Consider the following 72,089-nt stretch of genomic DNA (forward strand, 5'->3'; position numbering starts at 1 on the left):
TATTTTTGCTTAAATCATGAAGGCATTAAAGCATCTGCCCTGTGCCTAAATAGAATAGCATATCGTCGGTGTCCAGGACGAACCAGCTAACTCCATTTTCAGTAAATCAACGCTATTGAACACCCTTTACGTCTGTGTAAAAAAAAACTTTTGAACCAATGAAAATTATTAAAAAGCGTCTCTGACAAAACCTAACAACTCCATTGGATCCTCAAACTGTCCGTCAACACCACGCAACTCCCCCGCTCTCCTCTCCTACAGGCAGAGCGCGCTGGCGCAGTGAGAGAGGAGGAGCAAGCAGCACATAAACAAACTAAACGGCAGGGTTTTTCTCCCCGTAGTCTGCTAAAACTATGTGACCCCTACTTCAGTCAGTGAAGTGCAGGGCTGAATGTGACATATTGAGACCTATATAACTAAATATTGGTCATTCGACAACACATTCTTTTGTGAAATAAATGGGTTATATTTCAGAGATAGTTATACTATTCTTATACTATATTAAAATAAAATCATCCTTAACCTTCAAGTTAAAGTCATTATTTCCGTGGACTTAAAAATCATTTTTGGACTTAAAACATATTTTTTGATGTTTTTTGATTGAATTGATTGATTGAAAATTTTATTAGGCAAAATAATGTAAAACAACACAGTTACATTTATAATGCTTTTGTCTAAAAGGTCCGGCCAAAAAAGTCCTTGCGGACTTGTTTCCGTTGGGGTCCTTGAATTAATTTCTTAGACATATATATAGTAGCAACCAAACAGTTCCAAAATCAACATGAAAATACAGATAATACAGAAAAAATACAACTATGTACAAAAAAAAGAAGCATGAAAAAATAAAATAGAAAATAAATGTACAAAAAAAAAGGGGGGGGGGGAAGCATGGAAAAATAAAAATTATATACAAAAAATGCATGAGGAAATACAAAATATGTACAAAAAAGAGGAGGGGGGGGGGTCGTCTGTCTACAGGGAGCCCATATATGGGCTTAACATGGGGAACCCATGCTAACCACTGTCTAGATCTCCATATATGGGCATAAAATGCCATGAATATGTTTGACGTCACAATATTGAGCCCATATATGGGCTTAACATGGGGAACCCATGCTAAACACTGTCTAGATCTCCATATATGGGCATAAAAGGGGCAAGCCATGAGCCCACTGACAGTCAGGGATCTCCATAATAGCGACCTAACGGTCGCAGATAGATAGCATGCGAATAATCCCATAAATGGGAATGACCCTATGGTGTCAATAACTAGAACTAGAAGCGACCGTAAGGTCGCTTCTCGCCCTTAGGGCGTCTTACTGGTGATCCAGTTTAGACAAATTTTAAAAATGTTTGTGTTTATTTGGGTTTTTATGCACTACACATGATGGAATTATGGCAAACCCTCATATCAATCAATTCTTCATGAAAAGACACAAATAAAATGGGGTGAATGGTTTCTGTCGGATGTATAGTTTAGGAGCTATGTTTATTTAAACATAGCTCCAGGACGGACACAACATATGATTTAAAAAAAACATATATCGGACAAAGATTGGCTCTGGGAACATCAAAATTCATTAACTAGACACCTTAAGGATTATAAAAGGTAGGTTAGAAAAAATATATCTTATATTTAACAATAACAAAAAGTTTAATATTTGTATTAAAGATAGTTACATAGCCTACTGTTGTACATTGTTATGCTAAATATAATAGTAAAATATGCCATATAAGGTTGGAGGGAGTGAAAAATATCCATGTAATATATAGGGGTGCCTCGGATGAAAAAAGTATTTATAGGGGTGTCTTGACCCAAAAAAGTTTGGGAACCCCTGGTCTAGATATGATGGCTTTTAGAAACACGTCATACCAACTGGTTGCTGGTCCTAAGAAGAACCATCCTGGTCCTAATTAGAACCATGGGGGAGGGTAACACATCAGTCCACACACACTCAACAGGTTGACTCTGCATCCAGCCCATACTACCCCGCCCACTCTGTTGAGTTGATTGCTTGGTGCTTTCAGCTGGTGGATTAGAGCCAGTCAGACTATCACGGCATCGACAACATGAAAGCTGCTTCATTATACAACAAAAACATTTTGATGGAGAGCTCTGAGGTAAGATGAATTCAAATTTGAAAGTGCAATCAATTTTATGCCTAATGTTCGTTTCCACAACGTGGTTAAAGTGTTTGATAAAATGCTGTGGGGCTTGGTCCACTTGTGTTACACAGGGAACAACAATTCTTATCCGAAACAGGTCGCGGGACTGTGAAGAGTCTAGAAAGATCGATCCATTTGATTCCATTTGTACACTCTCAGAGTTAGCCTACAGACCTGTTAGGGTCCATTTAGAGCCCCCTAAATCAGTGGTTCTCAACACGTGGGGCATATAGAGCATCGCAGTTCCCGCCCACTTCCTGGTTTTTCGTGGTGCCGGAAGGAACAACTCAATGCATTTTTCCCATTGACATTTCCAAAAATATTTGTATCTATTAATTTAAGCCTCGAATCAAGCCATCATGACATGACATGAATCATGACCATAAAACGTTTGATTCTGTGATTTTTTTTTTTTGAAAACGGCAAAACAAAGGGTATTTATTAAATATAGTATATCATATAATTAAATATAAAATAAAAGAAATCACAGAAAAAAACGTTTTATGGTCATGATTCATGTCATGTCATGATGGCTTGATTCGAGGCTTAAATTAATAGATAATGCATTTTTCCCATTGACATTTCCAAAAATATGTATGAGTTGTTCCTTCCGGCACCACGAAAAACCAGGAAGTTGGCGGGAACGGCAATGCTCTATTGTGAAAATAGTCGATCGGTAAGGACTCTTGGATCCCTAGGGGGTCTAAATTCTGACGTGTACAGGGTCCATTTGGTTCCATTTGTATGCCGTCAGAGTCAAAGGAAAACCTTGACCTCAAGTTTTAGAACCACTGCCCTAAATCACGGTTCTCAAACTTAACATTTCAAGGTCTCCCCTTAACTCTGACAGTGTACAAATGGAACCAAATGCACCCATTAGGGTCCATTTGATTCCATTTGTACACTGTCAGAGTTACAGACTTGTAAGGGTCAATTTAGACCCCCAAAAAGGAACCTAGAGAGCAGGGGTTTGGTGGAGGGGGAGCTGGGCTCAGTTCTACTAGTAGATTGTTTTTAGTGATGCTAAAAATCTCTTTATTTTTTTTAAATGAGAACCCTGAATTTTATGCTATATTTCAATTGGAATCCTGAAAAGTAACATTTTAATTTAATTTAAAATGTATTTAGCTACACTTATATTGACAATACAATTTTAATGCTGGTCTTTAAGCTATAGGCGGGTGCAAATATGGTTTGACCCAAAATAAATTGGAACAAAATGTTTCTCAATGGTTTATTGCAGTATCAGGTGTACTTAATAACATATCAAAAGTCTACCGAAATCTGATCATTAGAAATGTCAAATTTCCAAGATGGCCGCCACCAGTTCCTTAAATGACCATTACTCCTTCATTATTTGCCCTACACAAGTAATTATGGTGCCTAACCCAATGTTTTGGTGATCTAGGAATCCAATTAGCATATATACATTATAGTCAAGTGATTATAAGTACAATTAAATATTGAAGCAATTGGTTATAAGCATATTTAACAATGTAATTGGACATTTCTCCCTTTTCTACACGCCATAATGCCCAGGATTGGTGAATTCAGCAACTATACATGTAATTCACATTCTGTTGAAGCTTTCAAAATTTCTTTGGATACCAATAAGGAATAAATTCATTATTACTGGGTGGTACTGTGACATTTGTAAAAACATGGCTGCCAAGTGATAGACGGGGAATATTACACAAATCTTGGAAATGTCTTCACCAATTTGTTTGTAAAGGTGTCTGGTTCCCAAACTGGGAGTCCCCCAAATGATTTTGGGGGGTCCCCAGATGGTTAGCTTAATGTGCAACATTGTTTTCTCACTCAACAGTAAACAAACAGGGTGTATACAGGGTATCTGCACATTTATAAAGTTACAATTTAATTACTCTTAAGACTATATTATCTATATATATATATGATCTCAAATATTAGGTAAGAAAGAGGCAAACATTGTGAAAATAGCCGATGTACAAGCTCACAACGCTACACTCAATAGCGTTGTGAGGAAAAAAATGGCCACTTGTGGGCCTAGAGAGGGTGTGCAAGTCATCACAGGGCTATCACAACATGTATCTAGTGTCTTCTACTGGGTGTCTAGGCAGGGGTGGTGGAGGAGTGTGGCGTGGATAAGGTTCAGATTTGCTTGTCACAGACATCTCCTTATTCCTGTGAGTAGTTGTGTGAGGTTTTAGTGCAAAATTAATTTCACATGTCTTTGTTTTGTGATTGGTACTGCTGGCAATAAGCTTGAACCTTGATCTTTTTTTCTGGATAATTGTAACAGCAAGAAGGTACGTATAGGGGACAGCCCATGATGCCCTGGGCTCCAGTCTCCCCATAGAATCCCAATCTAACCGACCTCCACGCCCATAAGGGGCTGTGTCCCTGCTGCTATCCAACAAACAAGCATTGCTTTCGGCATACACCAATTTTTTGTTCTGGAGCTGTTCTGGAAAGGGGAGAGGATGCTCTGAGTCATAATGATAAGTCACTGGGGCCCCCTGGGAATATTAATGGTCAGCCACCACCAACTCTCCTGTGAGCCAGTCCGAAATACACCCTTGTCTGCCTGACACACAGTCATGCACCACCAAGTACCAAGTACCAAGTACAGCTCACCAGTGATGAGCTGTGGATTTTTGAACTAGGGGGGCTATATTTTCTGACGTCACGTGCACGCGCACGTGCACGCATGTGCACATAGCCAATCAGTAGTTGAAATACTGTATTCAACATGTGATTTTTAATGTAATTATATCTTATTATTTAGTTGCATTGTTAATTTGTTGTTTTTATTTTTGTTTCAATTAATTAATTATTTTATTTTCCTTTTAGTTTTATATAAAAGCCCTTTACATAGACTCACCCACACATAATCAGACAACTTGTCTTTGTCTTGTCTCAGAGAACTGGGTCCTCTTCTAAGCGATCCCCTTCACACTCTGCAGTGCAGAGACTGTTGTCTCTCATTGTGAGAGGAATGTACACATTCAATTCAAGTTCATGGCTTTTTTCGAGTAGCCTAATGTTATGCAAAGCAGCCAGGTAGACGCTATTGAGAACGGCTCGCCGCTGACGGCGCGAACCTTGAGAGGCTATTGTTTAAACTTTAAGGTGTTAAGACCGCAGCTGACGGTGCGTGCTCGCGCGTGCATGTGGAGCTCCCAGCCCCCTAGCCAGCGCCAGAACTATATAGCACCCCCATACAGCTCATCCCTGCAGCTGACTACCTATGCCCACTCACGAGCGCCTATCTCGGGCATAGGAGCCATACCCGCCATTTGGGACCAGTGGGACTATCCAGTGAGCCAGGCGACATAGGGACACTCCTCTCAGCCTCACGCATTAGCTAAATTCCAATACCTTAATTTCCGCCTCCCCCTCACTCCGTCCTCCAGCGTGCCGTGGCTTAGAAATCGTTTGCATCCCAAATGCTAATTTGCTTTTGGAGGAGCTGAGAACGAGGAGAGCGCAGGCTCCCTAAGCCACTTGGAGTGAGATCTGGCAAAGAAGTTTATCTTTCATGTATCGTTTGCAGAACTGTCTTCGTTGAAATGGCGTATCATTTCTGTTGGAGGTTTTGCACATCGGACATGGGGGAGATCAGAAGCTCAGGGTCTCCTTGGCTCCTAACTTTGCTCTTTTGTGCTCCAAGTGCCCAGGGAGCAATCCAGTAACCCCCATACTCCCTAGACCAGACCGACCCAGCATACTCCCCTCTGTCTAGGCACCCAGTTCTGACAGCTCTACACTAACCTCCATAACCACCCCTCTTTGCACACTCACACTGATTGCCTTCCTAATGTGTTAAAAAGTTCATCTATTCAATGTTTTTCAAAATCGTGTGTCTACAAGATGACACTGCACTTGTCCACGAGAAAAAATAATATTCTCGTGTATGTAGGGAAGGAGTTATGAAGTTCCTGTGGGGTGGTTAAGGGGAGGGGTGCGGAGAGATTGGTTCAAAATGCAAGAAATTGTTTTTGGGTGGGGTGTATAGTCAAAGATGAATTTAGTTTGGGCAATATTGAAAACAATACTATATTGCAACTGACAATATTCTCTGCCACCACCTTCTGCAAATTGTGACTATTAGTTGTGTTGTGTTTTGAGGATATCTTAAAGCCTTGATCCAGTAAAAAATAAATATAAGTTGTTGAACATTTATTATATAATTAGTTAAGTTAACTTGAAACGGGTGACCATTTCAGAGGGTGTTAATGGAGTCTCAAACAAAATATAGGATTTCACAATTATCTAATTGTATCTCTGCAATTTGGACAAGTCCAATGGATTCCCATGCCCCCAAAACATGGGGTTAGACACACAAAGTACTTGTCTAGGATAAATAATGAAGGAATTAAGCTATTTTAACGTTTTTTTGGCCATCTTGGGACGCCATCTTGAAACAACACAGTCTCACTCCGAAAACGTAGCCGGTTGACTTTTTGTCAGAACCCCACGACGACACCGAATGCCGTCGCGGGACGCCAGCGACGTAATTATGCGCCTTCCACGGTCACTCATTGACATTCATTGAGGTCCAAAGACGACACATTGCGCCGTCACAGGCGGCCCATTGATAATGCATTGGCATTCCAAAACGTGCGTTAAGAAGCTTGATTCAAATGCACCAGACCACACGCCACCACCCACAAAAACCTGTAAATATTCTGAGGATTTCCATACTAGTTTGGTAATTTTTCGATGAGTATTTGTTGAGAACGACACTTTTATTTAACTTTTCTAAACCCGTGACGTCACGTCACATTACTTCCGTATGACTTGATTGACAGTAGTAAAGATCCGATCAAAACTATTTCGTTTAATCTAATAGATCTATATAATAGATGTGCTTGTCCATAAATCAATTATTCTGGTACTTAAATGCCTAATGTATGAACAATTCTAGCAATAAATCATTATTTGTAATTTCTTGATTCCTGGCACTAATTAAATCCCGCCTACTGCATCCGGATTTTCATCACGTCCACATACATGAAAACAAACGTAACGTTTCCGTATCCGTTCTAGACCGGAAATGTGGTTATAGGCACATTTCACATTCTTTAAATGTTCTGGCTTGCTTTTAAAGCTTTTTGAAACAAATAGCAGCAGTCTTTTGCACTCGCTTAGGAACAAATAGCAGCATTTATTTTTTTCTCAAAACAATTTCATGTTTTTTGTTACATTTAGGACGTAAACAATCATTACCAGTGTTGCCAGAATCTGTGAGAGAAACAAGCAACCAGGTCTAGGAAAACAAGCCCAAAAGAAGCAACTATGGGCCACATGACTCATGAGCACTTCAAACATATACGTCAGCTGCTTGAAAATAGCAGATCTACAAGCTCACAACGCGTCGCGATGCGACGCGTTGTGAGCTTGTAGATCTGCTATTTTCAAATTCAATTTTGGGGGAAATTATAATAAGCAGACCTGGCAACACTGGTCACAACGTATAAAGAGTGAACGTCTGGTCTTCCCATGATGCATTGCATTGTTTTTCAACTACAGCGCGGTAAGTGAACTATTGTTACTTTTGCATTTATTTAATAGAAATGCATGTTAAATCTGCACCCCCACCACCACTAAATCATAGAACCACAACACGGAGTTGTTGTTAACATGTTAGGGTGTGTACAGCAGCAAGTTGGTCGGTCTGTATAAGTTTAAAACTGTTTTACTGTGGACATATCCCAAAAGCTAATAAGCCAAGCTGAACACAACAACATGAGCTCGGCTATTTATTTGTGTGTGTCCCTCTTCAATTGTGTGTAGTTATATATTCTATGTGCTATGTTTGTTTGCACAACACTAAAGGCAAAACGAAATGTAATCATTGTTTGTGTTTCCCATTCTGAGTGTACAAATGGAATCAAATGGATGTTTTATTATGAATAGGGTACAAAGTGATCTCAATGAGCCATAGTGCTTTCTTGTGGTTTAAGGGTTTGGCCATTTTTCATATACCCTGTGCTAAGTTTGTTTATAAAGGCAAAGAGATCCTGAATATCAGTGCTTATATTGTTTAGTTACAGAACTGTAAGGGTCCATTTGGTGGCCACTGGAATATTTTATCTTAAGTATTTTGCATTCATATCTTCATTCCCCCCCCTTTTGGTTTCTTTGTCATTCATTACCTTCCTTCCAGTGAGTACCAACAACTTAAAACACAATAACACAAGCACACATTTTTAACTCCCAACTAATACATGACAGAAATTGGAATAATGTGTGTGTAGTGTTGGACAAACTAAACAAATGTAGCACTCTATTCTACTAAGTTATTCTTTATTAAAGCTCTCTTACAAAATAAGTAGCTACACTTCTATTTGACTCTGAGTGATTGAATGAAACACAGAACTGTAAATGCTACAACTGGATGCACGTGGATAATTTTCTATGAATACCAACTGTACTCAACTCATTTGGTGTGCTGTTGAAGATGTATTGATGTAGCTTTTGTCAAGCTGGTGAAGAAAATAGATGGAAACTTGAAAGCTACATCATTCTGAAAATAGTTGTAAAGCTTTTGAATGCCAGACTTTCACTTACATATTTTTTTAATTAAAACATTTGAGTACTTTTTTTCCACCACTGGTTCTACACACCCTGCTTTCAAGTTTAGTCCCATTGTCATACAAAGTGTTTTGTTTTGTGCAGCCATAGTTCTGCAACCTGTTAAGTACTGGGAGCTGATAGTACTGTAGGTGTTGCACGCTATACGAGCAAATCAAATAACATAATTTATTTTATTTTATTTATTATTTTCTAATCAAACTGATCCCAATCCTATGTTTTTTGATCCAGATTACAATTTGAGTAGGTTTTCCTGATCTGATCAGATATCAGAGTGCTCCCAATCCTGTTTTTTGGTTTTGAACTACCCAAAATCCAATCTAGATAGGGATTAAAAGTTTTGAACTTAATGAGAATTAACACTTTACCCAATTTTATTGTAGGGTTTTATTTTAATAGCTGATCTAAAAGCTCACAACACATTGCTATGCAACATGTTGTGAGCTTGAAGATCTGCTATTTCTGAATAGCAAATGAATATAATTTGGGGTCCTTGACATTAAACATTTACAGTGCCACAGCCATAAGAGTGTATTTGGTTCCTTCTGTACATTCTTAAAATTATTATGAATAACACATTGTGTAAAATTCTGGTTATTTTCTTTGTCTCAACAGTTCCAAAAATGACACTACCAAAGACAAAGACGTGTCCCAAATGCCAAGCCGATATGGAGGCCAGGAGGATGTCCTGTGGGACATGTTTTTCACTACTATCAAAACCAAAAAAAGCAGTGGCTGCAAAAGTACTGAAGTATGGCCCAGAGTGGGACAAGTTAAAGGCAACAATGTCTGTCGCCAAGTGGACAATGCAATATGTGCAGTAAGTAAAACTATATGTAGATCCTTCTAAAAATCATGTAAAAGTTGAAAGAAAATATATATTTTTATCTTGATTATTATATCAATACAGCTCATGAATAAATCTCAAAATATTAGAATATTACATAAGACCAATCATATAAAGAATTTATAATATAGAAATGTCAACCATCTTCAAGGTATGTTAATGTATGGACTCAATACTTGATCTTGGTTACTTTAGAACAAATTTCTATCAATGTGTTATGGCATGGAGGTGATCAGCCTGTGGTACTGCTGAGTGTTATGGGAGCCCAGGTTTTCTTTGATAGCAGTCTTTAGCTTGTCTGGTGTCTCTCATCTTCCTGTTGACAATACAACATAGATTCACTATGGACTGGAGGTCAGGCCAGTTGGCCGGTCAGTCAAGCTCAGTAAAACCATGGTTAGTTTCCTATTATACTTTAGCTATTAAAAAATAGCTGATCTACAAACTCAGTGTTGTATTGTGACGCATTGTGACCTTTGTGCATCGTCAAAGTATAAATATAGTTTTATTATATACAGTTTCTTTCTTAGTGATCTGTTATCCATCTTGGACCCATCTGTCTGATGTGGCTGTTTTAACCCATTCAGACTGGGATAACCTATGTTATACGTTTCAATCTGAGTCTACATCATATCAAACTCTTGAGCTCCATTTATACTTCGCCATATGACGGAGTTGGATGCCAAAAATAGCACATCTGCTATTTTCCAGCATAGGACGTGTCACACAGTGAAGTATAAACATGGCTTTGTTTTTAGAATCAGCCTAAGGTCTAAATGGGTTAACATAATTATATGACTATCATAATCTGACAATCAGGTCAAAAAGGGTAAGGGTTGCAGGAGGTTAATCTACCACTGGTGTAAACATGTTCTCCATAACGTATACATTTTACACTTATGTGTGCCAAATGCTTTTCTTAATTTCAGATGGCGAAACTTGGGGCTTTGGGCTTAAAGCCCATCCTATTTTTTGCCTACCCAACCCGTCGAGGACAGAAGTTGGTGGCCGACCTCATTCAACACATTCCTTTTGGTGAGGAGTACAATGGCGTGCTTCAGACAATGAAAACTGCATACGAGTATCTCCTGACTGTGTGTAAGAATACGTTAATTTTTCCTTATTTTTTTTGTAAGTGTAAGAACACACACACACACTTTTTAAATTATTTATTTTCTTCAGAATTTTTAATTAAAATTTTCGTATGTTTGTTAATAATAAATAAAAATAAAAGATTACTTTTAATAAAATTAATATAATCGTGTTAATTGACTAATCACAGCAACCACACCAGACCAGTCCTCACTGGTTGAGGATGAGGCGGATGCTGAGGAGGAAGTGGTTGCTGAGGAGGAAGTGGTTGCTGGTGCTGATGAGGAGGATCAGGATACAAATGAGAGGTAACTCCATCAGTCTTAAGGACATAGCACACAGGATGCATGCGGACGCATGCATTTATTTTAGGTTGGCTCAGACAGGGTGCGTTTTTTCCGTGCGAATAATCGCATCCTGTGTGCAATGGCCTTCATAGTGTCCCCCCCCCCAGCTGTCTGCTTATTACATGGTCTTAGCTAGGTAGGTAGGTACTTTATTCTTCCCCGAGGGGAAAGGCAGCTCTCATAGAGACATTAATAAAAACACATTTGATGGAAAAAAATGAATAATAAATAAATAGGCATCTAAGCATCGTTAACCTACAATATTAAGAAGACAGACCAAACACTACTCAAGAGTCCGATGGCTTGCATCCCACATCCCCCATCCTAATCAGCCTGATCAAGCCAACCAGATGAGGACTTGTACAGTCTTATTGCTGCAGGCAGAAAATATCTCCTATAGCGCTCCTTCTTGCAACTTGGGACTGACTGTAACAGTCTGTTGCTGAAGGAGCTTTTCTGCCCTGCCACAGTAGTAGGGAATGAGAGGGATTGTCCATGATGGCCACAGTATCCAAAGTGGTACCGAGGACAGAACCAGCTTGATTCAGCCTCCTGCTGTCGCCTTCCTTGATACTACCCCTCCAACATACCACCGCATACAGTACTGCGCTGGCCACTACTGATTGATAGAACATGTTCAGCAGAGTCCTACACACACCAAAGGAGCTGAGCCTCCTCAGGAAGTAAAGCTGGCTCTCTCCCTTCTTGTATAGGACATCTGTGTTCCCAGTCCAGTCCAGTTTATTGTCCAATTGCATGCCCAGATGCTCTGGACTACCTCCACATCCTCTCCCTCGATGTAAATGGGAGACAATGGGGTAGCCACCATCTTCCTAAAATCCACCACCATCTCCTTTATTTGGCAATTTTTAGTAACAGGTGGTTCTGTTTGCACCACTTGACAAAGCTGTCCTCTGTACTCCATCTCTTAACCTCCACTGACACATGCCACAATAGCTGAATCATATTCTGCATATTTCTGCAAAGGACAAGTTGCTGGACTTATATACTTGGCGGTCCTGTATATTGCTATTCTGTGTTAAATGTTTGTTTTTATGTGAATATAAATGAATGTGTTAGTGTAATCCACATTGGCTTTTAAATGTTTTTATTTTATTTGTTTTTAATTGCCCATACATGTTTTGTGTTCTATTCTAGTCCCACCAATGAACCGATCACCGTCATACTTCAACTTGTTGAAGTATTCCCCTCTACAAGTGACCCGTCTCCTCTCTGTACTCCCTCTACGACTGACCCGTCTCCTCCTCTCTCTACTCCCTCTACGACTGACCCGTCTCCTCCTCTCTCTACTCCCTCTATGACTGACCGTCTCCTACTCCCTCTATGACTGACCCGTCTCCTCCTCTCTGTACTCCCTCTACGACTGACCCGTCTCCTCCTCTCTCTACACCCTGTACCACTGATCCTTCGAAGTCCTCATCCATCTACCACTGACCCTTCTCCTCATCCATCTACCCCCTCTGTCTGTCCTCCCACCCGGTCCGTCCGGAAGAGAGGGAGAGGGAAGATGCCAGAGGATGGGAATGGGAAAAAGCCAGAGGATGGGAAAAGGAAGAAGAAAGAGGAGAAGAAGAAAGATGGTTATTGTAACCCTAGCATTCTGGGACTAATATTGAGGGAAAAATAGCAGATCTACAAGCTCTCATTTCTGTGCATGTCTTAACCCATTTAGATCAAAGGGTGATTCAAAAAATGCCTTCTAAAGCCTTGTTTAATGTTTATACTTAACCGTGCAACATGTCCTATGTGGGGGAAATGACAGATAAGACACACTGTGAGCTTGCAGATCTGGTATTTTCTGCATCCAAGTCTGTCATATGTTGAAGTATAAATGAGGCTTTAAGAGTTTCAGAAATGAATGACTTAGACTTGTTCACAGATAACAACATATAGGTTATCCCGGTCTGAATGGGTGGTGTACATTCAGTGAAGTTAGCCGAACTACAAGCTTATTGTCAGCGAAGATTTGTAGTGTAGAGTGGCAACAGGAGGGGGCTTAGTATAGAGCACTTTGGAATCAACTAAGTATAGGGTTAAAGTGGTTAGCCACTTAAACCCTATATGCTTTGTTGACTGGAGTCCCACAGGGATTTGTACTTGTTCCCTCTACACCCAATCACTACAGCATCACTACAGACACACAGAGATTTGGCTAATTTGCCCAATTTTTGTCCACAGCTAGGCGCTTATCTTGTGCTTGTTGTGACTCAGGCATAGTTCTACAACTTACAGCATTACCCCACATTGTCATTGTTTTATAGTAAGACATTATGATTTCACGTGAAGCTTGACCAATCATGGAGACACCACCCTTTTCCCCTCTCTGATGGGCTATGGGCATAAACGGCCCCTCTCTGATTGGCTACGGGCATAAACACGGATACATAGAGATTTGGCTGGATGTAAAATACTGCAGATATTTACAAAGCATCATGGCTTAATGAACTTGTCTTTTCATCCTTTAAGGTTGCAAGAAATGTTCCCAGATAAAAAGGTCCCAGGTCTTCCCATATAAGGAGATAACAGGGAGAAGGACAAATGAGGTAAAAAATATATATATATATAGAACCCTCTCTGTCTGTGTGTCGCTCTCTCTCTGTACACACACACACACACACACACACACACACACACACACACACACACATACATATAGGCTACATACACACACACATAGGGGACATTTCTGTTTGGTCGATTAGTGCTCTATTGTAACAAAGGTTCTCGGCAATAACTGTTATACCATTGGGACGCATGTTTATTTACCATTTAAATGGTTCCCCATTTGTAGTGAAGATGCAATTATGGGATGAGCATATATGGGTTGTGGCCACTAAAATGTGACAAATCAGTCAGGGGGTCAGGGTTCCTACAAGGGTTTATTAAAACAACCCACTGTTGGTTACAGTAAGTTAACATCGCGTCACCAGGCTTTCTGCTTTTCAATAGTGTGAGGAACTGTGAGGTCATTTTACTGCTCAGCGCTCAGATCCTGTTCAGACTACTTTAACCAGTAATTTGCACAAACCAGTTCTACACAAAGAGAGGCCGTTTCCGTATCCGCTCTAGACTCCAAAAAGTCCTGATTCCATGGCACATCACAATGGTTTGATGTGCAGATGGCGATTTAATAGACATCGTCCAAGCCTAATAGTCTCACAGTGTATAGATACAGGAAGCAGGGAGAGTATGGGAGCAAAGGTCTGACCTGCCCAGGAATCAACCTGGGGACTCAGTGTCAGGCGGTAGTATTTCCCATAACCACTTGGCCATCGGCCCCACAGAACCATGTTAATTTGTATATTTGTCTTAAGGCTGATCATGGCTGAGACAAGTAAAGGTACTAAAAATAATGGTATACCTTACCCAGTGATTTCTTATACTGTCTGTGTGTGTGTGTGTGTGTGTGTGTGTGTTTGTTTTTAGGGCCAAAAAGAAGTGTTGGTGCGTTGGGCGCCTTGCCCTGCATGGTAAGACATTTTTGATATTATTCAATTTACACTATTTGCCCTACCAGAGGCAGTAGTTTCTGGTTGATCCCACAATTCTTTCTTCCCTCTGAAATTTGCCTTACTATTTAGGAAGGTTTCACCTCATCTTTGTGGTGTTGCAGACCTGCCGATGGCCCACATTTTCACATCAAAGTACGCTGGTACAACGTGTCCAGTTAAAGTAGGCAAAATAAAAAGCTGACGAAAGCTGACGACCTAACTTCCAGGTGCTTTTATCTCTCTCCCTCACTCTCTGCTGTGTGCAGCTGTGTGCTGTTCAGCGTAGAGCTTAAGATTTCAGCCCGAGGCCAATGTGACCCGACAGGTCTGCGCGGCGAGGGCTGGGCCGGGCCCAATTGGTCACTTATTTGTCGGGCATTGGGTTGGGTCGTTTTTTTTATCAGGCAGGCAAACGCAGCGCGGCATCATGATGTCTCTGTGACTGTGTAAGCTGCGCTCATAACTTTATGGCTGTGAGTTATGAGCTACTTGACACAGCATGTGTGACTGTGTGCGCTGTGGCGCAACTTGACACAGTTGAGCGTGTGTGTGTGGTGGTGGCCGCTGTGGCATGTGCGTGCATGCATGCAGTGCCCAAGCGGAGCGGAGGACATTGTTGAAACCGTCCACGGTCACTTTTGTATATCCTAATAATATTATAGACGTGTGAACTTAGTAGCTATAATAGCCTGTACGCCTGTTTCCTGATTTAGCGGCAGCCGTCAGCCGTGTTCTCCAGCGAGGCTCCGATGTTTATTTGTTCCTTAATTAGGACGGTGCTTGCTACAAGCTGTTTTTTTAATATATATAAATACAGTTGGAAAAAAGGGTATAATGACTCTGTTCTTCGAATCACCAATATGTAATGATAAAAATAAAAGGCTGCATGCAACAATTATACTTCTTTAGAATGTCTTTAGGCCCGATTAAAGCTCTAGCTCAGCGTATGGGTTTGATTGGCAGCTGCAGTCCACCGGCCTCAGCAGTTGGATTGGAAGCTTCTGTGTAACTTGCTTGTACAGCCTGAATGTACAGGAAGGTTACAAACTTCAGATTGTTGGATTCTAGTAATTAATGACTGTTAGTTGACTAATGTTGTTAATGACTTCTCTTTCAGACTTCAGATATGGACTGTTTGTCACCAGTACAAGAGTAAATTGTTTTATGAGGAACTAATCTAAATTCACATCAGTCAAAATAATGACATTACCAGAAATTTAGGCTGGATTTGTCAAAGTGGAATGTTAGCCGCTATGCTGCTTGTCTTATCTTTTTTACATGTAGGCATTAGGAAATCGACATACATGTGCATTAGGGCTGCATGATACTGATGCAAACACTTTTCCCCCATGACACCAAATCTCTTCACCAAAAATTGATGATCTACAAACTCACGTCACGTCTCAGTGCGAGGCATTGTGAGGTTGTAGATCTTCTCTTTTCTTAGAATGTTTCAGGTGGTTAATATAAAAAATAAAAGGTGTCCCGGTGCCCCTTTTGAAGACCCATGCGCTAAATGAATTCCTCTAAATAATGTATTTATACTTTACAGTGACAGAATCTGGGACGACACATGGGAACCAGCCAAGAAATTTCCAGAGGACATCCAGTAACCTCACGCCTAAAGGGTACGGTCAGATTAAAGTATGGCTGCCAGCTGATAACCCTCCCCGTATCCGCCTTCGTCTCACCTGATTGGACAGAGTTGGAAAACCAGCATCTACTTTGAATCCACTACATCTCAGAGGCCAATATTGTACTTTTACTTTGTGTTAAGTTATTTTGGAGATTTTGTTTATTAGAAAACATACATTAACCACTTCAGCCTTATTTCGGCCATTTGAAAATAGTCGATCTACAAGCTCACAATGGGTTGCGATGCGACGCATTGTGAGCTTGTAGATCTGCTATTTTCAAATTACATTTGGAAACTTGAAATGGGACATTCTGCAAGATGAGCACTTTAGTTTTGGAATACATGCCAATGCTTTTGCACTATTACTCAAGTTACTCAAGTCACTTTCACATGTAACCGAGTATATTTCTACATTGCTGTATTGATACTTTTACTTAAAGGGCAAGACCACTTTGGTAGAGGTTTGGGTTGTGTAGTTACCTTGCCATGATGTAACTCCAAAGGTGGGCAAGAAATAAAAAATAATTGCTCTATTGATTAGAAATTGATAATTCTAAATATGCTCCCCATTGACTTACATTGTATGGTAAAACAGCTCTCAAAGTCACTATTTTAGCACGTAAACAAACGCAAACAAAGTTGATTCAGACAATATAGAACATCACCAAACCAGTACTGTTTTTTTTTTTTAAATAAAAATGTCAACTTCCTGTTGATTTTGCCATTTTTAATAAGTAGAAAACCTGGACTGGATCCGCGGATCCATATCTTCAAATAGTAAAATCAACAGGAAGTTGACATTTTTATTAAAAAAACAAACGGTACAGGGTTTGGTGATGCTCTATATTGTCTGAATCAGCTTTGTTTGTGTTCATTTATGTGCTAAAAGAGTGACTTTGAGAGCTGTTTTACCATACAATGTAAGTGAATGAGGAGCATATTTTTGAATTATCAATTTCTAATCAATGGAGCAATTATATTTGATTTCTTGCCCACCTTTGGCGTTACATCATGGCAAGGTAACTACACAACCCAAACCTCTACCAAAGTGGTCTTACCCTTTAAGTGAAACATGTGAGTTCTTCCACTGCCCGGGAGGAAGTGGACTAAGAAGGAAGGGCTATATTTTGTTCTGTGCAATATTTTTTATTTGTTTCTTTCTTTGGTGTCATTAAAAGCCATTTGCACTTTGAATGTTGTGTTTCTTCCAAGATGTCAATCTATACCAATCAACAGTGATATTAACTGTCTTTTGTCAATGAATGAATGTATCCTAGATATACTGGATATGATATGAGCCAGATACTGTATGTAGCCAATACAGTGTCAGCTGCAGATAGACTATACAACTGTATGGACAGTTAAATGAATAATTATGTAAGGTACGGTAAATAGCAACTATGAGCAATATATAGGCTACCATCTGTCTGCAGTGAAATAGTTGACAGGTGACTATCCTGGTGCTGTAGTGTACCACCTGTTAGCACGTGTAAATGCCAGTCATTATTCAGGCTCATTATCCAAGAGAACAACATATGTTTTATAAAATGAAAAGAAGGTGATGCAAGTAAATACACACTTTTAATAATACATCATTTGCCAACCATGGAAACAATGAGAATTTAAAGCCATACACCCAATAACTTAATGATTCAGACAATGATGATAGTTATCTATTAGAGGGTATGCATCATATGCCACTCATCTAGACTGTGGCAAAACAAAGCATCATGAAGCTGGAGTTTGGAAGCGCTTGTTTGGAAACTCCTCCTGACTCGTCATACCCTCTATTGTGTGTAGACTGCTAGCCATGCATGAACATCAATGTTATTTCTATATTCCTGAGGGGTTACGTGTAGACAATAAACAGAATGGGATCCAGGATGTGAAGCCTGAGAAGAGGAAGATGCCTCAACAAGTGTTGCAGAGAATGACCTGTTTGACAGATTTGTTTTGCATCATAGCCCACAAACAAACAAAGAACAGACTAAGAGGTGTTCAGACCTTTTTGATAAAAGGTAAAATGATTGTCATTTTAAAGCCCAAACCACACCAATGATTCGCGATGCAACTCCTTGCAACCAAACAGTTTTATGGACATGTCACACCATTGCAACTCCTTGCAACTGCCATTGGGGATAATGGTTGCGAGTAGTTGCAAGTAGTTGCATGCAATCGTTTGGTTGCAAGGAGTTGCATCCTGCTAGCCTGGGGAATGAGGCTCTAATGGCCATATTAAGTAAAGGGAAGGGTTAGGGTTAGGTAACCCTTATGTAACCCTAAACTACGTATCAGGTCCATTATGCAGTTTTCCTAATTGTAATGGATGACTATGTAAGTAAGGCACACATCAATATCTCAAACACATTTGGTTACTAAATAATTCCTGAAACATCTGTTTGACTGATTTTATCTAGGATGGCTCTGAAATGGTCTGAGAATGTATGACTGTTAGACTCATAGCTTGGAAGGAGATGGACATTAAACTTTGTCATAGGTCAACAGCAAAGCCATCATTTGAAAGGCCTTGCCCTACATAGAAACATATTTCATTGTAAATATTATGGGTTGTTCCTGCTCATCACAGGTGCCCTTTGAACATTGACACTGACCCACCTTTGAAGCTAAGGTGGGCCTAAAATAGACGGTCTACAAGATCGGGTTGCCGATGCAACTCATTTGAGCTTGTGTGAATCGGTTCTTTTAGGCACAGTCCTATGTGTTATTATGGATCCCAACAACGTTATAGGATAGACCCGCCTCACCTGTGTCTTGATTGGCTCCTTGGCAGGCCTAGTTTTACTGAGGTTAGGGTTATGGTAAGGTTTAGGCATAGTCTTACTGAGGTTAAGGGTTAGGGTGCAGGTCAAGGGTATGCGTGTGACATCATTGTACCTGGAAGTTATGCATGAACGTCTATTGAGTGGCAAAATACAGTGTCAGTAGGAGTTTCCAAATGAGCGCTTCCAAACTCCAATGCTTCATGATGCTTTATGTTTTGCCACTCAGTGTAGATGAGTGGCATATGATGCCTACCCTTTATTACTTTTTTTTTAAAATATTGGTTTTTGGCTTTTATGCCTTTATTGATAGGACAGTATAGGCTGACATGATGGGGATGGGGAGAGAGATGGGGGGCGACACGCAGCAAAGGCCGCCAGGATCGGGACTCGAACCCGCGACACGCTGCCAGGCATCAGAGCCTATGTGGTATGCGCCTGGACCGCGCCCCATACCCTCTATTACTTTATTAGTCTATTACACTATTACACTATTACACTAACCTTGGTGTCATGTTTGACGCAGAGCTGTATTTGGACATTCCCAGGCCCCATGTGGCCAGCTTTCTGATACTCATTATTATACACCCACCTTGGTAACACTTGCTATGCATAATGTCTTATAACAGGGGTCTTCAACGTTTTCAGCCCAAGGACCCCCTAGCTGAGAGAGAGATGAAGCAGGGACCCCCATACATTGCATACAATTGTGTTGCAGATTAAACGTTTTCATAGATTTCATAGATAGCTTCATTGACTATCATCAGTGCTGTGTAAATTAATATTTTTGGTTAATTTCAGACATTTAACCACTTAAACATTGAAAACTTGGTACTTGATTTGCTTCTTTTGCCCTTGACACCAAACCTCTTTGCCGAAAATAGCAGATCTACAAGCTCACAACGCCTTGCAGCGTGAGGCGTTGTGAGCTTGTAGATCTGCTATTTTCAGCTAATGTTCATAAGATATAGAGATGTTATTAATGTAAAAAAAAAAGATCCCATCACAAAGATTTGGCGGACCCCCTGGAGTAACTCTGAGGACACCCTAGGGGTCCCGTACCCCCTGTTGAAGACCCCTGTCTTATAAGCATAGTTATAATGCATTATAATCTGCTTATGAGTGCTACTATACTATTACACTGTACTATTACAGATTCCTGGAATGTATTGTTGTAGTATATTCCCACTGCCAGCTTAAGCCAGTAATCACCTTTTAATGTAATATTTTGGCATCATGTGGTAATAGGCTGGTCTACAATGATTAACATAAAATATGTGTATTGTGCTCCAGAAATGTCCCAACTCTCCACCTTGAATGTCCACACATTTGTCCTCCAGCTAGTGGGAATGAAAGCATGATTTGCGGTTTTGTATGAACAAAAATGTTCTGTGAACAAAATGCTTCATAAGAACATTCAGACATTTACTGAAAAATGTATTACTTGCATAGTATACGAACAATACACGTAGGCATTTCCTGGTGTTCTACAAGTAGCTTTAACTAATTTTTAATCAGAATCAGTGTTATTGGCACATTACAGGTTATATAGATGCCTGTATTAATCCTAAGAGGAAACGTCAGTTGCCCAGTGGCAGCACAGTCAGCCAGCAGTTACAAGATGACAGATACACAACAAGGACTGTCAGATACAGCAATAGAGATGAATACATTCCAGAAGCACCAATATAAGGAGGAGGCAATGGAACAACAAGGAAGGTTTAACTGTATTTGATTAAGGTGCAGATAACTGTATAAATCAAACAGCATTTCCATGTGAATCACACCTTCATATGGTCCAGAAGTACCATCAATAATAAACATATACAAATATGTACCCTGCAAAACACAGATCACAGTCGCACAATGGAAAAGAAGCCCCTGGGCCTTATTTGATTTGTGTCATTACATTAGCGTAAACTTACTGTACTGCCTGTACTGTTAAAAGTCTTAACAGGAAAAGGGACCACTTCAAACATACAAACAAACACTTCAGAACCATTTCACCTGCCTACTGTTCTCACAAAGACACAAAAGGGACCCGCACACAGAACACATTGAAATGCATACTTCCCATTTTCTCAAATTCTAAGCATGTGCACTAAAAAGGTCTGGCACAGACATTATCCTCTCAAACATCAAATGCGTAAATGTATGAAGCAGTCAGTAAGTAACCATGTCCATTATGGTCATATAGTAGCCTACCTGCAGCACATACTGTGCAATTGTACTATAGCACAGAACACTGGTCAGTGGTCAGCATGCAACAAGTTTTGGTTAACGGTTAGGGAAAGCAAAAAACCTTGTCCTCCTGTACAACCAACCATCCAAAATATATTTTGGGTATATGGAATGTGTTACAGGGCCACAAGAAAACTACACATTTGGCCACGGGCCTCCAGTTGAATATCACTGGTTTAGATGGATGTTTACTGTGATATCATGCTCTTGAAATATATATCTTATTTCAGGGGTTGACACTAAGGTCTCAGAGGCACTTGCCTGTTGGGCAAGGACAGGTCATGTTCTACTTTCCCAAAGGTCATCCATTATGAAATGATATGTAAAATTTTGATTATTCAATTCAATTTCTTTTTTTCTTTTTTTTTTTTTTTTACTTTCTGGGGCTGTGCGATAACAAATGTCATACCTCAATGTTTAAGCAAAATACATACATAGCTATGAATATGACTATGGGTTCATACTTGCCATTTTATATTTTTAAGTGTAGCAACAGTGAGAACAGCACATTATAGGCAAACAGTGCTCTTATTTTACATTCCACAGACCAGCAGAAAACGTGCTCTCTGCATCCTCATGCGTTCTTCATAAATGGTTGGATTGTGTTCCTTGCTGAGGGCCAGAGTCAATGACCTCCTCTCTCCTTCTCCTACCCCATGCTCCATCTGACACAACACAGCCCTGCTGTCCCCAGTCGGGCAACTTGAAAGCAAACTCCACCTGACATAAAGTTTTATTTACCTGCCAGGGGCAGTTTAGTAGTCCGCAAAGGGGAACAATCCACACAAATCATGGTAATCCAACATTGGAATAGTAGTCCATCAAAGAAAAGTGGTCCAGTGTGGCTGTAAAAAAAGGCCTGTAGGTAGGAGTGGTTGAGAGAGAGCGAGATAGACATGACCAGAGGAGAGCCAAATGAAATGGTCTGCAATGGTTGCCTATTCCAACTCGTCCTCAGACATGTCTGAGTCACTGTCATCATCATCAGCATCATCTGTGTTGTCCAAAAAGGTGACGTTCTCTGCATCAGTTAGAACTTGCATGTAACGTTCCCGTGACAGCATCATCACTTTTTGGTTTTCCCACTGCTTACGGAGGATTATGCACTGGAGTCCTTTCACACCCTCGAAACTTAGGTTCCACGGTGGGCCTTGGGGTAGAACACAAGACAAAACCTTTGTTAGTTAGTCATCAGTGACAGTCATCTTAGTAACAGTCATCAGTGGTATGTATTATATTCATGAAATATTGTAACACTTGCTATGCATCCCATGCCTATAATGTGTTATAAACATACTTATACAGTTGTAAGTATAGCACTCATGAATAATGCCTTATAACAATAACCGGTCCAAAACACATTATAGAGATTTGTATAATGACTTATAAGGCCATGTAAAATGAATTGGAGTAAGCTTATAAAACTATAGTTACAGTTATAAGCAATCATAACTGCAATCATAAACCATTGTATAATGACACTTCCTAAGAATCCCATCTTAATTCTCATAGTAGTAATGCTTTATAATCACGCTTATAATGCATTATAATATTTGTTAAAATCCATTATACTGTCATAACTGTCTATGCAAGATCATAGAGACCTATAATAATTGACCTTAAGTCACCTTATAAGGGCCGATGCGTACTCCACTTTTAGAGCAGAGTTAAAATCGGTTTGGCTCTGTCCAAACAACGTCATTCAGAGGTTCGGAGGGTGCTGCCGAGATGTTGTGACACCCGAAACGAACCGATTTAAACTCGACTCTAAAAGTGTAGTATGCATCGGCCCCAAGTCATCATGAAATGCTATTTGTGTTATGATAACTGTTAAAATGCATTAAGATTCTTTTGTGGGTGTTTATTATTATAATTATACAGTGTTATACGCAGATTAGAATGTATTAGAATGTATTCGAAGTAGGTTTATAATGAATTATAGACATGGAATGCATAGCAGTTGTTACAAAAATAATGTATTGCAAATACATACTCATTGGCCCAGAAGAAACACTGCAGGACAGCTCCTTCAGGTCATGGTCATAAGCTGAAAGACTTTTCCAGTGATGTTCCATCTCAGTCACCAGGATTTTCTTCTCCTCTGTGAGTCGCCTTCCTGCCATGATGACGTCAAACGCCTGTCTCTTTGTTCTGAGATCGACAGAATCTGGAATGCATTTATGACAAAGATTCACAGGGAAAATGAGTAGTGTTAGCCACTTAGACACTTGTAAACACACCACTCAAAGCTGCCTCTCCCAAACACAACGAGCAAGTGTGTATATTATGTGTAATTATGGGTCAGATTTGTTGGAAGCAGTCAACAGACTAGTGTACATACCACTGTGTTGTAGCTGCCATGGCCATGCTGTATCAACAGATAGGATGGTATCCATGCTCAGGTGTTCTGCGCTAGGAACCAACCTGTTGTACTGTTCCACAACAGAAGCTAGGATCTCCTTCTCCTTCCTCATCTTTCGAAGGATCCTGGCACAAGCTTTTGTTCCGTCAGTGTCTTTATGCAGACGCTGAGACCTCCTTTTGAGCCCAAGCACCAGCATCTCTATCCTATTGGCCAAGGCATCAGGCTCATCAGCAGTAGTTGTTGGTGCTGCAGAGAGGAAATAGTTGGGTACAAAACCACAGTATAAGATACAAGGATTAAGAACCCAATGTCAGTGAACTCCAGGTAACGTGACCATATCACCCCCATCTTAGCTGTCTTCACCCGTTAGTGTCAGAATTGATTTTAAGATTTGACTTATTACTTTTAAAGCTGTGAGCAAATAATATGTGCATTAACAATAATCAATTCCTCACCTTCTGCCCACTCCTTCACATCCTTCACCCAATCTTCCAACTGGCTTTCTGACACTGCTAATTCAACCTTTAGTGATTCCAGGTTCTGCTGTTGGCTTTGAAGACCTTTAACGGCCTACAATGACAAAGAATCAGAGACAAGAAAACAAATGTTGTCTCAAACACGTAAAATACCAATACATGGAATATTAAAAATATTAAAGAACATCACTGATATCATTACCTTCTGATATCGGCGAGACAGTGATGTGGATAAATTGTCAATCTTTTGTTTATTCCAGCGCATGGCCATGAGACTCAACATGTCTGTGCGTCCTGCAAATATAAATTGATGCAAAGTTTCAAAAATGATAGAAAACGCCAATATTTAGCCGATTACAGCACATGGTCATGCGAGTCAACATGTCTGTGAGTGCTGCAAATTGAAATTGATGTTAACATTATCATAATATATGTTAACACATAGGCCTAAGTAAGTATTATTATACTTGTATACGTTTTTGAAGTGGTCATCTCACCTGCTTTCGACATGTGCTTGGTGGTCACTGCAATTCTAGAGAGGAAGGCATTGCATTGCTCAACCTAGACAGACAGACAGACAGACAGACAGACAGACAGACAGACAGACAGACAGACAGATACCTTTATTATCCCAAGGGGGGAAATCAGTTGCCCAGAGGCAGCACAGCAGTTAAGGTTACAAGTTACAGAGATGTATGAAAAGGAAAAAGTACTGTTAAGTACCAAAAACGTGTCCATAACAGTCAATGCTACATAATGATATCACTTACCTCCTCTCCCAAAGTTAATCCAGCTCCATCTTGATGATTTCCACTCCATTTCACCTGGGAAAAATGCACAGATTAGGTTGACATCCATGTGCTGGTGTTCTGATAAAGTAATACTATCACATGATAATGTTTCCTTACCTCACATTTGAAGTCATGGGCCTTAGCATGAAACACTGAGAGGAAAGGTTTCATGTGAAGCAGATGGTTTAATTCTGGACATTTATCTGCAACTTTCTGAAGGTATGGCCAATATTTGCACGTAACATCCATGCAGAAGAACGTGATTTGCCTGCTGGCCAGCTGGTTCTGCAGGTATAATGGGTAGGCATATATTTCCCCCCTGAACATATTGAGAGCGCCAAGTAGCACTCCATGGCGGCACACTGCAATCTCCAATCCCTCTTCATCAAGATTGCTTGCAGAACGTTTGGAGGTCTCTCTGGCTGCTGACCACTGACCACCACAAACGGCTCTCCCAGGGACCTAAAATATGGAAAATGGATGATTAAAACCTTTTCGTATGAGCTTATTGTAGTTGTATGTACAGAATATATAAAAATACATATCTGTAGAAAACAGAACAAAATACTACTTTCCACAATGGATCGATGGAAAATTACCATTTGACTTTTATCCAGTTATACTTTCTCAGTCTGCGCATAAAATGCAGCCTCTGCTGACCTTTCTTATAGACGGCATCGGTGTTGGAATTCCATGTCATCTTGGAATCAATCGTTGTACCCAAGTACTTGTATTCTTCCAGTTTCTACCTCATCCCCATCAATGACTATTTTCTGGTGTGCACGAGCACTAGTCCCAAAAGCAACCTCCTTAGTGTTCTTAATATTCAACTGAAGGAAGTCACTCTTACACCAACCAGCAAACTCATCCACTCTTCCTAAATATCTTATCTCATCATCCTCAATCAGACCAACAATAGCATGAACAAGTAAGCGCAAGGTGAGAGGACAGCGCATTTAGAAATATAATTATAGTATGCAATCTTACATGATTGGTGGACTTGTGTATGTAGTTCACAAATCTGGTCACATCTTCATCCCTGGCAATGAAGATTCCATCAAAGATGGCCTGTTCCTCAGATCTAAAAGGAAAAAAAAGAAAAGAAAAAAAAGGAAGAAAGAAAGAAAGAAAGAAAGAAAGAAAGAAAGAAAACCTACTCAACAACATTTTACAATAGATTTCAGCCTAAGGTTTCTTGGTAATATAAATGCTGTTACATTATACTAATTTTGAAGTACCTGGCTGCACTCTTAAAACGATAATGTTTGCGATTTCCATCGACTGAAATCACAACCATTTCTGGTGTGCAAGCAGGGCACACGAAGGGCTCCTCCTTGCAGAGTTTTTCGACCTCATACTGTACAACTTCCCACTGAAAGTAGCTCTTCTGGAAGGCATCTGTTGAGATCTTCCCTGTCTATTTCAAAATAAGTATATCAACAGTTTATAATGGGCAGGCAATAAATAAGCAACAAATTCAATGCACATGACAAAAAGAAAAAATATATACTGTAGGCTAAATAAATTAAATACTCACACGGCCAAAGTGAACAGTTCGCTGATCAAGCATTCTTAAAAATGCCTGGCAGGACAGTCCTGGTGCAGCCATCTTCATTTTCTCAAATGAGAAAAATATATCTGTGGCATAAACTGTTGCGAAATGAAGTGTAGCAGGCCAGTAGTTACTGCAAATGAGATCGTCCACTCCAGCAGTCCAAGTGGCTTGGCATGACTCGCAACTCAGGTCAGGCATGCTGAGATCATATCGCCCTAGAAAAATCAAAGACACGCACACTGTAATGTAAAACCTAGCGTGGCAGAAAGTAGTCAATAGGCATACGTTTGATTTCATAAATACACCTACTGTATGCCAAACCTTGTGGGAATTACCAAGTAAAAATATATTTTTAAGATGCTTTAAAAAAAGAAAAGAAAAATCCTTACCATCCATTGTGATCACAGCAACAGCCTTTCCTGGGTTGACCCTCAATGCCTCCGATGCACAACCACAGATATTTTCAGGTATCCGCACAGGTACAAAGCGCTCTGAAAAAGATCATAGATTTGAATTTAGATCATTTGTGTCCAATAGTAAATAGAACATTACGATTGCTGGAACCACTTGAAGAGACTGAATGAAGAGTGAGAAAGGTTAAAAAGATTCCATGGCCGTAAGACAGGACCAAAAAATGTATTGTTTAGTAGTAAAAGTATGAGATTAATGAGTCAGAGAGGATATGTTATGGTGTACTCACAAACAAGAACTTACCACAACGGCAATGAGCCTCATCTACAATGCAGGTGGTTGGAGGCAAAGGCTGGAAGAACCCGGCAGTCATGGCATCCATGTTGTGCATAACATTTCTAGTGTCTGTGTGCGTTTTGATGTCACATTCGGCACACAGGAATGGCCGTGGTTCACAGCCATGACAGCATACAGCAGCTGGACTGATGGCACACTGTTGGCACATGTGTGTGCCTACATCTGCCCTCGCTGCAACGCCGGGGTCTCTCTGCCCGCCATCTCTCTAAAAGAGAGTGGTTCCGCGTACTCCAGTCGGAGGAAGCCTGGAGAGGAGCAGGGGTTGGTGCTTCCTCGATGTCAGCCGATGCAACGCTCAGGGAGTGCTGGAGCTCTTGTATGAAACGCTCTGTTAAGATAGTATGGGATATTGAAAAACAACATTATGTTATGTTTTACATTTACAATATAAAAAGTATAATAATGGCTGTGAAAAGGTTAGTTGCACATTTATTCTGGTAAATGTGTTATACTAACATATAATTAACATTCAAACTCATTGACAGATTATTAGAATATATTATGAACATATTGCTTTGCACTAATGAAATACACACCAACGGCATCTGGAGCAAAGGAGACCTCAGCATTAGTGTCAGGAAAATCGTTGGGAGGAACAGGTTTCTGACCGCAACCACCTGGATGAGCCTTCCGACTTGGACCAGCTATAACAGGAAGAAAAAAAACACTGTCATCAACATTTACTTTCAAAATTGTCTCGAATGCCGCAGCATGATTGGTCTTCAACCAGCCAAAAATGTCACGTCGCTCTGGATTAAGAGCATCTGCTAAATGCATGAATTGTAAAAACTATAACTAACTATATAACTATACTATCCTATTTGCTGTAACACTAGTGTCAGCCTGGTTATTATCCTGAGGACTATTAGACTTTTCACAAACCATAACGTGGACAGTTCAGTCGCCTATGAATATGCAATCAAATAGGAATGATTGCTGTAGGTTGATTTAAAAAAAAATTCTAGCTGTCCATTGGTAAGGCACTCAGGACTTTTTTAAAGGAAGCCTTATCAAGGTAAATGTTGTTATATCCACAGTGATTTTCAATGTTTATTACATGCACACACATCACGACAGACGGCAAAGCAAGGCACCAATCTGCTCATCAGGAGCAGTTAGGGGTTCAGTGTCTTGCCCAAAGTCAAGTGGACACTTCACATGCTCTGAAAATGTATGCGATCCACCCATATGACCACATGGCAGCTGAGATAGGCTGCCGGTTTAGTGGTCAGATGGGTGGATCGCAAAAGCTTTTGAAATTTTCAAGTGGATTTTAGAATCGGCCTCAGGTCTAAATGAGTTAATGGTATAACAATACTGACCCTGATTTCTGGTTGATCCTGGCCTTGCAGGGATGACATTTCTATCGCTGTCTCTCTTTTTCCACCTTACGGTCGGTCCAGGTGCCTTTGCCTTCTTCGCTGGAATTGGTGGTGCTCTCCATTGTGACTCTGGAGGAATCAAGTCATTTAGACTTCTGGCCACAGCTGCCGCTTTTGCGCCACTTAAACTCCTTTCAAGTTCCGTAACCACGGCTTTTGAATCACTCATGGTGACGGGTAACAACAAATTACAGACAAAGACAATGATAAGACAAACAAGGGTACACACACACACACACACACACACACACACACACACACACACACACACACACACTCTAAGAGAAAGTTGTGGGGTGGGGGAGAGAGGGGGAGAGAGAGAGAGAGAGAGAGAGAGAGAGAGAGAGAGAGAGAGAGAGAGAGAGAGAGAGAGTGGCTCTTAAAAGTACCTTTTGGGTTGTTTGTTTGTTTGTTTAGGAGAGTTTGGTTGGAAGGATCTGTAAGAGAAAGCAACATATTCAGAATTACAATGAACAAAAGGAAAAACAGCCCTAAACCAGATATACAGAATCTTATACTTAAGCCCAAAAACACATCACGATACCTTTAATAGCTGCATACACTGAAATCCTGAGATAAACTCTGAGAGTGTACAGAACCGAATAGACCCTTATAGACCATATTCACACGGCGGCCATATTGCCATTAAGTCAATGAAATGCCACCCCAGTTGCCACAGCAACGCAATGTTAAATTCCAAAATGGCCGCCGTGTGAATATGGATTATGGCAGCGGTTCTACAAGTTTTTCATGTGAAGCGCCCCAAATTAATATATAACATCTCAGTTTTAAGAAATAGATCCATAAGCTCACAACACGTCACATCGCAATGCGTTGTGAGCTTTTTGATCAGCTACTTTCGAATATCCCAACAACAACATTAACATCATAATACATTTAAATTAAGTGATTAAATAGTTCCTGTTTTAAAACATATTTATTTAATTCCTGGTACCAGCTTTATAGTTGAATCCTCTGTCCCCCGCCCCCACCCATCTCTTATTCAACTGACCTTTATCCCAACATGTTTTGGATTGCACCTCTGTATGGTATATATGACTGTTCAATTGAGTACAATGGACCAACATTTAAACAAGCCCCTGGGGCTTATTGTGTTCATATTTTAGCATAACATTTGACTGTACTACTAGTACTGATTGATTGATTGATTGATTGATTGATTAATTGATTGAATACTTTATTAGCAGTACAGGACAGTAAAGTTCTATAGGATTTAAACCACAAGAAAGCACTATGGCTTATTGGGATCCTTTTGTACCCTATTCATAATAAAACATCCATTTGATTCCATTTGTACACTCAGAATGGGAAACACAAACAATGATTACATTTCGTTTTGCCTTTAGTGTTGTGCAAACAAACATAGCACATATAGAATATGTGCTATGTTCACAAATGAAGAGGGACACACACAAATAAATAGCCGAGCTCATGTTGTTGTGTTTAGCTTGCTTATTAGCTTTTGGGATATGTCCACAGTAAAACAGTTTTAAACTTATACAGACCGACCAACTTGCTGCTGTACACACCCTAACATGTTAACAACAACTCCGTGTTGTGGTTCTATGATTTAGTGGTGGTGGGGGTGCAGATTTAACATGCATTTCTATTAAATAAATGCAAAAGTAACAATAGTTCACTTACCGCGCTGTAGTTGAAAAACAATGCAATGCATCATGGGAAGACCAGACGTTCACTCTTTATACGTTGTGACCAGTGTTGCCAGGTCTGCTTATTATAATTTCCCCAAAAATTGAATTTGAAAATAGCAGATCTACAAGCTCGTTGTGAGCTTGTAGATCTGCTATTTTCAAGCAGCTGACGTATATGTTTGAAGTGCTCATGAGTCATGTGGCCCATAGTTGCTTCTTTTGGGCTTGTTTTCCTAGACCTGGTTGCTTGTTTCTCTCACAGAATCTGGCAACACTGGTAATGACGTCTATAAGCAACATAACTGCCCCCAGAATCAACATGATTGTTTACGTCCTAAATGTAACAAAAAACATGAAATCGTTTTGAGAAAAAAATAAATGCTGCTATTTGTTCCTAAGCGACTGCAAAAGACTGCTGCTATTTGTTTCAAAAAGCTTTAAAAGCAAGCCAGAGCATTTAAAGAATGTGAAATGTGCCTATAACCACATTTCCGGTCTAGAACGGATACGGAAACGTTACGTTTGTTTTCATGTATGTGGACGTGATGAAAATCCGGATGCAGTAGGCGGGATTTAATTAGTGCCAGGAATCAAGAAATTACAAATAATTATTTATTGCTAGAATTGTTCATACATTAGGCATTTAAGTGCCAGAATAATTGATTTATGGACAAGCACATCTATTATATAGATCTATTGGATTAAACAAAATAGTTTTGATCGGATCTTTACTACTGTCAATCAAGTCATACGGAAGTAATGTGACGTGACGTCACGGGTTTAGAAAAGTTAAATAAAACTGTCGTTCTCAACAAATACTCATCGAAAAATTACCAAACTAGTATGGAAATGCTCAGAATATTTACAAGTTTTTGTGGGTGGTGGCGTGTGGTCTGGTGCATTTGAATCAAGCTTCTTAACGCACGTTTTGGAATGCCAATGCATTATCAATGGGCCGCCTGTGACGGCGCAATGTGTCGTCTTTGGACCTCAATGAATGTCAATGAGTGACCGTGGAAGGCGCATAATTACGTCGCTGGCGTCCCGCGACGGCATTCGGTGTCGTCGTGGGGTTCTGACAAAAAGTCAACCGGCTACGTTTTCGGAGTGAGACTGTGTTGGTTCAACACACACACGCACGCACACACACACACTCAGGAGGTGAGAGGGCATTTACCTTATTGGTGTCTTATTTGCATTTTAAATTGTGTTGACCAGCCGTCACAGCACAGTTAATCTACACAGTTAATCAGAATCACTTTTATTTGTCACATCAATGCCCAGACTAGTAGCCTAATGTACACCCATTTATACACAGTAAATATATACAGTATATTATACACAGTTCTGTCATTTGGTACATCTATCTATCTATCTATCTATCTATCTATGGAGACCCCCTGGACACCCCCCCTCCATGGACTCCTGGGGGGAGGGGGCACTGATCATCAACACAAATACAATATGGCATGTAACGGCTAAATAAACTAAATATGGACATACAGGATATTATCTGAGATATACCTGCTAACATTACAGTATGCAGATTTATAACAACTGCACAACATACTGGGTATTGACATGAAAGTAAATAAATGTTTGGTAGTTCAATAATTAAACTCATTAATATGCTATGTAAAAGAAATCACTGAAACAATGTCATTTATTAGTAAACACTCCCCAATCTGTGTGCAGTGCTGATAAAACCCAGAATTCAATACATTTTCAAAAGTGAAAAGGGGTGGCATTACGGCGTATCATTGTAATGTCCAACAAACACACTTTTTTTAACCTATTTTATTCACAGAAAAGTTACATGGTATGTTACCTAAACAGACAATTCCACAGAAGAACTTGATCAATAGCAAAACCTCGAAATGAACATTTGACAGAATCAGAATTCACTTTTGCCTCATCACAGGTTTACAGGTGTAAAGAAGTGTAAAGAGTGAATGTGTCTGGGTTTGCTTTCTTTGGCAAAGAAAAACAGTCAACATGTTGATGAAGCAAAAGACATTGAAATTTGCATCTATGTAAATGTGTCTCTGATGATGGCCCATCATTACACTCTCTTTTGTTATGATCCTTTCACATTGAAATTGACCCTGACTGCAGTTAACTGGAAGAGAGTGAGGAGATGGGAGGAGCTGTTTCTCCTCTCCAAGATAAAAAGGTGGTGTTTTCACTCCAAATCTCCACACTGTCCTTCTGCTCAGACTCCAGGACACACCACAGTTAAACTCTATGGACACACCCCGGCCCAAACACACAACTCACAGTGAGGGAGGACAGACTGTCTTTCCACAGCTACAGGAGGCTCTATCTTCACTTACACACCTCTTCCACCAGGGACGAAACGCACAAGAAGGTAAAAAACGTGTCTTGAAGGAGGTAAAAACGTGTCAAATGGAGTCTGTACGGCTGAAGATAAATGAACACATGACGTCGGTGGGAGAGGAGATATTGTGTGTTTTGGACAAACAGCAGCGTGGTGCTGATGTTTGTTGTGTGAAGCTTGTCAGAGTGTTTGTGTTGGAGCGCCTCAGTGCGGCTGCAGAGTTCATGTGCAACCTCTTCCAGAGAGAGATAGAGACACTAGAAACTCTGCTGGAGAAACAAAACAAACTGCTGGACATTGATTTTGATATGGACATCGATCTACACACTGCAGGTATGTCTGTTACAAACACAACATCAATCTACACACTGCATGTATGTCTGTTACACACACAACATCAAACTACACACTGTAGGTATGTCTGTTACACACATAACGTCAAACTACACACTGCAGGTATGACACAGTGTTTGTGTGGGGAAGTTTTGTCAGGTTGTAGATCTGTTTCTGTGGATCATTGCTTGTACATTAGACCAACCATTAGGCTCCGTTTTGATGACTGAGTTTAACTCCCCCCTCCACACACATATTCTCATACAAATAATTTTAATGTATACATATACATATCTATAGTCCAGAGTCTATAGTCTAGTCCTTATTTATGTCACATCAGAGTCCTTATTATTATTTTTGCTCTAATTATTTTGTGCTGTATTCCTTCATTCCAGACGTGTGGAGTCCTGTCTGCAGGTGAAGATCAGTTCTCCAGCCAGGACCGTTTCTATTAAACAGGAACTTGAAGACCACCTTGAACAGGAACCTGAAGACCACCTGGACCTCAGTAAGTTTTAAGCACTCTTTATTTATTTTATTGGTTAAAGTGGTCCGGTACTGAGGGTTTACCTCAGTATGATGGTTCGGTTGTAAAAGTATTAATGGGTTCACTGAAGCTTTGCAGTTAATTCTACTTCAGTATTAATTACTTCAGTATTAATTACCCAGAAGACTGACTGATCTAACATTTACAAGTAATTACTAAAACATTATACTGACCGCCTCTCATTCAGGGACCGCCTCTCATGAGAGCTGCAATGTAAACAAACAACAGCCACATTATTTTCAGCACAGAGCGCAGAAGAGTTTATTTACACCTGAAGTTCTTCCAACTACTAAAGACATAAAACAGGAAACAAAGGAAAATAAAGCAATTAAAACAGCTGAGATTTTGTTAGCCAGTCTGCAGACTTTATTTTTTATTTGTTGAACTTGTGTTTTTGTGGATGTATGTGCACCAGCTTTTCATAAAGCAGAGGGAACACTGCATGATATCATGTAAAGTTCTATAGAGTCTCATTGTATCTTTTTTCCTAGACTTCCTGCTCGCCCATGTGTGTAAAGAGGAGGTTTCCCCTGAAGAGGAGTGGAGCTCCAGTGTGGTCCAGGAAGAATCAAAATCTCCAAAATATGAGAGGAGCCCCAGTCTGGTCCAGGAGGAACCACAAATTCCACAGATAAAAGAAGAACAGGAGCAGCTACTTCAAAGACCAGAAGAGGCTGGTGGGTCAACATTGACATTACTAGCAGTGAAAAGTGAAGATGATGATGAAAACAGAGAAACAGAGCCTGTAGCCAGCACCTCAACTGAACACATGAAAACACAAGCTGATGTAGAGGACTGTGGAACATCACAAACACCTAGTGATGACCAGCTCCTCTCTTCACACTGTTCTGAATCAGACACTGAAGACAGTGATGAGTGGGAGGAGAGGAGGGGAGATCAGTCAGCTTTAAACACACTGAAATCACACAAGACACAAACAGTGTTTGCCAAAATGTTTAATCAAAAGGTACATCTGATTCACACAGGGGAAAAGCCCTTTGCCTGTACAGTTTGTGGTAAAGGCTGTGTTCACAAGGGTCATCTAAAAAGACACATGAGGACTCATACAGGCGAAAAGCCCGTTTCTTGTACAGTTTGTGGTCACGGCTGTTTTCACAAGGGTCATCTTAAAACACACATGACGACTCATACAGGTGAAAAGCCCTTTTCTTGTACAGTTTGTGGTAAAGGCTGTGCTCAGAAGGGTGATCTAAAAACACACATGAGGACTCATACAGGTGAAAAGCCCTTTGCCTGTACAGTTTGTGGTAAAGGCTGTGTTCACATGGGTCATCTAAAAAGACACATGATGACTCATACAGGTGAAAAACCCTTTTCTTGTGCAGTTTGTGGTAAAAGCTGTGCTCAGAAGGGTGATCTAAAAACACACATGAGGACTCATACAGGCGAAAAGCCCTTTTCTTGTACAGTTTGTGGTAAAGGCTGTGCCCACAAGGGTAATCTAAACAGACACATGATGACTCATACAGGCGAAAAGCCCTTTGCCTGTACAGTTTGTGGTAAAGGCTGTGTTCACATGGGTCATCTAAAAAGACACATGATGACTCATACAGGTGAAAAACCCTTTTCTTGTACAGTTTGTGGTAAAGGCTACATTCAAAATGGTGAACTAAAAATACACATGAGGACTCATACAGGGGGGAAGGCCTTTTAGTGGAGTTAGTCACACACAGGCACATCCAGGAAGACAATGACAAGGATACTAAAGCAGAGGAATCACATAAACTGACAATATCAACGTGAATCAAATAAACTTGAATAGTTTATTTCGTCATGTGTTGAGATGTGTGTTGTTTGGATTGTTAAATTAACATGGTACATGTTTGGTTGATGCTAGAGACAGTTGAAAGTTTACTTAGTAAGTTTGATTACTTATTTACATTCTACAGAGTTTTGTGTCTTTATTGAGGTGTTTTTTTTACTCAAAGATGGAGTGCCATGATATTTTTCAACCCTAAAACCTGATCATAAGGTATTATTATTATGTAAGGATTTTTTTCAACAAAAAAAGTGTACAATAAGTGTTAAAATCTTGTTTTTATGTAGACACACCCACCAGTGCATTAAGTATACCTGGTTCTCACCTTAGCACCTCCTCCACCACCTTAGCACCACCCACCTGTCCTAGTCCCTCCTCCTCCTCATGCCCACACCTGTTGTGTTATGATAATGAGGGGGAGGGTGTGGGCTTTGTGATGTCACTAAAGTGCTGTTTCTCTATTGGCACGTTTGACCCTCAAGGTTTCAGCCTCCAGGAAGAAACTCCAAATAGTCAGAGAAGACATAAAACACCATAAAAACACCACCGGGCTTAATGAAGTTCTATCAACCTCAATAGACACATGAAAAACAGAAAAAGTGCAAAAACATGGCACCAGCTCTTCAAAGAAAACCTGTTATACCTGGGAAAATAAATATTGATTATGTTTTGGCAGGATATCCACAGGCTTTGTATCAATTTGTATCAATTGTAGAAATATTACGCGTTAGATGGCATTTAAAAATGACTTAAATAAGTAACAACTAAAATAAAAGATGCCAAGAGGTCTCAGTATCCACTGTATTGGTTACCAATAAGGGGCTTTCACTGTGTGGGTTACCTGATGATTGTGATGAAGATCAGGTCCATCGAAACGTTGTTTGAATTTTAAGTGCCAATGAAAAGGAAAAATATGTCACACTTTTAGACCATAACAGTGGGCATAACAAGGACATACCTAACAATAGATGCCAAAAACACACACACACACACACACACACACACACACACACACACACACACACACACACACATGTTCGTCACATCTGCATTGGTTATTTGGGTTTTATCTGCACTGCACACAGAGTGGAGGGGTGTTTACTAACGAATGACACTATATCAGTCATTTTAAATGTTGATGAGTTTTTTTTTTTAAACTTCCAAACGCATGAGACATCAGTATATCTGTATCTCTGGTTAGTTCTTCCTTTGCCATACTATTATGTGATCAATGGATCTCAATGGGTCTGGGGGCCCCCATGGGTCCTTGACAGGGTTCCAGGGGGTCCCCAGCTAAATGATTGCTACTTCATCTTCATCATGCATGTGCAAGCAAATGCAACAAGATAACTATTTTGATCAGGATGTCATTGTTATCTCTATGCCTACAGTAAGACAATAAAGACATTCTGGACCAACAATATTGGACTTAATCACGCCTAAAGATAAAACATGTTCTTGTATTTGGGTTCCAGAGAAATATTGTCACAAGGAGTTACATGTAATGCAAATCTAATTGGATTTGAGAATGTGTAGATGTGACCAGAGTGAGCAAATTGGGGGATACTTGGAGACAATGACACCTAAAGTGTGTAGATTATCTGTGCTGTGCTGAGTAGGCCGGCCAGACACATTTAAAATGCAAATAAGAAAACAAAAAGGCCAATGTGTGTGTGTGTGTGTGTGTGTGTGTGTGTGTGTGTGTGTGTGTGTGTGTGTGTGTGTGTGTGTGTGTGTGTGTGTGTGTGTGTGTGTGTGTGTGTGTGTGTGTGGGGGGGGGGTGCATGCAATGACTCTTGAGAATAACTTAAAAACAAACAAACAACAATATTTAAAAGATAAGTGTGTACTTTAAACAGTGCAGGAGGACAATTTGAAATATTTAACTGTATATGGTGTAATGGAGTTAAACAGTTCATTTTTCACCTCCACAATGAGGTGAATTGACTATTTTATTTTACTTAAACATGAGGGAAATGCATCTTATTCACATTTTACCTTTTGTGCAAAGTTTCATAATCAAAGTGATGCCCTTAAATGTGCCAATCATCATCATATAATTTGGGTTATATTATTTTACAGGTATATTTGGTTCCATCTCAGTGTTACAGACACACAAGGGTCCATTTGGTTCCTAACTATCAATCATTTGGCTGGGGACCCCCTGGAACCCCCTCATGGAGCCCTGGGGGTCCCAGGACCCCTGGTTGAAAACCACTGTTCTACGTAATAAATCTGATATGATCTGATATAAAGTATAAAGTTATGTGGATTAGAGGGAATATGAAGGACTTGATGCAGGCCTGAAGCCCAGAGCCTAATTTGTGTGCCTGTAATTTGTGTGAAATCTTGTTGTCTGTTGTGTTTTCCTTAGCGTAATAATTTATTTTGCAGATTGAGCAGATTTAAATCTGTGATTATCTTAAGTTTAAACCAGAGAAACAAATTCATTGTTTTGTTTTTACATTTTTTTATTGTATATTATTTTTTTTCATTTTCCAAAAAAAATATTAAAAATAAATGAAAAAATAATTGAAAAAAACGAGGCCCCTCGCGCATTAGGAGGGCGGGATGAGTCACCAGAACCAAGGACGGGTGTGTTTGATTAATCTAACATGGTTAAAATGAAGTTTGAAGTTACAATGGGTTTGTATAGGAAGGGGGCGTGTCTGATAAAATGAATATCAAATATCTAAATAATTAATCAAGCAACTTAAAAACTGTCTGGGGGGTTCACAAAGGCCTGAGTAGATGATAAAATGACCAAAAGTTTTTTTGAAAATGAAATATCCCTTTAAGGCCAAGTGGCCTTGTCCCTATAATGACACAAACCCTAAAGTGTACCATGAATTAAGTTGCATTTTACGATATTGTCCATTTAGTGGTGTAGGCTACATTCTTTCATGTGAACTGATCCATAGAGAGAAAGAGAGAGAGTGGGAAGGTTGATACAGAACAGCATTATGGACTGTGCTCAACCCAAGTAACTGTTCCACAATCTCCGAATGCTGTATAGAGTCTGGAACTACACCTCGAACTACACCTAGTTCAAGAATGATACTCATTCACATGTAAAAAGTACTGAAACAAGGTCATTCATTATATTAGTAAAGTATATATTAGTAAAAACTCCCCACTCTCAGCGCTCTGTGTGCAGTGCTGATAAAACCCAGAATTCCGTACATTTTCAAAAATGAAAAAGGGTGTTATGATGGCGTATCATTGTAATGTCCAACAAACACACTTGTTTTCACAGAGAAGTAACATTTTGTTATCTGGATGTACAATTCCATAAAATAACCATATCAATAGCTAAACTTCTAAATTCACTTTTGACATAATCAGAATACACTTTTGTCTCAGTGAAATGTTTTTGTGTCTGGGTTTGCTTTCTTTGGCAAAGAAAAAACAGTCAATATGTTGATTAGGCAAAACACATTGGAACTGGCATCTATGTAAATGTTTCTCTGACGATGGCCCATCATTACACTGTCTTTTGTTATGAGCCTTTCACATTGAAATGTACCCTGACTGCAGTGAACTGGAAGAATGTGAGGAGGTGGGAGGAGGTGTTTCTCCTCTTCAAGATAAAAGGTGGTGTTTTCACTCCAAATCTCCACTCTGTCCTCCTGCTCAGACTCCAGGACACACCACAGTTAAACTCTCAGGACTCACAGTGAGGGACTGTCTTTCCACAGCAACAGGAGGCTATATCTTCACTTACACACCTCTTCCACCAGGGGGCGAAAGGTGTTACACACTTGAATGAATGAAGGAGTCCATATCAGTGTGATTTGAGTTGTTCATCTTTTTACTGCAACAAGACAGTTTAAAACACATAAACATGAATTAGGCACGTTTCTGTCCAGTCTGCTTCAATACAATGACAGGATGTACTGAATCCTTCTCTTTGACTGACCATTATACTGTAACTGGACATAGACTGAATCATACATAATCAGAAATAACATCACATTAATACAAAAATCAGTTTTACACAAAATAACATAAATGGCACCAAATAGTTCTGTTCCAACATAGTATTACTATTATTGTGGGGTAGAATGAATTAATTATTCACAGCAAGAGTCACACAGTAGCAGCTTGGGGCCTCTGTAGTCACTACCTGAAGTTAGCTTTAGCTGCTAAGCTAGTAGGCTAAGCTAAGCTGCTAAGCTAAGCTGCCATCATGGAGGACAATTACTACCAAACAAACATTGTGGAGTCAAAACGGCCAACTTTTCCACCATCAAAATATCCCCTGGTCATATTCTACTTCATGTGTCTCAGTTAACCCACTTTATCATATCTCACCTGCAACAAGACAGTTTAAAACACATAAACATGAATTAGGCACGTTTCTGTCCAGTCTGCTTCAATACAATGACAGGATGTACTGAATCCTTCTCTTTGACTGACAGACAACTGTAGCGCTCACTGGAGTGTAATGCCCCCTTGTGGCGCGGCGGAGCTATTGCTCTGTATGTGTTATCTTTGGCAGGATTGGAACACAGTGACTATTTTAGTAAGACTAACATTACAGAAAGCAATATGACAGAAATGAAATACACTTTAAGCATGAACTCTCTCTTTTTAACTATTTAACTTGTAATACCATGAAATAAACAACAAAGTATAGCTCAATAAACACAAAAATTAGGGGGTGGCTTGGGCTTATCCCACATTCTCCCCTCCAAAATGTAATGGCGTCCCGACATTACGACATCATCAGTCCACATGTTGTAATTATGCCTTGCATATAGGAAGGTTATCTAGGTAGGAGTCAGAATATAGTCCAAGAACTTGAAAATGCATTACTGTCCATTTCAGTAAACCATATGACATGCAGCTCCCCTTAATGCCATATGTTTGCAGTAGGTGTCATTGTGCACGATGACATTCCACTGCTACTTCCATCACGAGAATGGGTATCTGCATAATCTCTGAGTAAAGTACTTAACATACTGTAGCAACAACCTCCTATTTAAGTCAACATGCAGTACTGTAGTCATAATGCGTCACTTCATTATTAACACAAAAATAAAACTTTCTTAGCATAACTAAAATCACTCAGTTCTTATAACTCTGAGGTCTTAATAATAACTGTTAAATCAATTTCAATCATGTGACATTGTGGGCATCCCCAACCTAGGGTAAGTAAACATTAACTTTTGTTTTCTCTGTCTCAAAGGATATCGGTTTTCTCTGACAGGTGGTTGGTCAGAGTCATCATCATCTTGGTCACTGGCACTGCATGCAGACTCGGCAGACTGATGATGAGCTGATGACCTCTCAGGGCTTTGTGTATCATTCTCCTCTTCCTGTGGGTCCAGCTGATACTCTGCATTATCCTCTCCATCCAGGTCCTCCTCTTCTGCTGTTCCAGCCTCTGGATAGACATCTGGTGCCTCTGTCTGCTGATGCTCTGTCTGAAGATGCTGTTCCACCTCTATTCCATGCTGTTCTCTGTCATCTGCTTTCCATCCGATGATTCCTCTCCATTCATCCTCATCCTCTGAACTGTGTTCTTGCTCTGTTTTCTCTTGTCTCTGTGTGTTGTTTTTTCTTTTCCTCTTCCTTGGTTCTGCACAGAGGTCATTCTTCTCACAGAGGTCAATCTTTTCCACTGGCAGGAATTCACATGGCAGCAGGAGGTTCCTATGCATGACTCTAACACGCCCTTTCCCATTCTCTGGCTTGAGCTCATACACTGGACTGTCTGGTTGTTTTCTCTGTGTCACAATGTATACTTGACGTTCCCAATACGACCTCAATTTCCCTGGCCCGCCTCTTTCAGTTAGGTTTCGGACAAGCACTCTGCATCCAGGATGCAACTCTGCACCATAGGTCTTCCTGTCATACAGAACTTTTCCTCTTCTGCCCTCTTTGTAGGCTGTGTCTGAGGCCAGCTTGTAAGCGTCATCCATTCGAGCTCTCCATTTCTCAGCATAGTCTCTGCGGGATGAGCTTTGGTCCTTTACTGTGAGGCCAAACATCAGGTCAACAGGGAGTCTGGGATTCCGCCCGAACAAGAGAAAGAAGGGTGCATACCCAGTGGCCTCGCTGCGTGTACAATTATAAGCGTGGACCACCTTGGCCAGGGATGCTTTCCAATCTGTTTTAGCTGTCTCTGGGAGGTTTCTGAGCATGGCCAGCAGTGTCCTATTGAATCTTTCAACCTGGCCATTCCCCTGTGGGTGGTAAGGTGTGGTCCGGGATCCTCTTACCCCACTGTATTCTCCCAGCTTGGCGAACAGTTTGTTCTCAAACTCTTTTCCCTGGTCATGGTGGAGCCTTGAGAAAAACCCATACTTTAATACAAAATCACCATAGATCTTGTCTGCAGCTGTTTTGGCAGATTTGTCCTTGCAGGGGTAGGCCTGGGCAAACCGTGTGAAGTGGTCCATCACAACAAGGATATATTCAAATCCTCCTTTACATTTCTCCAGATGTAAGAAATCAATGGAGACCAGCTCGAACGGGTATGTGGTGGTTATGTTAATGAGGGGAGCTCTGGTTGGTCTGTTTGGACGCTTGTTTTTCAGACAGCTGCACACCTGTGTTATTTGATGCTCCACGTCTCTCTGCATGTGAGGCCAGTAAAAGCGATCTCGGATGAGTGTCAGTACCCTCTCTACCCCTAGGTGTCCCATGTCTTCATGTAATTCCTTATACACAAGCCCATGAAACTTCTTAGGCAGGAGAAGCTGTGACCGGCTGGCCGTCTTTCTGTACAATAAACCTTCATTCATGTGCAGTTTCTGTTTTTCTCTTACCAGGGCAGCTATGTCTTTGTTACTGGCTCGTATTCCACCTTTTGGCCAGTGGTTTGCAATGACATACTTCAGCACTTCTCCGATTACAGGGTCCTCTTCTTGTGCCTCTTTCAGAGATGTTTTCGTGAACTCCAACACTGACATCCTCACTTCCTCATTCTCCTCTGCTAACAGTGTTGAGATGGTCAGAGGACACAGCCAGGGCTCACTTTCATGCATCTGAATGGCCAGAGCCTGGGTCACACTGCCTATGACCTCCGGTGTAACCGCCTGTGTGCAGGTCTGCATGTACTGTTCCATATCCAAGGGCATGCGTGAGAGACCATCAGCATCCCTGTTAGCTCGGCCTGGTCGATATTTGATGGAGAACTGGAAGTCGGCGAGTTCAGCTACCCACCTGTGGGTGGTGGCATTCAGCTTGGCTGTAGTGAGCACGTATGTGAGTGGATTGTTGTCAGTGTAGGCTATGAATGGTGGAGAATAGTAAAGATAGTCCCTGAACCTCTCACATATGGCCCACTTCAGGGCCAGGAACTCCAGCTTGCCTGAATGTAGGTGGTAGTTTTTCTCAGGGGCAGTAAGAGTCCTGGACCCGTATGCAATCACAGCCAGCTTTCCCTGCTGCCTCTGGTAAATCACGGCCCCCAGCCCCTCTTGTGATGCATCGCAATGTAGGATGAATGGCTGCTCGTAGTCAGGATATCCTAACACTGGTGGCTGGGAGAGAAAGTCAATTAGCTGACAGAGTACCTGTTGGTGTTCAGCTGACCACTGAATTGGGTGAGACGATGGCAACTGGCCCCCTTTGCTCTGTTTTCTTTTGTCAGGCTTTCTTGGTTTGTGTTTCTCTTTCTCTGTCTTTTCTGTGGAGAGGAGGTCATAGAGAGGCTTTGCTATGCGTGAGAAGTTTGCTATGTAGTTTCTATAGTATGAAATAAATCCTAATAGCTTTCTCACTTCTCCAATGGTGGTGGGAGTTCTCTGCTTTAAAGCCTGGACTGGGGCAATGTCTGCAGGGTCCATGGTATGACCATCTTTGGTAACCATCCTCCCCAGGAATCTCACTTGGTTTTTGAAAAGCTCACATTTTCTTGATGTCAATTTAACTCCATGGCTCTGGTAACGCTGCAGGACTTTTCTCAGGTCATTCAAGTGGTTCTTGAATGTCTGAGAGTGAACTAAATTGTCATCCAGGTAGGGCAGGCATATCTCATCACGCAGCCCGACCAGGCACTCTTCCATTGACCTCTGGAACTCTGCAGGAGCTGATGATAATCCAAAGGGAATTCTCACCCACTCGTAGAGTCCCCATGGTGTAATAAATGCAGTGAGAGGGCGGCTTGTCTCCTCCATGAAACCCTGGTGATAGGCCTTGCCTTGGTCAAGGACTGAAAACCAGGCGCTCCCCTTCAAAGTGTTGAGCATGTCTTGTATGCGTGGAATTGGATGGCGGTCAGGTATTGACTTCTTATTTAGCTCCCTGTAGTCACAACACAGGCGGAGACTCCCATCCTTTTTCCGCACACACACAATGGGACTGGAATAGGGAGATTTTGACTTAGCTATCCATCCCCTGTTTAACAAATCTTCAAGGTACTCTTTCACCTCTTTATGGAGTGGCTTTGGGACTGAGATATAGGTTCGCTTTACCGGTGTGGGGTCATTGAGGCGAATCTGGAGTTGCAGTGAGGGTATGTTCCCTACATCATAGTCATCACGACAGAATGCATTCCTCTCTTCCCTCAGTAGCTGCCTCACTTCCTGCTGATGTTCTAGGGGAAGGTGATCAAGGGGGACAGGAGGGTCCCAGACATCTTTACTGCCACTGCTTTTCCTGTTTTCTAGTTCCGTTCTCTGCTCTCCTGTCAGTGCTGTCAATGTCTGGTTAGTGGTGAGTATCATTGTTTGGGTCTGAATTATTTCGACTGGTCTTGTGTCGGCTGGGTATACAGTCTTGACCATCTGAGTCTGCCCGAGTACAGTTCTTGGTGGCAGTAAGATGTCATGGGCTGTGTTATTCGTGACAGGGATGGTGATGCGGGACCAGGGGCCTCGCTGTAGACTCACTACACTCTCCTTGAACTCCAACCCCTCTGGTAACTGGAAATGGAAATCTGGCTCAACTAGGACATCTTGGCAATCAGGGAGTGGGCCTGCTCTTACACTACACTTAACAGCTTTTGTTTGCCCAGCTGGAATTGTAGTGAGCTCTCTCGCTGCCTTCACTGTGCCTTCTCCTAGTCTGTCCTCTCCACTTCTCATCACTTTAACAAAAACCTCAGCTTTCTTACAGTCGAAGGAGAATGCTGTGCTGACTGCCTCTGTCACCACATGTGGTGGTTCTATGCCTCTCCCCAACAGATATTCAATTACATTAAACCCAATGATTGGCTCCTCTGCCACCCCATCTTCATGAGCTACTAAAACTGGCACTAGAAGCTCTAAATGTGTGGCCTCTTCTGTAGGTAACCTGAATTTTATTTCAACCCACCCAGAGAAAGGGATTGGTGTCTGGTTCACTGCCCTCCCATCTAAGATACCAGGCCCCAGGATCTCAGATATACTCCTAACTGTGGTATGGGGAATATTTTGTTGTCTCCATTTCTCATTTATGAGACATACCTGCGACCCTGTGTCCCACAAGGCTCTGGTCTTCACTCCATCAAACTGGCAGGTGATCATGTATTTCTTTCCAATCAGATTAAGGAGCTGAGCTCTTCGTTTTGGGGAGAGGAGACTGACACAGACGACTTCTTTTCCCTTGTCTTGTGTGTTAGCTGCCAATTTTGTCTCTAGATGTTGAATGCTGTCAGTGATTAGCTTGTAAACATCTTTTTGGTGCTGACTCTGGCTAGGTTCTGTAACTGAGGGGGATGGGAGGGGTGTTACAGTGCTAGCTGACATATCGACCTGCTCTGACCTGTCTGTGGGCTTGTTCCGGATCCTACATCCCCTGGACAGGTGACCACTTTGTCCACATCTGAAACAATGGTTACACTCCTCTCCTCTGTTGTTGTCCTGACAGTCTCTGCAGCCCCGTTTCCTACTGGGACGGTGCTGAGGGAACGGTCTGTGTGACTCCTGCATGGCACCCTTTATTTCAGCGATTTCCTCTTTTAGTTGTTTAATGATATCAAGGAGCTCTGAATCGTTGCGAGTCACTGTTGGTTGTGTTTTAACCATTTTGTCTTTGGTAGGTGTGAAGGATGACTGTTCACGCCCACCCACTGCTCCAATGGACGCTTCTTGTACTGGTTGCACTTCTGTTCTTACTTCTCTCACTTTGGCCTCTCTACTGTTCTTTCTGAATTTTTGCTGTCTTTCCCACTCAAGGCTGGCTGCTTCATTGGTTTTAGCAATCAGAATGTCATCAGTCACTGTGGGATCATCGAGGCAGCTTTTGATCTGATATTTTATATTATCATTAACTAGCCCTGTGCCCACAGCTCTCAAGAACTTCTTCTGTATCAATTCAGGACTGTACTGTTCATCTGCACCTGGTTCTCTTGATGCTGCCAGGATTCTTTCTTTGAGCTCTATCGCCTTGAATAAGAAGTTCTGCGGGGACTCGTTATGATCTTGGGTGATATTTATCAGCCTGTGATAGAGGTCTGTGGAGCTATCCTCTTTGTAATGGCCCTTTAGTATAGTACGAAGCTGGGGGAGGGTGAGGTCTGTTTTGAGCTCTAACATATCACGGAGGCTTAGACCTGGGCTAATGGCTCTGACAACGGCCTCAATAATTTCTGCCTCACAGTGATTTCTTTTCCGTCCCATTTCAATTTGATGGGTCAAGTTAGAGTATGACAACTTGTCCTTCTGACCCCTTTCCCCAATTTGGCCATTAATTCTAAATTCCCTACGCATAGTTACCTCGGTTGGCTGGACTACTGATGAGGTAATTAGCGTACTGGGCACCTGGTTGGGGTTGGTCATTCTGTTTGTCAGCCTAGCCATTTCTTCCTCCATTATTTTTGTAGAGGCTTGGAAGCTGAGCTGCATGTCTGCATATTGTCCTTGTAGACTGGCCAATGCTGCAGCATCTTGACTGGCCTTATTCCCTTCAACCTGTGCATTTTTCTTTTTTTCCTCTTCAGCACATGCTATTAAACGGTCCAGGAAAGCATGTGCCACCAGCTCATCTTCACTTTCGATTACTGCATCCACTGCTTCACTTATTGTTCTGATCAGCGTGTGCTTTTTGGTCAGTTTCTCAGTTGGGATTTTAGCTGGCACACACACCTCTTGTAGCTGCTCGAACCTCAACTGCACCAGGATCTCACTCAGCCGATCGTGCAGTTGTTCCAGCTCCATGGTCTGTGTGTTGCGTCTGTGATCCCTCACTGCTTCCCAGTAGCACCGCTGATCCCGCTTCTGACACCAATTTTGTTACACACTTGAATGAATGAAGGAGTCCATATCAGTGTGATTTGAGTTGTTCATCTTTTTACTGCAACAAGACAGTTTAAAACACATAAACATGAATTAGGCACGTTTCTGTCCAGTCTGCTTCAATACAATGACAGGATGTACTGAATCCTTCTCTTTGACTGACCATTATACTGTAACTGGACATAGACTGAATCATACATAATCAGAAATAACATCACATTAATACAAAAATCAGTTTTACACAAAATAACATAAATGGCACCAAATAGTTCTGTTCCAACATAGTATTACTATTATTGTGGGGTAGAATGAATTAATTATTCACAGCAAGAGTCACACAGTAGCAGCTTGGGGCCTCTGTAGTCACTACCTGAAGTTAGCTTTAGCTGCTAAGCTAGTAGGCTAAGCTAAGCTGCTAAGCTAAGCTGCCATCATGGAGGACAATTACTACCAAACAAACATTGTGGAGTCAAAACGGCCAACTTTTCCACCATCAAAATATCCCCTGGTCATATTCTACTTCATGTGTCTCAGTTAACCCACTTTATCATATCTCACCTGCAACAAGACAGTTTAAAACACATAAACATGAATTAGGCACGTTTCTGTCCAGTCTGCTTCAATACAATGACAGGATGTACTGAATCCTTCTCTTTGACTGACAGACAACTGTAGCGCTCACTGGAGTGTAATGCCCCCTTGTGGCGCGGCGGAGCTATTGCTCTGTATGTGTTATCTTTGGCAGGATTGGAACACAGTGACTATTTTAGTAAGACTAACATTACAGAAAGCAATATGACAGAAATGAAATACACTTTAAGCATGAACTCTCTCTTTTTAACTATTTAACTTGTAATACCATGAAATAAACAACAAAGTATAGCTCAATAAACACAAAAATTAGGGGGTGGCTTGGGCTTATCCCACAAAGGCACTAAGAAGGCAACGGTGCCTGGGTCCTTCCATGCGCATTGTGTGAAACACGTTGACCCGAAAGTAAGTGCGTGTTGTGGTCTCGGTGAAAATCGTGAAGGAGGTAAAAGCGTGTCAAATGGAGTCTGCACGGCTGAAGATAAATGAACACATGACGTCGGTGGGAGAGGAGATATTGTGTGTTTTGGACAAACAGCAGCGTGGTGCTGATGTTTGTTGTGTGAAGCTTGTCAGAGTGTTTGTGTTGGAGCGCCTCAGTGCGGCTGCAGAGTTCATGTGCAACCTCTTCCAGAGAGAGATAGAGACACTAGAAACTCTGCTGGAGAAACAAAACAAACTGCTGGACATTGATTTTGATATGGACATCGATCTACACACTGCAGGTATGTCTGTTACAAACACAACATCAATCTACACACTGCATGTATGTCTGTTACACACACAACATCAAACTACACACTGTAGGTATGTCTGTTACACACATAACGTCAAACTACACACTGCAGGTATGACACAGTGTTTGTGTGGGGAAGTTTTGTCAGGTTGTAGATCTGTTTCTGTGGATCATTGCTTGTACATTAGACCAACCATTAGGCTCCGTTTTGATGACTGAGTTTAACTCCCCCCTCCACACACATATTCTCATACAAATAATTTTAATGTATACATATACATATCTATAGTCCAGAGTCTATAGTCTAGTCCTTATTTATGTCACATCAGAGTCCTTATTATTATTTTTGCTCTAATTATTTTGTGCTGTATTCCTTCATTCCAGACCAGTGTGTGGAGTCCTGTCTGCAGGTGAAGATCAGTTCTCCAGCCAGGACCGTTTCTATTAAACAGGAACTTGAAGACCACCTTGAACAGGAACCTGAAGACCACCTGGACCTCAGTAAGTTTTAAGCACTCTTTATTTATTTTATTGGTTAAAGTGGTCCGGTACTGAGGGTTTACCTCAGTATGATGGTTCGGTTGTAAAAGTATTAATGGGTTCACTGAAGCTTTGCAGTTAATTCTACTTCAGTATTAATTACTTCAGTATTAATTACCCAGAAGACTGACTGATCTAACATTTACAAGTAATTACTAAAACATTATACTGACCGCCTCTCATTCAGGGACCGCCTCTCATGAGAGCTGCAATGTAAACAAACAACAGCCACATTATTTTCAGCACAGAGCGCAGAAGAGTTTATTTACACCTGAAGTTCTTCCAACTACTAAAGACATAAAACAGGAAACAAAGGAAAATAAAGCAATTAAAACAGCTGAGATTTTGTTAGCCAGTCTGCAGACTTTATTTTTTATTTGTTGAACTTGTGTTTTTGTGGATGTATGTGCACCAGCTTTTCATAAAGCAGAGGGAACACTGCATGATATCATGTAAAGTTCTATAGAGTCTCATTGTATCTTTTTTCCTAGACTTCCTGCTCGCCCATGTGTGTAAAGAGGAGGTTTCCCCTGAAGAGGAGTGGAGCTCCAGTGTGGTCCAGGAAGAATCAAAATCTCCAAAATATGAGAGGAGCCCCAGTCTGGTCCAGGAGGAACCACAAATTCCACAGATAAAAGAAGAACAGGAGCAGCTACTTCAAAGACCAGAAGAGGCTGGTGGGTCAACATTGACATTACTAGCAGTGAAAAGTGAAGATGATGATGAAAACAGAGAAACAGAGCCTGTAGCCAGCACCTCAACTGAACACATGAAAACACAAGCTGATGTAGAGGACTGTGGAACATCACAAACACCTAGTGATGACCAGCTCCTCTCTTCACACTGTTCTGAATCAGACACTGAAGACAGTGATGAGTGGGAGGAGAGGAGGGGAGATCAGTCAGCTTTAAACACACTGAAATCACACAAGACACAAACAGTGTTTGCCAAAATGTTTAATCAAAAGGTACATCTGATTCACACAGGGGAAAAGCCCTTTGCCTGTACAGTTTGTGGTAAAGGCTGTGTTCACAAGGGTCATCTAAAAAGACACATGAGGACTCATACAGGCGAAAAGCCCGTTTCTTGTACAGTTTGTGGTCACGGCTGTTTTCACAAGGGTCATCTTAAAACACACATGACGACTCATACAGGTGAAAAGCCCTTTTCTTGTACAGTTTGTGGTAAAGGCTGTGCTCAGAAGGGTGATCTAAAAACACACATGAGGACTCATACAGGTGAAAAGCCCTTTGCCTGTACAGTTTGTGGTAAAGGCTGTGTTCACATGGGTCATCTAAAAAGACACATGATGACTCATACAGGTGAAAAACCCTTTTCTTGTGCAGTTTGTGGTAAAAGCTGTGCTCAGAAGGGTGATCTAAAAACACACATGAGGACTCATACAGGCGAAAAGCCCTTTTCTTGTACAGTTTGTGGTAAAGGCTGTGCCCACAAGGGTAATCTAAACAGACACATGATGACTCATACAGGCGAAAAGCCCTTTGCCTGTACAGTTTGTGGTAAAGGCTGTGTTCACATGGGTCATCTAAAAAGACACATGATGACTCATACAGGTGAAAAACCCTTTTCTTGTACAGTTTGTGGTAAAGGCTACATTCAAAATGGTGAACTAAAAATACACATGAGGACTCATACAGGGGGGAAGGCCTTTTAGTGGAGTTAGTCACACACAGGCACATCCAGGAAGACAATGACAAGGATACTAAAGCAGAGGAATCACATAAACTGACAATATCAACGTGAATCAAATAAACTTGAATAGTTTATTTCGTCATGTGTTGAGATGTGTGTTGTTTGGATTGTTAAATTAACATGGTACATGTTTGGTTGATGCTAGAGACAGTTGAAAGTTTACTTAGTAAGTTTGATTACTTATTTACATTCTACAGAGTTTTGTGTCTTTATTGAGGTGTTTTTTTTACTCAAAGATGGAGTGCCATGATATTTTTCAACCCTAAAACCTGATCATAAGGTATTATTATTATGTAAGGATTTTTTTCAACAAAAAAAGTGTACAATAAGTGTTAAAATCTTGTTTTTATGTAGACACACCCACCAGTGCATTAAGTATACCTGGTTCTCACCTTAGCACCTCCTCCACCACCTTAGCACCACCCACCTGTCCTAGTCCCTCCTCCTCCTCATGCCCACACCTGTTGTGTTATGATAATGAGGGGGAGGGTGTGGGCTTTGTGATGTCACTAAAGTGCTGTTTCTCTATTGGCACGTTTGACCCTCAAGGTTTCAGCCTCCAGGAAGAAACTCCAAATAGTCAGAGAAGACATAAAACACCATAAAAACACCACCGGGCTTAATGAAGTTCTATCAACCTCAATAGACACATGAAAAACAGAAAAAGTGCAAAAACATGGCACCAGCTCTTCAAAGAAAACCTGTTATACCTGGGAAAATAAATATTGATTATGTTTTGGCAGGATATCCACAGGCTTTGTATCAATTGTAGAAATATTACGCGTTAGATGGCATTTAAAAATGACTTAACCCTCTAAGACCCAGTGATCCCTTTTGGAAACAATTATATTTTATAAAGAAAGATGTTTAAATCTTTTTTTTTTCTGTTATTTTTTCACCTCTAAATGCTCATTGGGTCCTATTGTTTAGTCTTACAATGCCATTGGCCAGGATATTTGTATATAAATACCCCCCACAGAGCCAGGAATCATCACAACTTGAAAAATCTCTGTTGGAACAGATCTCTTTTTTCTCTGGAAGATATTCCTCACAAAAACGTACGTAATATGCCTGTAATATTTTTTTTGTTGAACATTACAATGTCTAGAACATGTACATATGTTATTATTGTGAAATATATGTCCCAAATTAGAAATTAAAGCATGATTCATACTTGTGTCTTTTTGGAATCGTTGGGCCCTCTTGGTTGCAAAAAATACAAGGGCAGGCCTAATGTTCACCTGCTACTGTTCAGCCTTATATATAGTTTTCACAATAGATTTAAACATTTATATGTGTATTTCCCCCACTTTGCATTACTATATATATATATATATATATTTATATATATATATATATATATATATATATATATATATATATATATATATATATATATATATATGAGAGAGAAACAGTGAGAGAGAGTAGGCTATATGTGCATTTTTACTTTAATTTCTAATTTCCAATGATATTTGTAACCATTGTTTTAACAGTCAGAACCATACAAGCTGGTTCCTTTGTTCACAAAAACTGAATTGTTTGCTTTGAGCAGTAAGCCTCAGAAAATGTCCACCCAAACTTTCTCTCTCCCCCTAAACAATACATATTCAACCATAGTTTAACCAATATATTCCCTTGTTATTTCTCAGTATGTTTAATTTGCTTTCGATACTACAAGGACAGTGGGACCACTTTGGTACTTGTTGGGGGTTGTGGGGGTTGTTCATTATTCATTCAAGGTGTGGTGGGTACTTAGGGGCAATGGAATGATGCCCACTTAGCGGCAATCATCATCACACAATAGGTTTGCCAGACAGTATTGTATGACTTGTGAAATGTTGTTTGTAAGCACTACTAAATGTACTAATGGTCTTTATTTCATTTCAGAATGCCACAACAACAGAAAGGGCCTCGCTTCTCAGCAAGGGATGTTCTGGATATCGTGATGAACGGAGAGAGTGATGTTGACATAGACATCAATGATATTTTGTTGTTCTTTTAATAAAATTGATTTAAAAATATGGTTTATTGGTGTTATTATTCATAATGTATACTGTTCTGAGGCCAAATATTATTAATAATTGATCTGAGGCCAAATAATAAACCATATAAATGAATCCTTAAGTTGTTTTAGTGAAGTAATTACACATTTGCCATGTTATCCTTAAAAATGGCCTATAGGAAATTTTGCTACCTGATGGACCCAACGTTTCCATATGGAAACATTTGCATAAAAACTTACCAAAACATAAAAAATAAAAAAACATTATATTTTCCTCTCCTAAGTACTCCTACAAGACCATCTGAAAGGTTTTTTTTTTTTTTTTGCAAGTAGAAATATATCCGGGTCTTACAGGGTTAAATAAGTAACAACTAAAATAAAAGATGCCAAGAGGTCTCAGTATCCACTGTATTGGTTACCAATAAGGGGCTTTCACTGTGTGGGTTACCTGATGATTGTGATGAAGATCAGGTCCATCGAAACGTTGTTTGAATTTTAAGTGCCAATGAAAAGGAAAAATATGTCACACTTTTAGACCATAACAGTGGGCATAACAAGGACATACCTAACAATAGATGCCAAAAACACACACACACACACACACACACACACACACACACACACACACACATGTTCGTCACATCTGCATTGGTTATTTGGGTTTTATCTGCACTGCACACAGAGTGGAGGGGTGTTTACTAACGAATGACACTATATCAGTCATTTTAAATGTTGATGAGTTTTTTTTTTTAAACTTCCAAACGCATGAGACATCAGTATATCTGTATCTCTGGTTAGTTCTTCCTTTGCCATACTATTATGTGATCAATGGATCTCAATGGGTCTGGGGGCCCCCATGGGTCCTTGACAGGGTTCCAGGGGGTCCCCAGCTAAATGATTGCTACTTCATCTTCATCATGCATGTGCAAGCAAATGCAACAAGATAACTATTTTGATCAGGATGTCATTGTTATCTCTATGCCTACAGTAAGACAATAAAGACATTCTGGACCAACAATATTGGACTTAATCACGCCTAAAGATAAAACATGTTCTTGTATTTGGGTTCCAGAGAAATATTGTCACAAGGAGTTACATGTAATGCAAATCTAATTGGATTTGAGAATGTGTAGATGTGACCAGAGTGAGCAAATTGGGGGATACTTGGAGACAATGACACCTAAAGTGTGTAGATTATCTGTGCTGTGCTGAGTAGGCCGGCCAGACACATTTAAAATGCAAATAAGAAAACAAAAAGGCCAATGTGTGTGTGTGTGTGTGTGTGTGTGTGTGTGTGTGTGTGTGTGTGTGTGTGTGTGTGTGTGGGGGGGGGGGGTGCATGCAATGACTCTTGAGAATAACTTAAAAACAAACAAACAACAATATTTAAAAGATAAGTGTGTACTTTAAACAGTGCAGGAGGACAATTTGAAATATTTAACTGTATATGGTGTAATGGAGTTAAACAGTTCATTTTTCACCTCCACAATGAGGTGAATTGACTATTTTATTTTACTTAAACATGAGGGAAATGCATCTTATTCACATTTTACCTTTTGTGCAAAGTTTCATAATCAAAGTGATGCCCTTAAATGTGCCAATCATCATCATATAATTTGGGTTATATTATTTTACAGGTATATTTGGTTCCATCTCAGTGTTACAGACACACAAGGGTCCATTTGGTTCCTAACTATCAATCATTTGGCTGGGGACCCCCTGGAACCCCCTCATGGAGCCCTGGGGGTCCCAGGACCCCTGGTTGAAAACCACTGTTCTACGTAATAAATCTGATATGATCTGATATAAAGTATAAAGTTATGTGGATTAGAGGGAATATGAAGGACTTGATGCAGGCCTGAAGCCCAGAGCCTAATTTGTGTGCCTTTAATTTGTGTGAAATCTTGTTGTCTGTTGTGTTTTCCTTAGCGTAATAATTTATTTTGCAGATTGAGCAGATTTAAATCTGTGATTATCTTAAGTTTAAACCAGAGAAACAAATTCATTGTTTTGTTTTTACATTTTTTTATTGTATATTATTTTTTTTCATTTTCCAAAAAAAATATTAAAAATAAATGAAAAAATAATTGAAAAAAACGAGGCCCCTCGCGCATTAGGAGGGCGGGATGAGTCACCAGAACCAAGGACGGGTGTGTTTGATTAATCTAACATGGTTAAAATGAAGTTTGAAGTTACAATGGGTTTGTATAGGAAGGGGGCGTGTCTGATAAAATGAATATCAAATATCTAAATAATTAATCAAGCAACTTAAAAACTGTCTGGGGGGTTCACAAAGGCCTGAGTAGATGATAAAATGACCAAAAGTTTTTTTGAAAATGAAATATCCCTTTAAGGCCAAGTGGCCTTGTCCCTATAATGACACAAACCCTAAAGTGTACCATGAATTAAGTTGCATTTTACGATATTGTCCATTTAGTGGTGTAGGCTACATTCTTTCATGTGAACTGATCCATAGAGAGAAAGAGAGAGAGTGGGAAGGTTGATACAGAACAGCATTATGGACTGTGCTCAACCCAAGTAACTGTTCCACAATCTCCGAATGCTGTATAGAGTCTGGAACTACACCTCGAACTACACCTAGTTCAAGAATGATACTCATTCACATGTAAAAAGTACTGAAACAAGGTCATTCATTATATTAGTAAAGTATATATTAGTAAAAACTCCCCACTCTCAGCGCTCTGTGTGCAGTGCTGATAAAACCCAGAATTCCGTACATTTTCAAAAATGAAAAAGGGTGTTATGATGGCGTATCATTGTAATGTCCAACAAACACACTTGTTTTCACAGAGAAGTAACATTTTGTTATCTGGATGTACAATTCCATAAAATAACCATATCAATAGCTAAACTTCTAAATTCACTTTTGACATAATCAGAATACACTTTTGTCTCAGTGAAATGTTTTTGTGTCTGGGTTTGCTTTCTTTGGCAAAGAAAAAACAGTCAATATGTTGATTAGGCAAAACACATTGGAACTGGCATCTATGTAAATGTTTCTCTGACGATGGCCCATCATTACACTGTCTTTTGTTATGAGCCTTTCACATTGAAATGTACCCTGACTGCAGTGAACTGGAAGAATGTGAGGAGGTGGGAGGAGGTGTTTCTCCTCTTCAAGATAAAAGGTGGTGTTTTCACTCCAAATCTCCACTCTGTCCTCCTGCTCAGACTCCAGGACACACCACAGTTAAACTCTCAGGACTCACAGTGAGGGACTGTCTTTCCACAGCAACAGGAGGCTATATCTTCACTTACACACCTCTTCCACCAGGGGGCGAAAGGCACTAAGAAGGCAACGGTGCCTGGGTCCTTCCATGCGCATTGTGTGAAACACGTTGACCCGAAAGTAAGTGCGTGTTGTGGTCTCGGTGAAAATCGTGAAGGAGGTAAAAGCGTGTCAAATGGAGTCTGCACGGCTGAAGATAAATGAACACATGACGTCGGTGGGAGAGGAGATATTGTGTGTTTTGGACAAACAGCAGCGTGGTGCTGATGTTTGTTGTTTGAAGCTTGTCAGAGACTTTGTGTTGGAGCGCCTCAGTGCGGCTGCAGAGTTCATGTGCAACCTCTTCCAGAGAGAGATAGAGACACTAGAAACTCTGCTGGAGAAACAAAACAAACTGCTGGACATTGATTTTGATATGGACATCGATCTACACACTGCAGGTATGTCTGTTACACACACAACATCAAACTACACACTGCAGGTATGTCTGTTACAACATCAAACTACACACTGCATGTATGACACAGTGTTTGCATGGCAAAGTGTTGTTAGGTTGTAGATCTGTTTTTAGGGATCATTATATAGATCAATTAGGCTCCATTTTGATGACTGAGTTTAACTTCCCCCTCCACACACCTATTCTCACACACCTACTTTTAAAGTTTAATATTATACATGTCTATAGTCTCTATATATAGTCCAGTCCTCCTTATTTATGTCACATCAATTATTATTAATTTCGTGCTGTATTCCTTCATTCCAGATCAGTGTGTGGAGTCCAGTCTGCAGGTGAAGATCGGTTCTCCAGTCACGACCGTTTCTATTAAACAGGAACCTGAAGACTACCTTGAACAGGAACCCGAAGACCACGTGGATCCCGGTAAGTTTTAAGCACTCTTTATTTATATTATTGGTGAAAGTGGGCCGGTACTGAGGGTGTACCTCAGTATGATGGTTCGGTTGTAAAAGTATTAATGGGTTCACTGAAACTGTGCAGTTAATTCTACTTCAGTATTAACTAATCAGAAGACTCACTGATCTAACATTTACAAGTAATTACTTTAAAAAATAATAGGGACTGCCTCTCATTCAGCTCGCCTCGCATCTTCTATGAGAGCTGCAATGTAAACAAACAACAGCCACATTATTTTCACCACAGAGCGCAGCAGTTTATTTACAGCTGAAGTTCTTCCAACTACTAAAGATATATAACAGAAAACAAAGGAAAATCAAGCAATTAAAATGCAATTAAAACAGCTGAGCTGTTTTAGCCAGTGTGCATATTTTTTGTATTTTTTTTTAACTTCTTTTTTCCTACACCTGGACACTGCTTCCTGCTCGCCCATGTGTGTAAAGAGGAGGTTTCCCCTGAAGATGAGTGGAGCTCCAGTGTGGTCCAGGAAGAATCAAAATCTCCAAAATATGAGAGGAACCCCAGTCTGGTCCAGGAGGAACCACACATTCCACAGATTAAAGAGGAACAGGAGGAGCTACTTCAAAGACCAGAAGAGGCTGGTGGGTCAACACTGACATTACTAGCAGTGAAAAGTGAAGATGATGATGAAAACAGAGAGACAGAGCCTGTAGCCAGCACCTCAACTGAACACATGAAAACACAAGCTGATGTAGAGGACTGTGGAACATCACAACCACCTAGTGATGACCAGCTCCTCTCTTCACACTGTTCTGAATCAGACACTGAAGACAGTGATGAGTGGGAGGAGAGTAGGGGAGATCAGTCAGCTTTAAACGCACTGAAATCAAACAAGACACAAACAGTGTTTGCCAAAATGTTTAATCAAAAGGTACATCTGATTCACCCAGGTAAAAAGCCATTTGCCTGTACAGTTTGTGGTAAAGGCTGTGTTCACAAGGGTCATCTAAAAAGACACATGATGACTCATACAGGTGAAAAACCCTTTTCTTGTGCAGTTTGTGGTAAAAGTTTTGCTGAAAGGGGTAATCTAAAAATACACATGAGGACTCATACAGGTGAAAAGCCCTTTTATTGTACAGTTTGTGGTTACGGCTGTTTTCACAAGGGTCATCTTAAAACACACATGAGGACTCATACAGGCGAAAAGCCATTTTCTTGTGCAGTGTGTGGTAAAAGCTTTGCTTTGAAAAGTACTCTAAAAACACACATGAGGACTCATACAGGTGAAAAGCCCTTTTCTTGTACAGTTTGTGGTAAAGGCTATTCTTGGAAGGCTGATCTAAAAATACACATGCGGACTCATACAGGAGTAAAGCCCTTTTCTTGTACAGTTTGTGGTAAAGGCTGTGCTCAGAAGGGTGATCTAAAAATACACATGCGGACTCATACAGGCGAAAAGCCCTTTTCTTGTGCAGTTTGTGGTAAAAGCTTTAATCGGAAACATTCTCTAAAAATACATATGATTACACATGCATGCAGGTGAAAAGCCCCTTTCTTGTTCTGTTTGCAGTAAAGGCTTTGCTCACAAGGGTACTCTAAAAATACACATGAGGACTCATACAGGTGAAAAGCCATTTTATTGTACAGTTTGTGATAAAGGCTTTGCTATAAAGGGTAATCTAAAAATACACATGAGGACTCATACAGGGGTGAAAGCCTTTTAGTGGAAGTCAGTCACACAGACACATATGTGATCATTCAGTCTAATCCAGGATGAAAATATCATGGATATCAAAGCAGGATGTTTTCATTACTTCTACATAGTTGTGTGTCTTTAGGTGTTATGTAAACTCAGCAAACCATGTTTATACACCTGGGGGGGGGGGGGGGGGGATATTGATAATGTTTGTGTTTGCTTCGTTTAATAAAGGTTTCTCCTCTACAGGTCCTCTATGTGTGCTTTTTCATTACATAAATGATATCAGAAAATGTGTTGTACCCATAACTACTGTGATCAATACAGGAACAATCACTGCTTCATTTTACAGCCTGCATATCTTGTGCTTAAATTATTACTACAGAATACATGATTAAAGGTTTAATGACATTCACTTTTACACCACATTCAAAGTCTTTGTCCTGGTCCTTCAAAAGTGTACAAAAAGTTTTAAGTGAAAATTCCATTCCAGTGATCCATGGCAGGTGTTTTTCTCTCACATTTCTAAAGCCTTTTCAACTGCAATGAAAAAAGAAATCTTTGCCTGCGGGTGTCGCTGGTGAGGGATTTTGCCTGTCAATCATCGCCTCTGCTCCGCCCCCCCCCAAAGGAAAGGATAGGGGAGGGGAGGGGTGAGGAGGAGAGTGGGCGGGATTAATCGACTGTGACCTCACTGTCGAAGGGCCAAGCTCAGATTACTTTTCAGCCTAATTATTCAGAAAACCCCAGACCACAGAAAATCCACTGAATGTTCTAAGTTCAGGTTTTTTGGGTGTAATTGAGGTCATAAAACCCCAAATAAAACATTGAAAATAAAAAAAGTGAAAATGAATGTCATGATACCTTTAAAGTAAGTATTCATGTTACAGTCTGCATACCTAGTTGTTGTTGTTATTATTAATGTCTCCCCCAGGCCGAAGGCGTGGCCGAGACAATGCTTTTGCCCCTGTCCGTCCGTGTGTCCTTGTGTGTCTGTGAACAGCTAATCTCTGGCACAGTTGGCCCGATCAACGTGAAACTGGAGGCCAGAATAAGAGCTGAACCAGTTGCCCAATGTTTTCACATTGGTCTGTTCAGCCAGCAGTGCTGATAGTCATGTCATCAACATGGATGTGTCCGATAAATCTTTTTTTTTTCTTCATAGAATTAAATCTATTTGTTGGCTGAACTTGTGCACTGTAGACCACACATTAAAATGACATTAACAATTGACAAGACAGCCTACAGACACAGTCTGCTTGAATAAAAAAATTACTAAGATTTTTGGCTCTGGCTCCTCATCTGAAAACAGAGTCGGTGGCCAAATTAAATAGATCTGCCACAATATTAGATGATAAGACTGGCAGATAGGTTGCACCAGAATACAGTCTTTAAAGATCCAGTGGTTTAAAGATCCAGCCGACGGCGACATCCGTCGATTTCGGCTCTTCCTATCATTGTGAAGCAGAATTCACACAACATTGAAGTGTTTCAGAATGTAATCCATGCTGTGCTTCTCCAACATCTTACAGGAGTAGGTATCAGCCAAGCAGTGAATCCCTACACAGTTCTTTTCATGCATGTGTAGCAGGATGGGCGTTGCCTCCCATTCTACCCACGGCCCATCCTCCGCCCACTCATCAGTGGGCTGATTGGCAACAGTATTAAAGCAATGCACCTCCAAACACAGTTAGCTGTCTGTCTCTCCACACTGGTCTATGATCCGTCCAGGCTGGCCTGTTGGGCTCACCTGTGTGTCTCATCGCGCATTAGCGCAGGTATGTCTCTCCATCTTGCTGTTTATGCACTTTGCTTTATGCTGCGTGGTAGGGTCGTGAACTTGACCATGACCGTTTGTTGCCCTTTGTAGCCCCGGTGCGTGTCTCCCATCTACTGGCGTTTCGCTCCGGGCGTGCAGTGCTGCTTCACGCTGCACAAAGTGGTATGTTGGTGGTCCTCCTTCTCCGCAGTATAATAAGTTGATTTAATGTCAGGCAGGCACTATAATAACCGTGGCCTTTATTACAGTTTACTCCTACCGGTGTCCGCCGCTGCAAACGGGCCATCATGGCTTCCGCCTTTGCTGCATAGCGGTACGTTACTGTCTGTCTCTCTGCTCCTGTCTTAATGAATGTTAGTATTATAAATGGTAGAATGACACGGCCGTTTGTTGTTTCAGATAACACTGCTGCTTTGCGGGTGGTGGTTTCACCGCACCCATTCAGAACAATCCTACCTCAACGCACCACTCTGAGATACCTCCCGTTTCTAAACGAGTAACTGTCTGTGCTGTGGATCAACCGGACCTTATACCCTTATATGGGTTAAGGCACTCTCCACCTGTCGCCTCGGTCATCCAGCTCACAGACAGCCTTGTGGTTTATTCCTTTCGTTTATTTGGTTATTGTTTGTTTATTGTCATTTCTTATTTTGTATTAGTTTATTTGGTTATCTAGACTATAGGCCTACAGAAGGCAATCTATTATATATATATATACTCTATAATATATGTTTATATATAAAATATGATACAAGTTAATTCAATCTATTTCCACGGCACATATTAACCTTATTTTCCGTCTTGCAGGCCTGTTGCTGGGGACCCCTTGGTGTGTGGGAGCAGGTGACGGCCGCCCAGTTGGGTTGTGGTAACCCCCCCGCCCTTTGCTGTGCTTTTAGTGTGAAATCCTTTAATTCTGTCTGCTGTGTGATATTGGGGTGCCCCTTCTCTGGGTCGGTCGGCCTGCTCATCCTCCCCCTATACTCCCCAGCACTGGCCCTACAGGCAAATAGGTTTTATTATTAAGTGCATTGTTACATTGTTTTTAGTTATTGAATGTCATGCTCTTTTATTATTGAGGTTAAAATAAAGCTTTTTGTACTTTGTATAAACACTGTTTCTGCCTTTATACTTTATTTTGCAAACGAACTTGTGTGAGAAGCAATATATGTTCAGGTGGTTGGTTTACATAGATATTTCCTGGGGTGTAACTCCCCAGGTGGCGTAGTTGGCTATATATATATATATATATATTAATTCATACCGCCCTGCTACACATGCGACTCCATGTAACGACAGCAGGCCTCTCGAACAGCTGTGACATTTAACCTGTTGCTAGCAGGGCCTGGACCAAATAAAATGATACCCTTGTTAAGCAGAGATGTTGGACAAAATGGAGACAATGACAGGGGAACTCCTTTCCTCCATAGCACAGAATCACATCACATTATTCATTTTTGAGCAGTATGTTTAGGCTCTCCAACATCTTGTAGGGATGTGTCTTTTCCATGAGCACAAGTCATGTCTCCTCTATGTAACAGGAGGAGCTGGAATAAATGGTCAGAGAGCAACAATTGTTTGCACACGTTAAGTTTTATTAACAAAATACTGGAGAGACGTGATACTGTGGCAGGCTTTGAATCCCAGGCATTATTTACAATTTACAATTATTTGAAAACTTGGGTTAGATCATTATTACAAAATATACATTTACCACTTATGACGTACTTTATACTTTGGCTATTCAAATATAGCCGTCTGCAAGCTCACAACGCATCATGATGCAACACAATGTGATTTTTTAGATCGACTATCTTCTTAAAAAGTTTGATAGAGTATATTTTGATGCCAACACTTTTGTACCTTTTCTAAAGTAAAATATCAGATTACTTTCCAACACGGAACAAACAACAGGGTAAATAGTCACTCACATGAAATACAAAGACATCTGTTCATGTGTGGAGTGTGTGTTCTGGGCCCTGGGGTCAGTTTGAGGCTCTGAGCAGGACAATGGGTTGATGTAGGAGTATAATAATAAACAGTAACATCTCCCTTTTGTCTTGGAGTGGAGAAACACCTCCTCCCAGCTCTCCTCCAGTTAAATGCAGTCAGGGTCCATTTAAATGTGAAAGGCTCATAACAAAAGACACCATGATGATGATGATCATCATCAGAGATATTTACATAGACACAAGTTTCAATGTCCTCATCAACATGCTGACTGTTTTGTCTTCCCCAACGAAAGAAAACCCAGAGATGTTCACATAGTTAATAGTTCATTTCCAATGGGATTCTTTTGGTGTGCAATAAATGGTCAGTTTAGATGATGAAAAGGGTTAGTATACTGGTATGTGAATAAAATAAAGTGATGATCTGTGTTGTTAACATTCTTCAAGATTATTCCCAAATCAAACGCATTGTTTGTAAATAGCTGATCCACAAGCTCACAATGCACCACGCTATTTTCAGATATCTTAAGTATAAAACAGGTTCAACTAGTCTGGATTTGATGCTATATGAACAACTTTGTTGACTGCCCCCCTTCTCTTTCCCCCTTTTCACAACATCTTGACCAACTTAGCTGATGTAAAAGCTCACAAAGTGTTGAATTGCAACGCATTGTGAGCTTTTAATGTGCCAATTTTCTGTGAATGTTTGCATTTTATGACATGCCCAGAATAGGGTTGCTAGGGTTCATGGGGTTTGCTAATTTTGCTGGGGTCCCCCTGAAACACTCTGAACTAAAGGAACCCAGTTTTTTATGTATCTATTTTTTAATTAGAGTGAAAATCTGCAGACAGAGATTATTTAGGGTGTTGAGACGATAATGCTTGATATAATTTATATAATCAGGATTTGGCTGATCAAGGCCCTTTGCACACAGAGTGGGGGAGTGTTTACTAATGAATGACATTGTTTCAGTTCTTTTAAATGTTGAATTTCTCCAACTACCACCAAACACATGCGATTCACCAAACAGATATAAGTATATCATGGTGTCTCTAGTTAGTTCTTAATTTGCCATATTGTAGATCAGTGGATCTCATTGTAAGGTTTGGGGACCTCCAGGAGTCCTTGACAGGGTTCCAGGGGGTCCCCAGCTAAATTATTGATAGTTCATCTTGATCATTCCATTCCAATACATTCAACGAAATATAACGAGATAACTATTTTGATCTCCATACCTACAGTACATAGACAGTAAAGGTATTATGGACTGACAATATTGGACTGAATCATTCCTAAAAACATAAATATCCTTAGATTTGGGTTCCAGAGATAAACATCTTGTCAATTGGAGATATGTGGTCTAATGCAAGACCACATAACTCCAAGAGTTTGAGAATCATGTAGATCAACAACACCCAAGTGTAGATACTAGAATGTGTAAATTGGGGGATACTTGGAGACAATGACACACCTAAAGTGTGTGTAGATTATCTGTGCTGTGCCAAGTGGGCCGGCCAGACACATTTAAAATGCAAATAAGACAACAATACGGTATAGTAGAGTGTGTGTGTGTGTGTGTGTGTGTGTGTGTGTGTGTGTGTGTGTGTGTGTGTGTGTGTGTGTGTGTGTGTGTGTGTGTGTGTGTGTGCGTGTGTGTGTGTGTGTGTCAAGCTCCGCCCCCTTAGCAGCCTCACCAGAGACAATAAAACCTTGACCTTCAGTTCAGATCAAACACAACTCACAGTGAGGGAGGACAGACTGTCTTTCCACAGCTACAGGAGGATCTATCTTCACGTACACACCTCTTCCACCAGGGGGCGAAATACACTAATAAGGCAACAGTGCCTGGATCCATCTCTCCAAGATAAAAAGGTGGTGTTTTCACTCCAAATCTCCACACTGTCCTCCTGCTCAGACTCCAGGACACACCACAGTTAAACTCTCTGGACACACACCGGCCCAAACACACAACTCACAGTGAGGGACAGACTGTCTTTCCACAGCTACAGGAGGCTCTATCTTCACTTACACACCTCTTCCACCAGGGGACGAAACGCACAAGAAGGTGAAAAACGTGTCATTAAGGAGGTAAAAACGTGTCAAATGGAGTCTGTACGGCTGAAGATAAATGAACACATGACGTCGGTGGGAGAGGAGATATTGTGTGTTTTGGACAAACAGCAGTGTGGTGCTGATGTTTGTTGTGTGAAGCTTGTCAGAGTGTTTGTGTTGGAGCGCCTCAGTGCGGCTGCAGAGTTAATGTGCAACCTCTTCCAGAGAGAGATAGAGACACTAAAAACTCTACTGGAGAAACAAAACAAACTGCTGGACATTGATTTTGATATGGACATCGATCTACACACTGCAGGTATGTCTGTTACAAACACAACATCAAACTACACACTGTATGTCTGTTACAAACACAACATCAATCTACACACTGTATGTCTGTTACACACACAACATCAAACTACACACTGGTATGTCTGTTACACACATAACGTCAAACTACACACTGCAGGTATGACACAGTGTTTGCATGGGGAAGTTTTGTCAGGTTGTAGATCTGTTTCTGTGGATCATTGCTTGTAGATCAATAGACCAACCATTAGGCTCCGTTTTGATGACTGAGTTTAACTCCCCCCTCCACACACATATTCTCACACACCTACTTTTAATGTATACATATGTAATACATATCTATAGTCCAGAGTCTATATATAGTCTAGTGACTAGTCCTTATTTATGTCACATCAAAGTCCTTATTATTATGTTTTGCTCTAATTATTTTGTGCTGTATTCCTTCATTCCAGACCAATGTGTGGAGTCCAGTCTGCAGGTGAAGATCAGTTCTCCAGCCAGGACCGTTTCTATTAAACAGGAACCTGAAGACCACCTTGAACAGGAACCTGAAGACCACCTGGACCTCAGTAAGTTTTAAGCACTCTTTATTTATTTTATTGGTGAAAGTGGTCCGGTCCGACTGAGGGTTTACCTCAGTACGATGGTTCGGTTGTAAAAGTATTAATGGGTTCACTGAAGCTGTGCAGTTAATTCTACTTTAGTATTAACTAATCAGAAGACTGATCTAACATTTACAAGTAATTAAAAATTAGTGGGCGGTGTCTTGCTAGCTAATCACAATACTGAATGGAGTCAACCAATCATGTACAAAAAATAAATACATTTATTGAAACACTCTTCATGATGGACGGAACCATAACTTGAAAAAAACCAATTTATGTTTTTTTTCAAGTTATGGTTTCTTATATAGGGCTATGCACATGTGTCATGTGACACTGGCCAATCACAGTCCTGAATAGACTGTGATTGGCCAATCACAGCGCAGGATAATTGTACAAATTTCCTGGGCCCAGATCACAGCGCAAGATATTTGTACATTTTTCCAAATCTCACTTATAGGGGCGGTTTCACCGCCCAAAAAATTATAGGGACCGCCTCTCATTCAGGGAACTTCTCTCATGAGAGCTGCAATGTAAACAAACAACGGCCACATTATTTTCAGCACAGAGCGCAGAAGACTTTATTTACAGCTGAAGATCTTCCAACTACTAAAGACATAAAACAGGAAACAAAGGAAAATAAAGAAATTAAAAGAGCTGAGATTGTTTAGCCAGTCTGCAGACTTTATTTTTTATTTGTTGAACTGCATGATATCATGTAAAGTTCTATAGAGTCTCATTGTATCTTATTTCCTAGACTTCCTGCTCGCCCATGTGTGTAAAGAGGAGGTTTCCCCTGAAGAGGAGTGGAGCTCCAGTGTGGTCCAGGAAGAATCAAAATCTCCAAAATATGAGAGGAGCCCCAGTCTGGTCCAGGAGGAACCACAAATTCCACAGATTAAAGAGGAACAGGAGCAGCTACTTCAAAGACCAGAAGAGGCTGGTGGGTCAACATTGACATTACTATTAGTGAAAAGTGAAGATGATGATGAAAACAGAGAGACAGAGCCTGTAGCCAGCACCTCAACTGAACACATGAAAACACAAGCTGATGTAGAGGACTGTGGAACATCACAACCACCTAGTGATGACCAGCTCCTCTCTTCACACTGTTCTGAATCAGACACTGAAGACAGTGATGAGTGGGAGGAGAGGAGGGGAGATCAGTCAGCTTTAAACGCACTGAAATCACACAAGACACAAACAGTGTTTGCCAAAATGTTTAATCAAAAGGTACATCTGATTCACACAGGGGAAAAGCCCTTTGCCTGTACAGTTTGTGGTAAAAGCTGTGCTCACACGGGTAATCTAAAACAACACATGATGACTCATACAGGTGAAAAGCCCTTTTCTTGTACAGTATGTGGTAAAGGCTTTGCTTTGAAAAGTACTCTAAAAACACACATGAGGTCTCATACAGGCGAAAAGCCCCTTTCTTGTACAGTTTGTGGTAAAGGCTGTCTTCACAAGGGTAATCTAAAAACACACATGATGACTCATACAGGCGAAAAGCCCTTTTCTTGTAAAGTTTGTGGTAAAAGCTGTCTTCAAAAGGGTAATCTAAAACAACACATGATGACACATAAAGGTGAAAAGCCCTTTTCTTGTAAAGTTTGTGGTAAAGGCTTTACTCAGACGGGTCATCTAAAAACACACATGAGGACTCATACAGGTGAAAAGCCCTTTTCTTGTAAAGTTTGTGGTAAAGGCTTTACTCAGACGGGTAGTCTAAAAACACACATGAGGACTCATACAGGTGAAAAGCCATTTTCTTGTACAGTTTGTGGTAAAGGCTTTGTTGAAAAGGCTACAGCAAAAAGACACATGAGAACTCATACAGGGGGAATGCCTTTAGTTTAAGACATAATGACCATTCAGTCTAATCCTGGAGGACAATGAGAAGGATACTAAAGCAGAGGAATCACATAATCTGATGTTCTATTCGCCATGATGGTATTTCATTTGTTTTAATTTGTTTTATTTTTCGTATTTGTCTTTATAGCATTATTCCCTCCAGCTCATTCACTAGTACAATATGAGCATCACTGTGTCTGTCCACATTCGTCAGGATTTAACAAGTCATATTCATTCATATTCATGCTATAATTATTATGTTCATTGATTTGCAGTAAATAATGGTGCAGTAAAGTGCTGACAAGCTGCTAGGTTTGTGTAGCTGTTCACTGTGTGTTGACGTGTGTGTTATTTAGATTGTTACAATATCATAGTACATAATATGGTAGATGCCAGGGAGATAGTGTACATCATCACTTAGTTTTATTACCTGCTTATATTATACAGAATTGTTGTCTTTATAGGTGTTTTTATAAACTCAGATCTGCTTTTACCCCTTGGGAATTATTATTATTTTTTTTTTTCCTCTGTGTGTGCTATATCACTCAAATATTCAACTTCTTGTTTATGCCCAGAATGACAGGATATCCACAGGTTCTGTAGAAATGTTTAGCAATTATAGAAATAATAGTAAATAAATAAATTCAATAAAAACTCACAACGATGTGTTGTGAGCTTGTAGATATGTTCAATGTTCACTATTAAATAGTGTTTTAAAATGGTTGGTTCATAATGGATGTGTGTGTACGTCTGAGACACCATCTGTATCTTTTGGGTTTCAGCTGAAAATGTTTGAGAACCAATGTCCTAGTGGTCTGTTCTATCACAGTAATGTTACAATACAAGTGAGAAACCAGTACAAGTGAGAAAAACTGAACGGCAGGGGCCCGTTTTATCGACGCTAGATTGGCTATTTTCTGCGAATGGAAGAATCTAGGGTCCATGTGATTACGTATTTTTGCTTAAATCATTAAGGCATTAAAGCATCTGCCCTGTGCCTAAATAGAATAGCATATCGTCGGTGTCCAGGACGAACCAGTTACTCCATTTTCAGTAAATCAACGCTATTGAACACCCTTTACGTCTGTGTAAAAAAAAAACGTCAAAAAAAAAGGCAGAGCGCGCTGGCGCAGTGAGAGAGGAGGAGCAAGCAGCACATAAACAAACTAAACGGCAGGGTTTTTCTCCCCGTAGTCTGCTAAAACTATGTGACCCCTACTTCAGTCAGTGAAGTCCAGGGCTGCATGTGACATATTGAGACCTACATAACTAAATATTGGTCATTCGCCAACACATTCTTTTTGTGAAATAAATGGGTTGTATTTCACAGATAGTTATACTATTCTTATACTATTTTAAAATAAAATCATCCTTAACCTTCAAGTTAAATTCATCATTTCCGTGGACTTAAAAATAATTTTTGGACTTAAAACATTTTTTTTGGATGGCCTTCCTGCCCTGGCATTTGGCCTTTGTGCCCTCCAAAAAATTACAACCCCTAAAATGACGAAATTCCAGGCCTGGTTGTACCCCATAACTACTGTGAACGATACAGGAACAATCACAGCTATTACTGTATGATGACAATGGTCATCACTATTTTTATATGTTCACCTTTCTAGTGGGGAAGAAATCATAAGGTCACCCACATGAAAAACTCAAAAGTTATGATTCAGAAAAGTTGGAAATTGGACAGATTTGATCGGAACACTGCAGGAGGGTTAAATGGAAATGAGGAGGCGTGATTTGAAAACAGCAGTCAAATGAGAGAGTAGCTTTCCCATCTAATGGGGGAATTAGGAAATGCTGAAACGTGATTGCACGTTAGGTAACCAGACTATCCCTCTCCCGGCACAACTACTGCCACTCAAGTGTTGAATTGCAATGCATTGTGAGCTTGTAGATTGCCTATTTTCTGTGCATGTTTGACTAATATGACATGCCCAGAATAGGGTTGCTAGGGTTCATGTGGTTAGCTCATTTTGCTGGGGTCCCCCTGAAACACCCTAAACCAAAGGCTGAAAATCTGCAGACAGGGATTTGGAGACTCTTTAGGGTATTTTAAGCATTAATATAATATAATATCCTCTCCAGTCTATTTTCAGGATTTGGCTGATCAAGGCACTTTGCACTGCACACAGCGTGGGGGAGTGTTTACTAATGAATGACATTGTTTCAGTACTTTTAAATGTTGAGTTTCTACTACCAAACACATGGGATGCACCAAACAGATATCAGTATATCAATCATGGTGTCTCTAGTTAGTTCTTAATTTGCCATATTGTAGATCATTGGATCTCAATGTAGGATTTTGGGGACCTCCAGGGGTCCTTGACAGGGTTCCAGGTGGTGCCCAGCAGAGTGATTGATAGCTAATATTCATCATTCCAATATATTCAAGTAAATACAACAAGAGAACTATTTTGATGAAAAACAAAACAAAAACATTCTGGTTCATAATGTGAAACAATTTAGTTTGGTTCAGTTTTATACAGGAGTATTACCTGGCTTATAAAGAATGTCACTGTGATATCCATATCTACAGTACATAGACAGTACAGCCAGAATTTTAACTAAAACTAGGATGAGAGAACATATCACTCCAGTTCTAGCTTCACTACACTGGCTCCCGGTTGTTTTTAGGATTGATTTGAAAATGATTTCAATAGTTTATAAAGCTCTAAATGGTCTGGCACCTTCCCACCTCTATGACTGCTTAGAGAGATTTGTTCCAAACCGGCCCCTCAGGTCTTCAAGTGCTGACCTGCTCGAGGTGCCTACAATGACTTATAAAAAATACGGTGAAGCAACGGACCGACAGCGTGGAATAAACTCCCATTACACCTAAGACAGGCAGCCTCTGTCGATAGCTTTAAAGCACAGCTCAAGACCTATTTCTTCACTCTTGCTTTTAGCTGATTCCTTGGTTGATTTTTTAAGTCCTCACTGTATTGCTTATTTTAATGTTGTTTTATGCTTTAGCTTTTTTTTTTTTTTGCTTTTTTGTTAAATTGGTTGTAACTGTAATTGTATTCTTGCTCTGTAAAGCACTTTGAGCTGCATTTCATGTCATGAAAAAGGTGCTATACAAATAAAGTTTATTATTATTATTATTAAAGGTATTATGGACCGACAATTTTGGACTAAATCATTCCTAATAACAAACATATCCTGAGATTTGGGTTCCAGAGATAAACATCTTGTCAAATGGAGTTATGTGGTCTAATGCAAATCTAATGTGCGGTCCTTGAAATTAGAGAGTTTGAGAATCACAGATGTAGATCAACGACAACCAAGACTAGATACTAGAATGTGTAAATTGGGCGATACTTGGAGACAATGAGACACCTGCAGTCTGTGCTGTGCCAAGTGGGCCGGCCAGGCACATTTAAAATGCAAATAAGACAACAATAAGGTATAGTGTGTGTGTGTGTGTGTGTGTGTGTGTGTGTGTGTGTGTGTGTGTGTGTGTGTGTGTGTGTGTGTGCGCGCGTGCGTGTGTGTGTCAAGCTCCGCTCCCTTAGCAGCCTCATGTGAGACAATAAAAGCTTGACCGTCAGTTCAGATGATAAAAAAGGTTATTCTACTTTGTTGGTGAATAAAATAAAGTGATGATCTGTGATCTGTGTTGTTAACATTCTTCAAGATTATTCCCAAATAATAAACACATGTTCAGATTTTTTTTCCGTAAATGCTATGCTATTTTCAAATAGTTATTTTCTAAAAGTAAAAAAAGTCATAATTTTGATGATATATTAACCACTTTGTTGACTGCCCCCCCCCTTCCCCCCTAACCAAATCTTTGACCAAATTAGCTGAAAAGGCTCACAAAGTGTTGAATTGCAATAAACTGTGAGCTTGTAGATTGCCTATTTTCTGTGATTTTTTGCCTATTATGATATGCCCAGAATAGGGTTGCTAGGGTTCATGTGGTTAGCTAGGGTCCCCCTGAAACACCCTAAACTAAAGGATCCCTATTTTTTAATTAGAGTGAAAATCTGCAGACAGGGATTTGGAGACTCTTTATGGTGTTGAGATGATAATGCTTAAAATACGTTTTTAAAATCTCCTCTCCTGTCTTTTTTAGGATTTGGCTGATCAAGGCCCTTTAAACTGCACACAGAATGGGGGAGTGTTTACTAATGAATGATATTTCAGTACTTTTAAATGTTGAGTTTCTTCAACTACCAAACACATGAGATGCACTAAACAGACATCAGTATATCAATCATATAAACTATAAAGAATACATCACATGGATGCACCTGGGATGTATCATCAGTGTTGGAGCCATCCCGATCCACCCTATGCCTGGGGTCATAGGGTGTTTCGGGTCTCGCAACATACACCCTCGCCCAGGTGACCCAGCCGGGGTTGATCAAGCCCCAACTTACGTCCCAGGTAGCTACCCACGGTCAGTCCTATAGGGAAAGACAGGGCCAATCAGTCCGCTTCTCCAGAACTACTCTGCCGGAACTCGGGGGAGGCTCTGGCACGTGGAGGGACTAGGCTCTGTGGGTGGCCTCCTGGCCGGGCTACTCCTTCGTCTCACCAGGTCCAGGACCTGAGCGCTGTACCAGATCCTCTGCACCATCCCGATCCAAACATTTCCTTCTGGCATGATGGTTCCTTGGGCCGATACCACTAGATTGGGCCGTCTAATGATATTAGCTCCACTTGCGGTTTGCTTGAATGGCCCTCCTAAAGGCCTCACCGTGGGTTTGTTGGGCTTCTTCCTAACGGAAGACACAGGCTGGGGCGCTAACCCATACTGCTCCCGGTATGCCGTCTACATTCCGGCTGTCACCCGTCTCTCCAGTGGTCACCAAACTATTCCTGGTTGTCACGTAGTCTAATTCCTATGAGCCACTATAAATAGAGTCACTAACTATAAAGAATACATGGTGTCTCTAGTTCTTTATCTGCCAGATCAGTGGATCTCAATGTAGGGTTTGGGGACCTAGGGGTCCTTGGCACAGTTCCAGGGGGTCCCCAGCCAAATGATTGATAGTTAATCTTCATCATTCCAATATATTGAAATAAATGTAACAAGATAGCTATTTTTAATTTGATCATAATTTCACTGTGATCTCATACCTACAGTACAGTGAAGGTATTGTGGACCGACAGTATTGGACTGAATCATTCCTAATAACAAAAATGTCCTTATATTTGGGTTCCAGAGATAAACATCTTGTCAAATGGAGTTATGTGGTCTAATGCAAATCTAATGTGGGGTCCTTGAAATAAGAGTTTGAGAATCACAGATGTAGATCAACGAAAACCACGTCTAGATACTAGAATGTGTAAATTGGGGGATACCTCTCCTGACTTTTTCAGGATTTTGCTGATCAAGGCCCTTTGCACTGCACACAGAGTGGGGGAGTGTTTACTAATGAATGACATTGTTTCAGTTCTTTTAAATGTTGAGTTTCTTCAACAACCAAACAAATGATGCACTAAACTGATATCAGTATATCAATATGGTGTCTCTAGTTCTTAATCTGCCAGATCAGTGGATCTCAATGTACCTCCTTACCTACAGTACATAGACAATAAAGGTATCATGGACCGACAATATTGGACTGAATCATTCCTAATAACAAAAATGCTTAGATTTGGGTTCCAGAGATAAACATCTTGTCAAATGGAGTTATGTGGTCTAATGCAAATCTAATGTGGGGTCGTTGAAATCAGAGAGTTTGAGAATCACAGATATTGATCAACGAGAAACCAAGTCTAGATACTAGAATGTGTA

At 40.5% G+C, this 72,089-nt stretch overlaps 3 protein-coding genes across 4 annotated transcripts; 1 reads left to right on the top strand and 2 right to left on the bottom strand.

Moving 5' to 3' along the window:
* Nucleotides 1-10,550: 10,550 nt before the first annotated feature.
* LOC308081459 (uncharacterized protein) lies at nucleotides 10,551-16,543 on the top strand. 2 transcript variants are annotated; one of them, XM_080457827.1, is made up of 6 exons: nucleotides 10,551-10,690; nucleotides 10,875-12,632; nucleotides 13,519-13,595; nucleotides 14,479-14,522; nucleotides 14,634-14,696; nucleotides 16,096-16,543. In XM_080457827.1, the coding sequence occupies exons 2-6, from the start codon at nucleotides 12,560-12,562 to the stop codon at nucleotides 16,154-16,156; spliced, it is 318 nt and encodes a 105-aa protein (XP_080313953.1). In that variant the 5' UTR covers nucleotides 10,551-10,690; nucleotides 10,875-12,559; the 3' UTR covers nucleotides 16,157-16,543. The 2 variants fall into 2 exon arrangements, with proteins under 2 accessions (XP_080313953.1, XP_080313954.1); XM_080457828.1 differs by lacking the exon at nucleotides 14,634-14,696.
* A 5,129-nt stretch (nucleotides 16,544-21,672) lies between these two features.
* LOC308081456 (uncharacterized protein) lies at nucleotides 21,673-27,180 on the bottom strand (the record flags this gene model as incomplete). Its single annotated transcript, XM_080457825.1, has 10 exons — nucleotides 21,673-22,350; nucleotides 23,194-23,367; nucleotides 23,542-23,811; nucleotides 24,021-24,135; nucleotides 24,950-25,294; nucleotides 25,820-25,913; nucleotides 26,071-26,249; nucleotides 26,370-26,602; nucleotides 26,777-26,878; nucleotides 27,102-27,180. 10 exons carry the CDS (start codon nucleotides 27,178-27,180, stop codon nucleotides 22,139-22,141), a joined length of 1,803 nt encoding a protein of 600 aa, XP_080313951.1. The 3' UTR covers nucleotides 21,673-22,138.
* A 70-nt stretch (nucleotides 27,181-27,250) lies between these two features.
* Nucleotides 27,251-28,870, bottom strand: LOC308081458 (uncharacterized protein; the record flags this gene model as incomplete). The annotated part of the gene is made up of 3 exons (XM_080457826.1): nucleotides 28,478-28,870; nucleotides 27,692-27,799; nucleotides 27,251-27,483 (listed from the first exon to the last, which is right to left on the bottom strand). The coding sequence occupies exons 1-3, from the start codon at nucleotides 28,704-28,706 to the stop codon at nucleotides 27,251-27,253; spliced, it is 570 nt and encodes a 189-aa protein (XP_080313952.1). The 5' UTR covers nucleotides 28,707-28,870.
* Nucleotides 28,871-72,089: the final 43,219 nt, after the last annotated feature.

Source organism: Gymnoscopelus braueri (assembly GCF_963280865.1).
Source record: "Gymnoscopelus braueri genome assembly, contig: SCAFFOLD_101, whole genome shotgun sequence".
In the NCBI taxonomy this organism is placed as follows: domain Eukaryota; kingdom Metazoa; phylum Chordata; class Actinopteri; order Myctophiformes; family Myctophidae; genus Gymnoscopelus; species Gymnoscopelus braueri.

Coding starts and splice junctions, on each gene's coding strand:
- LOC308081459 (XM_080457827.1), top strand. CDS start 12,560: ATGCCAGAGGATGGGAATGGGAAAAAGCCAGAGGATGGGAAAAGGAAG. Junction 14,523..14,633: donor TGGGCGCCTTGCCCTGCATG/GTAAGACATTTT, acceptor CTTACTATTTAG/GAAGGTTTCACCTCATCTTT. Junction 14,697..16,095: donor GCCCACATTTTCACATCAAA/GTACGCTGGTAC, acceptor TATACTTTACAG/TGACAGAATCTGGGACGACA.